Here is a 60,803-nt window from a genome sequence, read left to right on the forward strand (position 1 = left end):
GGTCTAAATGTACATTTGTGGTTTCGAATCAATCATATCACCTCATATACAGTGGGGCAAAAAAGTATTTAGTCAGCCACCAATTGTGCAAGTTCTCCCACTTAAAAAGATGAGAGAGGCCTGTAATTTGCATCCTAGGTATACCTCAACTATGAGAGACAAAATGAGAAAAAAAAAATCCTGAAAATCATATTGTCTGATTTTTAAAGAATTTATTTGCAAATTATGCTGGAAAATAATTATTTGGTCAATACAAAAGTTCTTCTCAATACTTTGTTATATACCCTTTGTTGGCAATGACAGAGGTCAAACGTTTTCTGTAAGTCTTCACAAGGTTTTCACACACTGTTGCTGGTATTTTGGCCCATTCCTCCATGCAGACCTCCTCTAGAGCAGTGATGTTTTGGGGCTGTCGCTGGGCAACACGGACTTTCAACTCCCTCCAAAGATTTTCTATGGGGTTAAGATCTGGAGACTGGCTAGGCCACTCCAGGACCTTGAAATGCTTCTTACGAAGCCACTCCTTCGTTGCCCGGGCGGTGTGTTTGGGATCATTGTCATGCTGAAAGACCCAGCCACGTTTCATCTTCAATGCCGTTGCTGATGGAAGGAGGTTGTCACTCAAATCTCACGATACATGGCCCATTCATTCTTTCCTTTACAACGGATCAGTCGTCCTGGTCCCTTTGCAGAAAAACAGCCCCAAAGCATGATGTTTCCACCCCATGTTTCACAGTAGGTATGGGGTTCTTTGGATGCAACTCAGCATTCTTTCTCCTCCAAACACGTCTAGTTGAGTTTTCACCAAAAAGTTCTATTTTGGTTTCATCTGACCATATGACTTTCTCCCAATCCTCCTCTGGATCATCTAAATGCTCTCTAGCAAACTTTAGACGGGCCTGGACATGTACTGGTTTAAGCAGGGGGACACGTCTGGCACTGCAGGATTTGAGTCCCTGGCGGCGTAGTGTGTTACTGATGGTAGCCTTTGTTACTTTGGTCCCAGCTCTCTGCAGGTCATTGACTAGGCCCCCCCGTGTGGTTCTGGGATTTTTTGCTCATCGTTCATGTGATCATTTTGACCCCACGGGGTGAGATCTTGCGTGGAGCCCCAGATCGAGGGAGATTATCAGTGGTCTTGTATGTCTTCCATTTTCTAATAATTGCTCCCACAGTTGATTTCTTCACACCAAGCTGCTTACCTATTGCAGATTCAATCTTCCCAGCCTGGTGCAGGTCTACAATTTTTTTTCTGGTGTCCTTTGACAGCTCTTTGTTCTTGGCCATAGTGGAGTTTGGAGTGTGACTGTTTGACGTTGTGGACAGGTGTCTTTTAAACTGATAACGAGTTCAAACAGGTGCCATTAATACAGTTAACAAGTGGAGGACAGAGGAGGCTCTTAAAGAAGAAGTTACAGGTCTGTGAGAGACAGAAATCTTATTTGTTTGTAGGTGACCAAATACTTATTTTACCGAGGAATTTAACAATTAATTCATTAAAAATCCTACAATGTGATTTCCTGGATTCTTTCCCCCCATTCTGTCTCTCATAGTTGAGGTATACCTAGGATGAAAATTACAGGCCTCTCATCTTTTTAAGTGGGAGAACTTGCACAACTGGTGGCTGACTAAATACTTGTTTGCCCCACTGTACCATCAGTCTTACTTAAATTCATTATCTCAGTGACTTCTCTGCCAGTTTTGCCCTTAGGAAGCTGGACATTTGGCACAGCTGTCAAGTGTTTGAGGGGTTGTGTGTGTAAATGCATTAACACATGGATGGATATATAAACATGGTCGCGGCTATTGCCATTTTGTGCATTTACATAATCATCTTGGTCACAGTCTGGGTTCACAACTGGCTTATTAAACTGAATGGAACATTTAGGTACAGATGGAGATGCAGTATTTCGTTGTCTCCACATTCGTCGTTTCTTTAAAATTCACAACATAACATTTTAGACTGGGTACTTAAAATGTGAAGGGATTTAACAGGGTTTTATGTACATCCAGAATGAGGGGGCTTCTGTAATTTTAACCAGTGCTGTCTGTTGATTGTTTTGGTCATAGTTCTTTCACTACCACCTATTTAACAATGTTACTCTCACTAGACTAGATTTTTCTGGAATTTCATGCGCTGTGTTAGTTAGCGAGAACAAACATGTGTTTATCTAGTGCTTAGGATTTTGTGTTTTGTGTAAAAGAACCCACCAGCAAGTGTTTGTGGACAACTGTTGGAAGTGCATGTAGAAGTATGGGGGGACATGTTTTCTTACCTCGAGCTGTTTAATCCTCTCCTCGTCTTCACATATTCCCCCCTCGTCCACCTCTATCGCCTTCCTCATCACAGAGGCCATCTCATTGATCTTGTCTATGTGTGCCTGCATTTCCTACAAAGATGACATTTCTTTTTTAGAAACAATCCCTTTATCACTGGAACATGTTCAATATTTTCTAGATGGACTCTTTTTTAAACATTTGCTGCTGCTATTAATTTGACAAATGCAATACACTTTCTGATGCAAATGCAATTTCAATAGGCCTGAATGATAAACAATACAAAATAAAAATAAAGTTCTTAATATCAGAGACAGTGTTAGTAGGGAAAGTGTATATATCCTTTTTTGTGTTTATGCTAAAGTTAGTCTTTAGTTGCTTAATGCAGACAAGTTACAAGTGTCACATGTATTGTCTAATATTCCCCAAATGAGAGGGCACTTAAAAGAACAAGTGGGCCTCCCTGACCGTGGTGTGCTGCTCCTTCAGCTGGGTCACGATGGTCGGGTCGTCCCTCTTGCTGGCCATGAGCAGCCTGAACACCTGCTCCCTGTATTTGGTCATGATGAGCTCTAAGGCAGACTGGTGTTCCTCTAACGACGACCGTAGCTCTGCAGAAATATGGAACATGGGGTTGTTTTGCGTACTACATTTATTTTGTGTTCATTAAAACAGATCCCAAAGCTAAGTTAGTATCACAAATTAACTGCATACCTTTGTTGTCCTGCTGGAGGTCTCTGATCTGGCGGTTTTCCTGTTGGATTCCTAGGACCAGACTAGAACGAGGACGATGTCGGGCCACCTGGTTCAATGAGTCGATCTCCTCCTGGTACTAACAACAAGAAAAACTCAGATTAAATAACTGGATGATTTTAGCCTAAAAAAAAAATCCCAAAAATTGTCAGGCTTTGAAATCAAACTTGAAAAACTCTGTTTAAAGTGATTTGCCAATGTTTTATACACCAGTATGTCAATGTTTTGTAGTTTGTTTCAGTAGTTTTGTGTTGCAGCATCTATACATTTTTTTACATTCAACGCGACACCATACCTGTTGCATGGCCTCCACTCGCTTGTTGAGCGATGTTGTCTGTTCAATTAACATCTCTGCAGCATTGTCGTGGTTACGAAGCCTCTCCACTAAGGATTTGGCGTCTGACAGGACCTTCTCTATGGTACAGTTCATGCCTGAGGAAAAACAAGTCATTATTAATATTAAGGATTCAATATGAACCTCGCCAATGCCAACATTGCGTGTAAGCTATCAATGACATTTTAAATTGTGTTGTAAAAGCCAGGCTAATGTTCTCCAGTCTCATTTAATGACTTTACTGAGTTGGCTCAAAGTTCATGTAAATATAGCTTGTGGACTGTATTTGATCTTTTAATCTTTTAAATTGAGCCAGATAAAGCAATGAAGGACTCATCAAGCTATCCTTCATCACTTACTGATCTCAAGGTTAGATTCCTACCAACAGAAACGTAAACTCCCTATGTGTACACCTTTAGATTATGAGATTATTTCCATTTAGGAGTCACTAAGGTGAATACAAGTAATATTAATTGCATAGGACAATGTCCAGAATAAAGTACAAACACATGAATTCAGAGAACTAACCAAAAACACCATTCATATTGTTCATGTAGCATGTAGCTCGTTGCTAAACCTACCCTCTTCCTCGTAACATCTTGAATGACAGCTGCTGTCAGTTTATTAGCTTAAGCTGACATGTCCTTATTTTAAGGGGTTATATTTATTGAGAGGTAGTACGGAATACGTATCTTTGCTGTAGTAAACAGTATGGTTGAGTATACTAGCTAGGTGTAACATAATATTACCTGCAGCTAACTTATTAGGTGACTTACTAACCACACTTATAATGCAATGACACACATGTTGCTTTTACTGGTAGACTCTGCTCGACTGACATTTCTGACAGTTCTTTTAAAAGTTAGAATATTAGTAAAAGAAGACCCTCTCGTACCTGCAGAACTCAAAGTGCAAGACATTGTAGTTTAGCTAGTCCGTTACTTCCTGTTGATGTTTAGTAGCTAATACTAGCTACAGGCTAACATGAGTTCCCATCAAGGAACTACATGTAACGTTAGTGTTTCTGATGCAGCGTTAACACATGGATTTGACAGCAGCCATCCACGTGTTCAAACACTTTACTTGTGTGCTGTAAATTCCGTCTTGAGATAGTTTAGGTGGTTACAGGCGCTGGTTACAGCTATCCGAATGATAAAGCTTCCGAAGTAACGTCCAAATCCCGCGATGTTTGTTTTTATTTCACGGGCATTCTCGCGATAGTTTAGCCAAAATACAGAAAACATGGCGGACAGGCTAACACAACTACAAGACGCTGTCAATTCGGTAAGACACATTTGCGTGTTTTAAACTACAATTTACACATAATAAATGTATGTTGACTGCTAATATTATCTCAAGAAAGTAACTGGTCTGTCTAGTAGCCCTATTGTTTTTGAGTAACCGCTTAACATCGCTACATTAATGTGAGCTGATGACCAGGGCCTGTGACGTTAACCAACAACTGGTTCAACTTCAGGTTAATGCACATTGCACACATCATAAGTTCGTGTAAAAGCATTGGAGCCACCATTCTTACTAGCTAACAGGGTGCTGAATACTTCCTATAATTCATCATGTATGTATATAGCTCCCTGTTTGAATTAATGTGATATGTAAATGTCCCCTCTGTAGGACGAATAAAGGGATTCTGATTTTGAATCCTGATGTTTTTGTGTGTGCAGCTTGCAGATCAGTTTTGCAATGCCATCGGCGTCCTGCAGCAGTGTGCTCCTCCTGCCTCCTTCAATAACATCCAGACGGGTATCAACAAAGACCAGCCAGCAAACCCAACCGAAGGTCCATTATTTAAGTCACTTATCTTTGTTAGTTACTTTTCTGTCTCTGTCTTTTCTCATTCTATCTACCTTCTCAACAATTTCAGGACTACATCATTGATGCACCAAACGAATAATCCTATTAAAAAGACATGGGGTATTGTGAGATGTGACTAATGCATAATATACTACAGCCACCTGTAATTTCCCTTAATATTTTCAGTCTTATCTTTTGCTGAATATTTACAGGCATGGAATTAAATTAGCATCTCCCCCCTGCCTAATACAGGTTAGCTGTGGCAGGTCAAACGTGCCACAATTACATTTAGTTTTTCCTATTATTAAGACATATTTATTTTTAATGAGCAATTCCTTAATTACAACTAGTCAGGGAAATGTTCCATATTTCTACAGACTCTGCTTAAAGTAGATATAAACGTCATTTATTCGACATTAGGATGACCTTTTAAATGTTTTTAATCCTCATCCAGAATATGCCCAGCTATTTGCAGCCCTGATCGCCAGAACAGCCAAAGATGTGGATGTACTCATCGACTCTCTGCCCAGTGAGGAGTCCACTGCAGCTCTGCAGGTCTGTACATTCCCTAACATCTGTCACACACGCATTTCACTTACACATTCCATGGTAAAAACATAGAAAAACCAAGTTAGTATTTCATGCTTCCTGTCAGCAGAGGGAGCCAGCTGAACGCTTGTACAGCTGCGTGTCTGTCTGCTCTTAAAACAAATTATTATAGTCATGGACTATATATATATTTCTTTTCTAAATCTTGCAAAACTTTCAAATATAAATATATAGACTATAGATTAAGGTTTGCTTGTTTAAAGACATTTTAAGAACTCTTAAAAAACTATTTTGCCCTTGTGATGAATCTGAATACCTCTAAGAATCAGATGCAACAACTTATCAGAAGAATATTTCACATGGTTTTCGGGGTCAGTGATTTCTTTTTACGACCTGCATTTAATTTAATTATTGCTTTTTATTCTCAATGAAGATAGAGAAGAAATGTTGCCTCTATTTCTGTGTTGTTCCGCTTCCTGAAAATAGAATGGTATATTTATGTACTGACTGTTATAAATAGTATTCCGCTGATGATGATTTCCAGTATTTTTAAGCACTGATCTTTTACACTACATCCAAAGTAACACCAGTAGGAGAGTTCAACAACTGAAATCCAAATCAGTTGAGATGTGTTTTTTGTTTAAGTTAATTCCCCCTCTGTGGGACTAATAAAGGTATTGTGATTCTGAAGATCATTAAGAAAAAGATAATAATGGTTTTATTTTTTAGCTTAATGCTACATTTTCCAACACAATCTCCTACAACAATACAAAGTCAGGACCGTGGTTATAATTATTTTCTTTTTTTTTTAAAGGATCTCCTTGATTTTTTTGATGTGTTTTTCAGGCTGTATATAAATGTAGGTATTTAAAAATCTGAATCAGAATACCTTTATTAATCCCACAGAGGGGAATTCACGTATGAAAAAAACAAAAAAATAAACATACGGAAACTCAAAATAGAAGGTAATAAGAACATCAATTACTAAATGATGCAGTAGCAACTAAACAAAAAACTGAAACTCTTCATATGTGTATACAAAGGTATTGCCTAGTAATATTTGGCAAAGTTGTGTCGGTGCTGCATATTTTCTTGTATTGCCACACCTAGAACAGAGGTATCACAGTTGTGACGTGTGACATAATCACTACAGCTCTAAATGATGAGGCTTTAGAACAAATGATTGTTTGCGCCACAACTATATTTGTATAATAAAGTTGTGCTGAATGTTCCCTCCATCAGGCGGCCAGTCTGCGGCAGCTGGAGGAAGAGAACCACGATGCAGCCGCCCGTCTGGAGGAGGTGGTGTACCGCGGGGACATGCTTCTGGAGAAGATACAGAGCGCCCTGGCTGACATCGCCCAGTCTCAGCTCCGCACCCGCAACGGAGCACCCCCCCAGCCCTCCCCGGCCGAATCCTGACCCGGACAATAATATGTCTTTTCCTTCATTTTAAAACTTTATTTTTACCCTTTTTCAAACCTTAAAAAACTCCAAAATATGTGGGAAATGCCTGTAAAGGTAATTTGAAATGTAAGATAATTGAGTTGCTTATTGAGATGGTATTGTCCCACAGCAGCCCCCAGTCTCAAGGCAAACACAGTCTGAAAAAGGTCTTCACATACTCACTGTTTCATATATGGACCTTACTGCTGGTGCCAAGATACTTGTGTATGCTCCAAATGGCCATCCTGTCATGTTTTTTATGTTGTACATTGGTTAAGTCTGTTTTGTATATTTATGAATGAAATGATATTCTTATTTTGGAGTATCTGTACTGAAAAACCTGGACACTTTGCAACTAACAAACACTCTCAGCTCATTGTAAATCTGAAGTGTTGTTTTTTTAATAAAGCTTGAAAAAACATTTTTGAGGAACTCACGTCTGGCCTTAGTCTATTTCATGACATTTCAGTATGTCATAAGTTGGTGAAAAAATAGCATGGGGGAAAAAAGGACTAGCTGCTGAAGGCTTTAATGGGGAATAGGACTGCTGAAAACAATTCAAGATTCAGTATGTGAAGTGAGAACATTTATTCCCTGGGATTATTTCAGACTGAACTTTATAAAGCTTGGGCTGCAGGCCAGAAAGTCTATAACCCAAATCTAAATAAAAACAGACTTGTCTGCTAGACACCACACCATGACGTGTTAACAGGGTGGACCCTGCACCTCTGTGCATGATGTCCTCGTGGCTCATAGAAAGCACTCAACCCATCCAAAAAAGGAGATTTATGGCACAGAAAAACAGCCCGAGGTATCTTTTGCTCAACACAAGTTTGTTGGTGGTGTTACAATCGTGTTATCTTCTGTTTTCTGTTCTATTTCGTTCGGCGAATTGTAGGCATTTCTAAGCATCCTTGCTGGTTGATTGGAGGAAACAAATCCGTTTCCTGTGGAATTTCTAGATTGCACAGAATGAAGACTAAATCTGCAGTATCGAGTTTAAACAGTGAACATATTTTAAGTTTTGTTTTTCCTCTTAGAATATACACAGAATATAGCTGTGGTTTGTTTATCAGTGGCACACGATTATGTTTTAAGTTTTCCTCTCATCTTCTCCTGTATTGTCAGAAGGCACATATAGTTATATTATAAAATATGTGGTTTAGATTATAGCTATTCATGTTTGTATTAGTTATTTATTGATTCTTCTTATATCTATTTTTATCAAAAAACTGCACATTTCTAGGTTTGATCACAATGTGACCTTTTGTTGACCTTAGTTGCCCTCTTGTAGTTCCTATTTTGTGTGAAAGAACTGATTAGTATTTTACAGTAATGTTTGTGTAATATGATACTAACACAGTATTATTTCTAATATCATGTTTTATTATAGGTTTGCGCTAAGCATAATGAATAAAATTAACTACTGAGGCTACAGTCCAGTCTTTCATAGCTGCATGCAAATGTTTGCTAGCCAAATGAACGCATCCCTTACAGGTCGGTTTAAATCTTCTCATTGGCTGAAGCACATGTCACTTTCAAGTATATTGCACAATGATTGGCCACTGTTAACCACGTTTCTCTTTCCTCATTCGTGATAGGTTCTTTTCAACGTCAATCAAATGCCTGCGTACGCCGTTGCGTGCCCAGAACGTCTGATGGATGAGACCAACGGTCCCAGGAAGCAGCTCTGCTTATTCCTTATTTTATAGCGATAAAGACAGGGAATATACGGAATGTTGTGGTCAGCGGGAACAAATAATGGAATAGAATAAACTAAAGAATTGTGTCAGGTTAGCTTGCCGTCAACGTCAGGATTTCTGTTATGATTTGGCGTTGATTTCGGTGTTGTTTACTGGGCTGAGAGTTCATCTGGAGGGATAACTGGAGCCTAATATTGGGCAGAAAATACACATTATATTTCTCTTATATCGAGGGGTGGCGGCCAGCCGATAGTTAACTCTGGAGCCGGAAACGGAGGTAAGTCAACACATTTACCGCAGAATGCTCCCTAGATGTATGATGTATATAATATAGCGGACAAATAGCTAGCTAACACAACACACACACCAACAAAATGTCGTATTTCTGTATATAACATGAATAGTATCTAGTAGTATGTCGAGTGTGTTGGGAGCAGTTAACCAACGTTACATGTAGTAAAAGCCCTAGTTAAAATCAGTGGTGTAATGTAACTAATTCTACATTTACTCAAGTACTACTACCTAAGTAAAACCTATAGGTACTTGTACTTCACTTGAGTATCTTCAAATTATGCTACTTTACTTAACATATTATATTATAATATTATAGGTTAAGCTAAACAATAGTGTATAAAGTCATTCAAATAAACCGAGTGCAGCATTGAAGTGATGAAGACATAAATGCAACAATAAGTCTTATACAAATAATTTAAACATATCTGGTGCTTGAAATTGCTTTTTTTGACAACTAGTACTTTTGGTAGTTTTTTAATGCTAATACTTTTTTACTTTTACTGAACTACAAGAACGGACTTTTACTTGTAACTAAGTATTTCTTCCATTGTAGTATTCCTACTTAAGCAAATAATCTCTGGTTAAAATACGTTTTACAGTGGCTTACTACAAAATGTAATGTTTAGCACATAATATGTTTCATAATGTGCTAATATAGTGCATAATACATATCAGCATAGTCCCTCAAGAATTGTTAGTTCAATACCCCTTTGAATTTTTTTATGTAGTTAATGACTACTGAAACTACAATACATGTTGTTTACTATTGCTTTTTTCTGTAATTGAACCTCTTTAAACACCAAATTCTCTCTGAATATATGTTAAATTATTTTTTTAGTAGGGTATTTGTGTAGTTTATGTATAACCTGTGAGTTGTGGGCACTTTTTTAAACAATCACATTTTTAGCTGGTATGTCATTTGTATCAATTATACTTTGTTATAATTTACCATCACAGGTACATTAACAATTAATATTTTTTCTTTTTTTTTTTACAAAAGAGTTTGAAGTAGCTTTAGTTAAACAAACTAGATTTGTCTCTTTGGTAGCTTAGCTGTAGTTTGACTTCCTCCAGTGTAAAGTCATTGGTAGCTTACAAAGCTTTTAAGGGGCTTAAAAGTTTTGATTATTTCAATATTTCAATAATCGTCCTAACAAGAAGACCCTACTGCATGTGTAGCTTGTTTATGGCTGCCTTCATGATGATGATACTGTTCTTTTGGCCATTTATTTCCAAATTCGCAGCAATCAATTTATTTGTGTGTGTGTGAGCCCCATTCCTCTCCTTGGCATCATGACTGAGCCCTTTCATTCCGAGTGGGATAGGTTTCCTGTCCACCCACTTACAGTGCTTTAAGGGTGGAGTGTGTTTCCATACACACACCATTTTACACATATTCAGTTAGATGAAGAAACACCATGTACACTATAAGCTTGTTGTAAACTCTATTTGTCGATCACAGTTTTGGCAGGTTGTCCACTCATTAGGCTGCATGCTTATTTTCCATGTATGGTGTAGTGTTGTTTGTTTAGCTAGGCCAGGGGAGGATCTGTATCACCTCGAGCCAAACTGAATTCCTCAGTCTTAAGGCATTTTCCACTTAGACGGGAAAAAAAGCAAAAGGCATCCATGACCTCATATGTACACATTGATTTCCATTGTGCAATATTCCTGAAGCAAATTGATAGACATTAGAATGAGGGATTTTATAATACTTAAATTGAAGGCATTGATGAAATACAAGATGTTTTTTCCAATACAAGTGGTTATTCCGATTTAATAGCCTTTAACCGTCATTCGATCTCTACAGACCACAGAAAAACTATTTAAAAGCTCTGAACAATTGAAAAAAAAGAAATCAACACATGTTCAAACACAATTTAATGTCCGTACTAAGTGACTGAATGTGAAGTACCATGTCAACTCCATGAATGGAGAGAGGTTACCTATCTGGTGAATCCTTTGAGACGTATAGATGTGGGCTGTGTAAAGTTGTGGCGTGGTGTAATATTAGAGGAAGTGATATAGGGTTTTGAACAACCATACATGTCAGAAACTGCTGTTTTCAGCCTCTCCAATATTGAGATTAGCTGCTTTCCTTTTAAAGACAATGTCGGATGCATTTATAGACATACAAATAATCAGCGCATAAATCAATGAATTGTAGTTGCGGCACAATATGTAAAGCTACATAGTTGATGTGCATCTTCTCAGAAAAGTTACACCACATGGGGCTTACATGGTCCATCTGAGACCACAACAACTGAATTAATGCTACTTAAACATTGTCTTTTTGTGGTTGGTCCTCACTGGGGTCCACATTTACACTGAGCTTCCTGGTGTTGCGCTAGGGCTGCTCGATTATGGCAAAAATCATAATCTCGATTATTTGGGTCAATAATTGTAATTGCGATTATTCATTGACTTTGAAAACATCCATGTATTGGAGAAAAAAAATGTGAGCAGTATGTTTTTCAGTTGATTACCCTGAACTTTAAGTATAATTTAACTGAAAAACCCAAAAAAGAAAAGAAAGTAATAATAAAAAAATAATCGTTCTATTTCGATTACGTTGTTTTCGTAATCGTTGCAAGCCATAATCGTAATCACGATTAAAATACGATTAATTGAGCAGCCCTATGTTGCGCTCAGGTAAATCTGTACAGGTCTTTGTATCTCAAATCCCTTTTTTCTCGTGTCCTTGTTTTTTTCTCTTAAACCTTCCTAGTCGCAGCAATGATTCATAGATTTTTTTCAGAATTCCGGAAGAGTCTTGTTGTTGGAGGGTTGTTGGGCCTGTGACTAGAAGAGAAATGGCTCCTATCTCTGAGCTGCTGGGCTGTTTAATATCCGTGAGAGCTAATCAGGCCCATTCATACTGACTGATGGCGTACTGGTGACACACTTCCTGTCCCAAAACTCTTTTCCCTTTTGTTGCAGTCCTCCATCTTGTGTGTGTTTTTTAAGTCATTTCCAATGCATCCACAAAGTCAAGTATTGATAAGTGCTGTTCTGCTGTGACGCAATTACGCAAATGATTGGTGGGCCTCCTCAGGTGACTTTGGTTTGTAAAGATCTGTGGCGATGTCACTGATTAGTCCCTGGAATGAAAGCCTGCAGACCACGAGGCATCGAGCACATGTTCTGATCTGGGGTCAGAATATAATTTCAGTACCAGGGACCATAGCTGCACTCTTTGAAATTCAAAAACGGAGCACACTTGTTTGTCTTGTACACTGAAGGGAAAAGTAAAGCACTAGATGATTTTTCATTGAGTCTTGGAGACTTCATTAACATTATATTTCAAAAAAGACACTCAATCAATTTGTCGTACATGCAACATCTATTTTAACACTTTTCAAAACCTAAAAAAACTGGTTGTAGACGGTCTAGTGAAAGATACTTTTTAAATGCAATAAAGTAAGAAAAGTAGTCAGCATTTTGGAGCATAATAGATCATAAAAGTCACAATTTCCACTTTGATTTCACCATTGTTTTTAGTGTGATGGTTGTCCGTTCTGGAATACTCTGACAGTAACGATAGGACACATGCTTAAACACCTCCAGGGCTAATTGTCTCTCTCGTAGGTTAAATATATTTTGTCAAAGACTGAATTGATGGTACAATGACCCAGACACTGGACTGATGTTGTTTCCTTCTAATGTTTAACAGGAGGGTGTGGCCATGACAGGAGAGACTGCAGCTACCCTTCCCATGAGCAACCACACCCGGGAGAGGGTGACTGTGGCCAAGCTGACCCTGGAGAACTTCTACAGCACCCTGCTCTCCCAGCACGAGGAGCGGGAGATGAGGTGAAGCTGCTGCCACACAGAGCTCCACACACTATTCCTCTTGGCGTTAATTGTTAGCTCTAACCTGCCTTGTATGACCTTTACCATAGTTCCTGAGCCCCTCACCTCAGTTCCTCTCTGCGTGTGTAAATATAGCTGTTGTTTGAAGCATTGAATGTCACTCCATCTGCTGAAAAGGAAACAGCAGCCCTGTTTGTAAAACATGGTTTCCTTTATAGGCAGAAGAAGCTGGAGAAGGCCATGGACGATGAGGGTTTGCCCGATGAGGAGGTACAGTACGATTAGTTTTCTCGTCTACAGACCTCAACATGTCACAGAATTCTTTTAAAATGTATTCTCTCTCAATCTTTGTGTCTTTTTCGTGCAGAAAGTAATGCGGCGCTCACAGCACGCCCGTAAGGAGACTGAGTTCTTGCGACTGAAGAGGACGAGACTCGGCTTGGATGACTTTGAGTCTCTCAAAGTTATCGGGCGGGGAGCTTTTGGAGAGGTATATATAAAAAAAAAAAAAGCCTAGGTCCTTGTGAGTTTGAATTGTGTATGTGTCCACTTTGGCACAACTTTATACATTTTCTATTTTAACTTTCCTCTTCCTTACTTACCTTGAAAATAATCCAATATTTATTCACCTTTCTGATGAATTTACTGCCGTCTCCTTCAGGTCCGTTTGGTGCAGAAAAAAGACACAGGGCACATTTACGCCATGAAGATTTTGAGAAAAGCCGACATGCTGGAAAAGGAACAGGTGAAGTGTTCGTCAGCACCGCAGTTCTTGATAATCCTTAAACACACTTTATATGTCTTTTTATATTTAGTTTTCGGTGTGTTGTGTTGCGTTGCTGTCTCTCTGCAGGTCGCTCATATCCGGGCAGAGCGGGATATTCTGGTGGAGGCTGACGGAGCGTGGGTGGTAAAGATGTTCTACAGCTTCCAGGACAAGAGGAACCTCTACCTCATCATGGAGTTCCTTCCTGGAGGTTTGCACTCAGAGTTACTACAGGGAACTTATATTATATATAATGCCTCTTATGACCTACATATCAAAAGAGACCTCCAGCATGAACATTCATTTATTTTTACTTATGCTACTTGCCATTTGGTCTGATAAAATTAAATCTTCCAGGATCACAAAAACAGTTAGACCAAAGGGACTGAGAAGGTACTGCTTTAAAAGAAATCAACAAATGAAAGTTCCTCATCGTAAATAAAAGATTGGTTTGTTTTTCCCCCTCGCTATTATGTTCTTCTTAGCACGCTCACTCTTCTATGTTGGGTTTTTCTCTTATTTATTTCAACTTTATTTGACAGTTACATTGTAGGGGCAGACTGGAAAACGGGTAGATGGGTTTATGACATTTATTAAACTGGATACATTACAGTATACAGCTACTCTGTGACATAACTCTGTGTTAGACATGAACCAGACAGACATGTTGTGTATTATAATGTAGTTGTGACCTCTGACCTTGCTGCCAGGCGACATGATGACCCTGCTGATGAAGAAGGACACTCTGTCTGAAGAGGCCACACAGTTCTACATCGCAGAGACGGTTCTGGCCATCGACTCCATCCACCAGCTGGGCTTCATCCACAGAGACATCAAACCAGACAACCTGCTGCTGGACTCCAGGGTGAGGCCACACACACACACACACACACACACACACACACACACACACACACACACACACACACACACACACACACACACACACACACACACACACACACACACACACACACACACACACACACACACACACACACACACACACACGGGGATTTCTCAAAGGTGTATTTTCTCACAGGGACATGTGAAGCTGTCAGATTTTGGCCTGTGTACGGGACTGAAGAAGGCTCATCGCACTGAATTCTACAGGAACCTGACGCACAACCCGCCCAGCGATTTCTGTGAGTCACAAATTTGATTTTCACAATAAAAGCCAAACAATATAGAAACCAGATCCAAAGTGGACCCAAGAAAGAGACTGCTTTAGTCCACAACATGTAACTGAATACATCATCGCTTTTCATCTCTTCACCTTTTTCGCAGCCTTTCAAAATATGAACTCCAAGAGGAAAGCAGAAACCTGGAAGAAGAACCGGAGGCAGCTGGTAAGACTTTGGCCTTTTACTGAATGAAACAAGCGTGTGCTCATGGCCTATTTGACCTTTCTTCGTAAATACAGAAGTGTCTGAATTGAGACACAGCATAAGGAAGAAGGAATTGTGCACTTACCTGATGCAACATGCAGAAAGAGAAAACAAATCACAGATGTTGCTTCATGGTTTCTGCGGAAATGTGCAAAGTAGCCTCAAAATGATGGCGAAGAATCTTTAAAAGTCTTAGAAATGTTAAGCAATGAGAAGGACTTGATGATCTGAACTTGCATTTGAAAATAATTGGTCAAATATATTTAAAAATGACAATTAACCAAATGTGTCTAGCTCTGAATAGCAGCAACATCATGTGTTAAACCAGTTTTGAATCTAGCTTGCCTTGGCTGTATGTCCAGTATTACCATCTTGTTTTTGGTCATTTTGAAAACAAATGCCAACCCTTCTTTGTTTCTGTGTGACTTTCAGGCTTATTCTACCGTGGGAACACCAGACTACATTGCCCCGGAGGTATTCCTGCAGACGGGATACAACAAGCTGTGTGACTGGTGGTCTCTGGGGGTCATCATGTACGAAATGCTCATCGGTAAGCATGCTTTTTCCTGTGTGGTGAAATCAAATTAATTTGGAAAAAAGAAAATCACAGATGTTTTGCGAAATTGTGTAGATGAGTGTACAGATATTTAGCACACTGTACTGGCCACACTTGCAAAGTATTTTTACAAATATGTTACCAGTTGCTCTGTAGATTGACACATGGATAAACGTGCTGCTGTTAGGTGTCTTCTGCAGCTGGTATTACCCAACAGCAGCATTTTATATTTAAATTGTTCTAATTGTTGTGTTCAGGTTACCCCCCCTTCTGCTCTGAGACGCCGCAGGAGACGTACAGGAAGGTGATGAACTGGAAGGAAACGCTCGTCTTCCCGCCTGAAGTCCCCATCTCAGAGAGGGCCAAAGACTTGATATTAAAGTAAGTAAAGATACATTTGTATTCACTCACATGAAGGCCACATCAGACAGCGGTCTGGACAGAGCAAAATGACCCAGATGTTGTGACATCATCAGTGTGCTCCTTGTGTGTTACAGGTATTGCACTGATCCTGAAAACAGGGTTGGAGCTGTGAGTGTGGAGGAGATCAAAAGTCATCAGTTCTTTGAGTCGGTGGACTGGGAGCACATCAGGTACATAAACACTTTGAACAGATGAGAAGTATAGCAAACCTTTCTGTGCAGTTTTCCTTTTCCTGCAGTCTTTCCTCATGGATTTTCCCACCAAACCTGAGGCATATGGTTGACACATTCATAATTGTACAATGATTCTGGGGGCTAAAACTATAAATACAACTTTATTTGTAGGCTTTACCACTTTTCGAAAAGCTTTACACATTAGGATAAGAGTTAGACAATACAGACTCCGACAATCAACAGGAATACAGGAACATGCTGGAACATTTCCCAGAACTCCAGAGGACAAAGGAAGTAGAACAAATATGAAATAACCCAGGGAAAAACTGAATTTTAAGAAAACATTACCAGCCGTTTCAAAAACACAAGAGCTTCAACGCTCAAACGTCTCACGCACAGACTGAAGCGGTTGTTGATCACTTGTGGCCCCTTTTGGCCAGTTAAGAGCCATGAAGTCAGCAGAGAATCCCCTGGATAACACAGATGAAACCAGCAATATTATGTAGTCTATGTTAGGAAAAAGGCTCATACTAATACTGCTAATGCACAAAGCAGTTTCAGGAAAATTCTGAGTGTTCGAATGTGTAGGATTTAAAACTTGATGTGTTCTTCCTCTTCCTGTTGCCTCCTCAGGGAGCGGCCAGCAGCCATCTCCATTGAAATCAAGAGCATCGACGACACTTCGAACTTTGACGACTTCCCCGAATCGGACATCCTTCAGCCGGGTTAGTCTTATAAAATATTCTGCTTGCATTGAGATATATTATTGCGAAACATAAGCCTTGAGTCACATTCAGACAGAGGAAGGCCGTAGATGAGTAATGCCAGATGATTGAAACAATGATTTTTCTTCTTATTATTATAATAGCTTTAACATGCCTTTTCATTGACATTATATAATCTGTGTTGGCCATGATACCTTCATTTTGACGCCATAATAACGCCTGCTTTTGTCATGTGTCGATTGACAGCTAATGCGACGGAGCCGGACTTTAAGTCGAAGGATTGGGTGTTCCTGAACTACACATACAAGCGCTTTGAGGGTCTGACTCAGCGAGGCACCATCCCCACATACATGAAGGCAGGGAAGGCCTGACGGAGCTGTGGAGCAGGAACAGACGTTTACGGACACAGGGTCGGGCCCCCGGAGCCCCGCTGCTGCTGAAGGCTCTCAGCCTCTCAGAATACATTTAACCCTCGTCACAACTTATTTAGGTCTGCTTCAAGAACGACAAGAGCTCGGAAACGAAGGAGCGTTACCGCATTACCTCGGTTGTTTATATATCGTATACACGTGCCGTCTTTAGCCATAGCTCTCAGGCCAGCTTCATAACTAGGACTTTAAAATCTGCTTACCTGCACGTACCTGCAGCATATTGCTTCTGGAGAGGCGACTTACTGCCAAAAGGGAATATTGGGAATGAGGATTGAGAACAAATCATTTGGATAGTTTCTACACTGGTGTCTAAATTAGCTCTGATGCAAACTTAATGTCTCATACTGAAGACTTTACTAAATCAGGCCCCCTTCACTTCCTGTCTGTGGATTTTAAACGAAAGTTGTAGGACGATTTCTAGATATTTGGCTCACTCTGCTTCATATTTCAGAGTTAATCAAACTAAAACAGATATCATCTATTTTTTAAAAGTGTAAAAAAAAGATATACTGACTGTCGGAAGCATCATGTTTTGGGAGAAAAGCTTCGGAAACCACAGCATCATGTGAGACAACTTCTGCTGATCCTGGTGGTGCTAGTTAGCTAAATGCTATCCCACATTGAAGGGATAGAAAATATAAACGAATGAAGGAGTTCAATTAAAGTTAAAACCCTGCTGGATCCATCATGCTGATTGAATCATATACATGCCAATCTAAGTGCAGAGTGTGTCAGCTGTGTTGTTTTTCAGATCAGGTCTAACGCTAATGATTATTTCCCCAGATTTAATTCTAATAACTTACCTCTCAGATGGCAAAACGTGCAAAGTGCCTTTTTTAAAAAGCTGATAAATATTTAACCAGATGTCTTGCAATGTTATCATAGATGAATCAGAAGGTATGAACTAGTATTATAAACTATAATTAAGCTATTAAAAGGGGAGGAAAAATAGAAAAAGGGCATGCATAGAAAGACTTGTATTGGTTATATGAGTAAGCAAGGGGCTCATAAAAACTGCACCTCTGAGAAACTTAATTAGAATATTGGTGGGTATCTTAGACAAGTATACTTTGTTAATTTTGAATAAAGTATCCAATTACTATATTTAATGTTACCTTTTCCCCCCACGCCCTAAAAGCTTAATGTCAGGCATGTCTTACTCACACACAGCGCTAAAAATAGTTGCCAAATAACTATTCACATGTAGCTGTGGCTTACTGCACTTAACTTACACTACCTAACACCTTTCCAAGAGTGCTACACTTGGGGATGGAATAAATTGCCATTACTATTTCTACACTGTAGAAAGATGAGTAAGAAAGGTGTCAATACAAGCTATTAATGTACATACAGGGACAGGAAATATAGACTGTAGACACCACAGGGCTCCCGTACTGAACCGATCGTGGTGCTATTTCTGAGGAATTGATAGAGAAAGTAAGTGGTTTTTCAGTCTGATAGATTAGAGGAGTGTGTGATTGAGTGTTGATATTATTTGTTATGTTTAACTCATTTATCCAGGTAGTCCGGTTGCAAATAGCCAATAACCCATAATGGAGATTTAGAGCTGCATTGTCGCTAGTAAAAAAACATAAGCAGTGTGCAAATTAGGAATGGCCAATGTGTTAATATCTTAATTTATAATTTATGTTTGTTTAAAATGAGATTCAGTGTATTTAAATTGGATGATTTCTATATCACCCAAAAATGGGGGAACTTTACATCTGTAAAAATGGTTTACAATTGTTGCAGCGTGGAGACGTTTAAAAAAAAGTTCCTACACTTCCCATAATGCAACTTGATAGCAGCTTTTATTATACAGAAGCAATTGAACGGTTTTGATGGAAAATCCGTCGAGTGCCCCTTTACTTACAAACAAAAAATGTCAAGAAACACAAACTTAAACAATCTGCCATAATACAAATCCAAAAGTATCATTGTAACCCAAATACCATGCTGCAGTGATGATGTCATTCTGTAGTCCAACCCTAAAGTTAGCACCGGACTAATTCCAGTGACAAAAGCTAATTGGATGTTTCCATTAGATTTTGTACCATTGCATAAAATAATCTCTAAAGTGCATGATACTTACACATAATCTTTACATAAACACTACTTTTATATTTTTGGAGTAATAAGATAACATTAGGCTATGAAGGAACTACAGCATCGTCACTTGACTAAGTCACCACCTAAGCTAAAGGTGGCTAATGTTCAGCGTGATGATGTTTAGTAGTCTTATTAGGACACTTGGAAGCTTACAAAAAAACAGTGGGGGGTATCGTTATGTATTTATGTTGAGGTTAGAAAGTTTAGTCTCTTAAGTTTGTGTTAAGAACGTGAAGTTTAATAAATTCTGGGTTTCAGGACTCGTTTCTGCAGCATCTATTCAAAATCAATGCTAATACTAGGACAGATGTATGATGGGGGATTTTGTTGATGGCTGCTGCTGATTGGCAGGTATGTCAATAGAGTGGCGAAGTCACGCCCATATACTTCCGCCCCAATGGAGAGAGAAAACTTATCTTTCGATCCTGTTTGAATTGTGCCATGAATTACATATGATGTTTGTCAATCTTAAAAAATAATTTCCATGTAAAAAAAGGCACAGTTTGTCTTAAAACTGTTGAAATATAAGACTATGAAAAATACGCCACTAGAAAGACTACAAATCCCAGAGTCGCGTACATTAACGTTACACATTACACTCGTGTTACTCACCGAAACCTTGTAAAGCCGGTCCCGCATGCTGGCTTTTACGGAACCGACTAACTCACCTTGTGTCTATGTACAGCTCTCAACATGGCCAGACTTGTAGTGTAGTCCCCTCTTTTAATACTTTTCACTTCATTCTGAAAGATGCTAACGTGAAGGCCATCTTGGTGTTGGTGACGTATGCAAGACCAGAGTTGTAGTTCATTGAGCGCTTCACACAAAAAAATGTGTTACTTCACAGTTTTAGGACACTTTTTTTTTGTTTTGACTTGCAACATTATCTTTTAAATTGACAAACATCATATTATCGTTGCACAATTCAAACGGGATCAAAAGATAATCTTTCTCTCTCCATTGACTTCGATACATGATTTTTCCGAAACAAGGTCTAATGGAGGTCCCCGGAAGGGGAGGGACTTCGCCACTCTATTGGTTGTATCCGGTTGTATCCTTATATATACAGTCTATGGTTGTATCATTGGAAAGCGCTGAAACAAAATGCTGTATTGAAAACCAAACAGTTACAAGAGAAACTGTGACTGTTTGGGACATTTTCATGAAGGACATGAAGTCGTGCTATTTGTTGTGAGGTGATGTGTAACTTAGTTCAATGTCAAACTCATGTCCTGTGTTGCAAGAGAGAAATTATTACTTTTTTTCTCCAAAAGAAGACTCCATTTGGCATTAATGCAATTCTATAAACATTCAAAATGACTTGAAATCCATTATTGTGTCACTTTTCTTCAATGGGAGCTAAATTATAATGAATTGAGTGCAAGAACATTTCACTTTTATCACACGTTAAGCAATTAAATATTATAATAATATATCCCCTGCCAGTCTAACCCCTCCTTAGGCCAGAACCATGTTGTGAGAGGTATTTTGTGTAATGCTGTGTACATACTGTTGTAGACACTTGAAGGAAACTGGATTTAAGGAAATGTTCATTAATATATTAAATATTTCAGTCGTCTTGGTTTCTTAATTTTTTGGGGGAAGGGGAGAAGGTCTTGCATCTTTGTTTTCTCTATATCTCTACACTGTTGATTAAATAAAAAGGCAAATATGGAAAGAATAATTGGAATATATGAGTAAGGGATAAATGGGGCTAGCACTGAGAACACTAGAGAGAGCTCTCCTGCAGATCAGGACTCACAGCTCTCCAAGATTTATTTGTAATAAATTACATTAAATTAACCGACATTTATTTAAATCTTGGAGGGGGTTCGCGGTGTTTCCGGCTCGGTAAGGTGCACGGTGACCATGGATGTATAATAAGCCGGGGACACGTTACTTGATATCATACGGGTCTTTCAAAACGGGTCAAAGAGCAAACCGTGGGCACGTGTCCATCGCATTATATAATATATAGGTCAACACGTTTCTAGTTGGAACGTGTAGCCTTCTGTCTTATGTAAAGTCTCGGGCAAATGCCTTGAATTACATTTATGTAGGTGAGGGCCAAAGATCGTCAACTTAAAGTGATGCATCACTGAGTGGTTTTTTTCAGGGAAAGGAGGACACCATTAATAAATATAAACTGCATTGTGTACTTCTTTCTTTTATTTCCTTTTCACATATATTGTTACAGACTTACCAAAATATGATCCTGCACTTAGTTATTGTCCATTTTGTTCTTCTTCTTTAAAAAATGGTGTCTACCTGAAATGAGGGCAGAGTGAGACCTCCTGCCTGTCACTGCTGTTTTAGGGGGGATTTGCAATTTTTCTTGACATCAAACTGCCCGATGGATAAATGCGATTTAACCATCGTTGTCACTGCACTGCTGTTTGCCCTTCCACTGACAATTATCATATGTGATACAAACTGGTAGAACAAAGTGTTCCCTGTAGCCAAAAGGCAAAAAACGTACATATTCACCTGTTTGTTAGAATGCATAAGTGTAATTCACTTCAGAAATACTTTTTGTTATATTCCATGGAATGCTCTTAACATCCCGATAGCAATGAATATATTAAATGCTTTGACAATAAATACATACAAAGATTTCATCTGTGGAAGCCGTGGCGCTGTAAAAAACACGACCAATTATTTTCACCGGCCCGGCTAAAATAACCGGATGGCCTACCTGCCTGTCAGCCTTCCATCTCGTGCACTATTGCCCTCATTGGCCATGTGCGCGTTCGTGTTGGAGGAGGGGCTCTGTAAGGAAGTCTGAAGGAAGGTGCAGATTTTTTTCGGCTGCGTACTTTCAAATTCTGGCTCACTCGAGCTGGTTTCTCCATTCTTGCCTACCTACCTTTCAGTCAAAAAAAAAAAGTATGCGAAGACCATTTAGTAGCAGAATATTTTCTAATGTGGCACACAATATTCCACCCCACCCAACTCCATACCATCATATTCAGGTGGTCCAAGTTGCTGCTTCACGGTGAAGTGAATATGGAGGCTCCCCTATGCAGTGAACCCAGGTGGACAACTGAGAGCTGTTCCGTGTTTCCGTGAAGACCAGTATCGCTCACGTTTCTGCCCCCACCTCCCTTACAGACGAGGGGAGGAGAAAAATGAAGTGAATTATAAAAACGACTTCCACCTCTCCACTGTAACTACTACAGCCGGTGACTCCGCATGCGGCCGCAGCCTCCACCGGGCGCACTGGGCACACCGGCTCCAGTCTGCGGCATGTCGGCCGGCGGCTGCGACGGGACGGCGGACTGGCCAGCAGGTAGGAGCCCCGGGACAGAACCGACTACTGCTGCGTTAACTGTGACTGAGGGACGGTTTTTGTAGCTCTTTGGCTACAAGAATAAACCAAAACAGACTACGACTACTAACTACTACTAACTAGGCTACTAGGCTACTACTACTACTACTACTTCCAGAGTCTTCTGAACTCCAGTTCATGCGACTGCTCGGCTGTAAAGTTCGTTTAATGGCTGACAGAAAGCCGGTTGTTAAGAGTATTAATGTAATATGTGTTAACTTATGTTGACATTAGTGGACCAGACGTAACTTATTATGGTTGAGTAGCCTGGCTGTGGCCAAAACACCGACTCGCCCCCAGTGAAGGGCCGTGTTTTGTCAATTCGTGAGAGCTCAGTGTGTAATCATGTCAAAGCTAACTTTGACCCATTTCTTTAATAAAGTCAAAACTCATTATACTACGGCCATTTGTCCCAAAACCTGCCACTGTTTTTATAGGAGCTTAGCTTGTCACGTGGTTTCACGAGGCTCCTCTCAGCTGCTGCCCAAAGTGGGTCAGTAGATCACTAGACTGCATCATTATCTGCATCAGAGAAAGCAAATATAAACTAGCTAAACAAAAAGTTGTCTGTCTTGCAATATTATCTGAATGAAATTTATTAGGATAGGATACTTGTAAGATAGGATACTTGTATGTTAACTTCAAGTGTTACACATCACTTTAGGTATCCTTGTCAATACTATAATCAAAGTGTATTTTACGGAGCCCTGGAGGGTTCATAGAGAGAAAAATAAATAAAACGTGGCCACGTTTTACTAAAGCGTGCGCACGTTTTACTAAAGCGTGCGCACGAGTTACTAAAGCGTGCGCACGAGTTATTAAAGCGTGCGCACGCTTTAGTAACTCGTGCGCACGCTTTAGTAACTCGTGCGCACGCTTTAATAACTCGTGCGCACGCTTTAATAACTCGTGCGCACGCTTTAATAACTCGTGCGCACGAGATAGTTAGGTATATAATGTAGCCTACAGCACAACAGACGAGCCTTTCTCCCCGAATCATGAAGAGGAGTTCACCTGCTTGCTGACCTGGCAAAGCGGTTAGGGTTAGGTCAATGGTTGTAGCTATGGATAGAGACGCTTTAATTAAGCTTTACTTTGGACTTGGGATGAGTTATCAAGACATCCTGACAACACTTGCTTTGCAAGGGATAATTGTTAGTAAAAGTACATTAAGGAGAATATTGAGAGCGTGTGGATTAAATCGTCGGAAATATGCTGATTTGGAAGTTGCTATCGACTATATAGTTGGTCAATTGGGAGGCCCTGGACAACTTCATGGATATCGCTGGATGTATGCAAAGCTTTTGGAGCGAGGTATCCGCATCCGGAAAGAAGACGTCAGGATCCTTCTTTCTCTGCTCGACCCAGTCAACTCTCAAGCTCGCCTGAAAAGACGTCTCAGCCGGAGAAAGTATTTTTCACAAGGGCCTAATTTCATATGGCACGTAGATGGCTACGACAAACTCAAGCCCTATGGAATATGCATTAATGGATGCATAGACGGATATTCCCGTAGGATTATCTGGCTAAAAGCAGCTTCCACCAACAGCGACCCAAAAGTAATTGGAAGCTACTTTGTCAAAGCAATAGAGAATGTCGGAGGTTACCCAAGGCTTTTACGCACTTACATGGGCACAGAGAATGTGCTGTGTTAGAAATTAAAATCAATGTTTTGATGGTATAATGTAGCTTAAACATACCGTCAGTTTAAACGCTCTTTTATACTGAAAAACCAGAAATTCTTGTGCACAAGCAGTTAAGCTTTTATTCTGAAAATCCTGAAGTAAAAACCCTACCTAACTGTGGAAATACTCCACTATATCCTACATTTAAAACCTTACATATTTAAAAGTATTTAAGTATGATCAGCTAAATGTAAATAACAGTATGAATAGTAAAAGTAGTCACCGTGCAGTAAAATGTTCCCTGTCAGTGTTTTATTATTATATATGATGTTTCAGGATTAATATTACTGCTGAATTAATGTTGCATTTTACTGCTGTTTAAGGCTGTGCTAATTTTAACTCCTTTATATACTTTTGGATAGTTTAGGATATACACATTTATATGTATGTATATATGGTAAATGTATCTAGCAATGTGTGACATGTATTGTAAACATTAATTCACCTTTGATATCTCATGTAAAGTCATATACAGTGAACAGAAAATGTATCTTACTTTAATGATAAATCTTTATTCCATGTGCTTCACATAATAATCGTCTTTTATTGTGTGGAACAAACAAACAAAGAAAGGGATCATTACTGACCTTGCAGTGAAGTAGTATTTGATAACAATGTTACATGATTGACAAATAAAAATAAGAAAACCAACACAAATACAAAAGGGAGTGCTTTTTTTAATCTTATTTGAACATTAAGCCCTACTTAGGCAAACTTGAATGTCACCAATAAACAGGCACTGACATAAGAACTTGAGTAAACGTTGAGGTTTTAAACGTTCCCCCATAAACTAAATGTTTACCTTGCTCAAAATACATTCATGCTAAACAGAAAGACCAGATTAGTCAAATGAATAGACTCTTAAAATAGGACCTGTGTACAACAGGAACAGGAACAACAATTAACACATTGGAGTAAAATATTCTATAAAAACAAAAACATCCTTCAATAGTTATTCTGCCCTTTGGAATCACTCTATTCCAAATCAACATGTTGATAGTACAGATTTGAACAACAATCATGTCATGCAGTGCAAGGATTTTCAAATGAAGGCAAAACATAATATGCAAATCCCTAACAATTAACCATAAATGCATATTTACTTAGCTCAGCTTATGCTTTTGCATAGAGCTATCTAGTAGCTGTTGTGTGCCTATTGAACACAATCATTGGCTCCTGTGTATCAGAACATGTATCTTCTTTGATATCATAACATAACTTCTACTGTGACTATGAGTAAAGATGTATAGAGAACCGCAGTGACGCATCATAAAATCCGGAAGTAAGCTGCGCATGGGTTCCTTCGACAAAAATGCAATGCAATTTCTCCATAGGATTTTGGAAAATAGCTCAAAATAAGGTCTGTGGTTGAAACACATTTAAGAGACGGATCACGTTTTGTTCAGCCGGATAATCTCCACATGTCTACCCTACTTTTATAATTTTCGAATCGATACATTTATGATTCGAAAATTATAAGAGATGGGTAGACATGTGGAGATTATCCAACCAAACAAAACGTGATCCGTCTCTTCAATGTGTGTCAACCACAGACCTTATTTCGAGCTATTTTCCAAAATCCTATAGAGAAATTGCATTGCATTTTTGTCGAAGGAACCGGAAGAAGTTATTAGAAATTAAAGTTTCAAAGTGCATATATAAACGTAGCGCCTAGCTAAGAAAAAATGTTAAATGCTGAAAGAAAGCCTTTTACACCTTGAAAATTATCTCCTGTCTTTAAATGTTCCTTTCAAAACCATAACTGCAGTAGAAATTGTGGGTGCAACCTATAGACGCTATCTCCTTCTTGTCTAGATGATATCCATCACCCACACAGAGCTTGTAAGTACACTATTAAAATCACTGCGGAGGTCTGGATAATTGTGGTACCCTACAGGTAGTTTTAAAAGGCAGCCACATGTGTGAGATTGTGGTCTTCGCTCGAAGTTCGAGGTTTCGATGAATTGTATCTTAATAGTTTGTTCCATTAAATTGGAACCAGTGCAGAAGCGGAGGAAAAGCTGAAGGGTGCTCAGATCAACTTCACCTACATATCTCTTCAGGTAGCGGGCAACTGCAGTCTGGGGTGGAGTCATCTCATCTGGGAACTGAAGGAGCTCCTTCACTGCTTTTCCAGTTGGTGTTTTCTGCTGTATAACATCATTCAGGGCATCTTGTGGCAACACACTTGCTAAGTGCACCACAATGGGACGCCAACACTTGATTACATACATTGGTGCCTGTATGAGAGCCTTGTGTCCCATCTGTGAAAGCAGTGGGATCAGATTGTCCTTGGTAGGAACCTGCTGGCACTCATGTGCTTCAAGGGCATCAAACAGTGCATCAGTGTCAACAGAGTTGAAGTCTTCCAAAGCCTTAACAAGGACCTCTCTCTCCTGTTCAGACACGTACTGCAAAAAGGTGTCCTTTAAGCTACTGGTGGATGTGGCGTACAGTGCCTCTTCAAGGAATGGTACTGCCAGTTTCACTGGGAAATAGCGAGCAATCCTCCACCCTACTACTAAGATTCTGGCAATTGCCTGCCACTCTTCAGACTGATAATCATGCCTAATAAAGGGAACTTTTACATTCCCTCCCAAGGTGCATCTTTCATAAAAGTCTGTCCAAAATTCAGTTAAGCAGTCCCGGGTCACACCACTTCCCTCTCCTTCTTCAAGTTTACCATTGGGTAGACGCATCTTTATAAACACCTCAGTGTTTAAAATGTCTGGGTTTGTGAAGGCTTTGATAAGGTCAGTGAGACAATGCCCCCTCCTGATAATCAGTGTAACAGGAGCAGGTTCATCCATTGTCTGGTCATTCCATGGCTCTGTAACAAGAGCAGGTTGCGGTTCGCCAAATCCATGTGGTGGCTGGTCATTCCACGGAGCAGGTTGCGGGTCGCCCAATCCATGTGGTGGCTGGTCATTCCACTGAGCAGGTTGCGGGTTGCCCAATCCATGTGGTGGCTGGTCATTCCACGGTAGTGTGTCATCTAACTGCACACCATCATTTGCCATAGCCCCAATAATAATCTCAGGATCGATCTCTTGATGAACCATGTCATCGATCCCCTGTACATCAGTTGAATAATGTGGCTCACTTCCAGTAAGATCTACAACTGGGGTTGAGGTTAACTGCATCTCTGCCTCCTCTTCATCTGAGGACAGCTCCACTTTCCTTATTTTGGTACGAAGGTACAATCTAAGGATTTTTACTCTGCTTTCTTCATACAAGTCATCCACAGTGCTAGAACTGCTGACCTGTACCTGAGAAGATTCAATTTCAGTTGAATAATATGAGAGCTTTCTCTTTCCCTTTGAAAAACCATCGGGGAAAAACAAGTTTTCAGCCATTTCTTTGATTTCCACTAATGTTTTGTCCTTGCTGATGATCAGGTGTCTGGTTCCTCCACCATTGATTGCCTTCACTTGTTTGTACCGTTTCTGCTTTCCATCGAAATCCATCCATCCAAGTTCAACCCGTCTCTCTTGCTTTTTAGCACTTGTATTTCCTGCCCATGGCTTTCTTTTTGCAGGTACTGGTGCCTCACCAGAGACCAATCTCTGTCGCAGCCTTGTGAGCATTGTGTCTTTCCTGCTCTTTGTGTCAAGCGATGAATTGTTATGCCGGCAGAAGGCAACAGTAGCTATTCTATCTCCAGCTTTAGGGATGTACTTTGCCAGGTCAGCATCCGTCATTGCAGGTATTACTGATGCATCAATCTGGAGAAAAAAACCAAAAACAATCGTTGGGAGCATGATTATAATTACATATTAATGTGCCGAAATAAATAATAGAATTATGAATGACTTGACTCTTAAAACCATTGAGCCACATTAGTTCAAATTCACTTTCAATTGGGAATACTCTCCTAAAATGTTCAACATCTTACCAATTTTATTTGTATTGCCAAATTTCCAACAATCTGTTATTCAATCCCTGCTAAAATAATTTCATTAAAAAAGAAAATCCATTTGGATTTTTGTAAGCAACACTAACCCTCACTGTGGCCAAAATGTGTGCTTTCTGGATTCAACAAAAATATTGATTGTCAGTTCTTTGACTTGTTCTTCATCTCATGGAAAGGTAGTACGCAATTCACACTTTACATTCGTACATATGTAAAGTGGCTTACCTTTTCATTTTCCAGCTTTTGGATAAATTCCTCAGAAATGTTCCGCTTAATTAACAAACCCCTCAGCTCAGCATCCATTGTTTCAACTGTCTGCTCTGGAAAAAGGATTAAACAAAGTATAAATTGCAAACATTCACAACGTTTACGATTGCAAAGAACTGTGGATTTGTAAAGTACAGGACTGTCTCAGAAAATTAGAATATTGTGATAAAGTTCTTTATTTTCTGTAATGCAATTTAAAAAAACAAAAATGTCATACATTCTGGATTCATTACAAATCAACTGAAATATTGCAAGCCTTTTATTATTTTAATATTGCTGATTATGGCATACAGCTTAAGAAAACTCAAATATCCTATCATGAAAAAGTATACTAGTAGGGTGTTCAACGAATCACTTGAATCGTCTAATTAACTCGAAACACCTGCAAGGGTTTCCTGAGCCTTGAAAAACACTCAGCTTGGTTCAGTATACTAAATCACAAGTATGGGGAAGACTGCTGATCTGACTGCTGTCCAGAGGACCGTCATTGACACCCTCCATCAGGAGGGTAAGACACAAAAAGAAATTTCTCAAAGAGCAAGCTGTTCACAGAGTGCAGTTTCAAAGCACATCCACAAAAAGTCTGTTGGAAGGGGGAAATGTGGCAGGAAACGCTGCACAACCAAGAGAGATGACCGCAGCCTTAACAGCATTGTGAAGAAGAGTCGCTTCCAGAATTTGAGGGAGCTTCAAAGACAGTGGACTGAAGCTGGAGTCCAGGTATCAAAAGTCACTGTTCACAGACGTGTCCGGGAAATGGGCTACAATAGCCGTATTCCCATGGTCAAGCCACTTCTGAACTCAAGACAACGGAAGAGGCGTCTGACTTGGGCTAAGGAAAAGAAGCACTGGACAGTTGCACAGTGGTCCAAAGTCCTCTTTTCAGACGAAAGCAAGTTTTGTATTTCATTTGGAAGTCAAGGCGCCAGAGTCTGGAGAAAGGCTGGAGAGGAGCAAAATCCAAGTTGCTTGAAATCCAGTGTGAAGTTCCCACAGTCAGCGATGGTTTGGGGAGCCATGTCAGCTGCTGGTGTTGGTCCACTGTGTTTCATCAAGCCCAGAGTAAATGCAGCTGTGTACCAAGAGATTTTAGAGCACTACATGCTTCCGTCTGCTGAAAAGCTCTATGGAGATGAGGAATTCATTTTCCAGCATGATCTGGCACCTGCCCACAGTGCCAAAACCACCAGTAACTGGTGTACTGACCATGGCATTACTGTCCTCGATTGGCCTGCAAATTCCCCTGACCTGAACCCCATAGAGAATATGTGGGGTATTGTGAAGAAGAAGCTGAAAGACACCAGACCCAACAATGCTAATGAGCTAAAGGCCGCTATTGAAGCATCCTGGGCATCCATAACACCTCAGCAATGCCACAGGCTGATTGCCTCCATGCCACGCCGCATTGATGCAGTAATCCGTGCAAAAGGATTCCCAACCAAGTACTGAGTGCATTAATGGACATTTTCAAATGTTTGATTGTGTTTTGCTGTTATAAATCTTTTTTTTTTACTTGGTCTGAGGAACTATTCTAATTTTTTGAGATAGGATTTTTGAGTTTTCTTAAGCTGTATGCCATAATCAGCAATATTAAAATAATAAAAGGCTTGCAATATTTCAGTTGATTTGTAATGAATCCAGAATGTATGACATTTTTGTTTTTTTAATTGCATTACAGAAAATAAAGAACTTTATCACAATATTCTAATTTTCTGAGACAGTCCTGTATGTTATGGTGACATTGTAAATCCATTGAAAAAACTTGATGTAATGATAGATGTTTATGCATAGTTACAATGCATATATGTTACCACTAGGTGGCAGTATAACATATATTGACATATAGAAGTGAGTAGAACAAGATGTAACTTGGTACTGCTTGTTGGCTAATAAAGTGGCTAGTGAAGCTAGTCTAAAGATTCAAGACCGTGTGTTATTTATAACAAATAAGAACATTACACTTGATGCACAATCAAAAGTGTTTTTATCACTACATCCACGAACAGTTGGTTGAAAAACTAGTGTTGACACCATTTATCCTAGCTGCTAGTGCTACCGGTATTAGCTTGTTAAACTTAGCAAGTTGGCTATGTCGGTCGGCTGCTTAATAAATAGCCAGCACAACTAACAGGTAGATGGCCAAATACACAGTTAAGCTAGCAATTCATGTTTAATAGCAAGCTAATAATCAACTTAACTTACCGATCAAGCAGGTGAACTCCTCTTCATGCTTCGGGGAGAAAGGCTGGTCTGTTGTGCTGTAGGCTACATTATATACCTAACTATCTTGTGCGCACGAGTTATTAAAGCGTGCGCACGAGTTATTAAAGCGTGCGCACGAGTTACTAAAGCGTGCGCACGAGTTACTAAAGCGTGCGCACGAGTTATTAAAGCGTGCGCACGAGTTATTAAAGCGTGCGCACGTTTTACTAAAGCGTGCGCACGAGTTACTAAAGCGTGCGCACGAGTTACTAAAGCGTGCGCACGCTTTAATTCTTTTATTTATTTTCCTCTCTATGAACCCTCCAGGGCTCCGTAGTATTTCACAATTATGTAAAAACATTTTTTATAATATCATTTAAAAAATACACATGCTATATGTAAATGTGAGAATTGAAAAATGTGCAAACAAATGTTGTTTCTGAAAATCTCGCCCCCCATTTTCCGAGACAAATGTCACATTTTAAAGTAAACTTGTCCGGAGAGGGAAGAAAGCCAGTGTTACAGCATTATATAAACGTTAGGTAAGACTAGAGCCCAGATCCCATTCAGCTCAAGTGCCTGTTAAACTTTAAACTCGAGCATAGCTGCGCGTGAGTGTTTTTGTGTGTGTGTGAGGGAGCAGGCTTTAAAGATCTCTCACAGTCAGACAATCATTCCTGAGTATGATATCAGCCTTTTTTTTTTAAATAATTACCACGAACCACTGCAAACAATTTGATGAGTCATCCTAATGTTAGTTCACAAAAAAGTTTGGATTTGAGGACTAAAAAGTTCTCAAATATTGATGGATCTTTTCAGGTTGTAAAAAAGTGCTACAATGTCTTCAGTTGCAAAATATGACAAACATTAATATCGAGAATGCACAAATAATTGTCAATAATATAGTGAGCCTAAAACAAAGATATCTAGAATCTATAAAAGCAAAGACAAATACTTTTTATTAAAGTAGCAAAGTCAAGACATTACTTTGTTCAAAGCATTTGCTACTTAATAAAACCAGGTTAACTCTTCCTGATGAGCTCTTTTTATTCCCTACCCAACAAATAAAATAATGAATGGTTATTAACAAAAATAGTCTTTGTTAAGCTTTTGCCACTAATCGCTGATGGCCCGTCCACACGGCGGCGTGCGTTGAAGCTTCACTTTGAATGGGGTTACGTCACGCTTTGCCGAACTGCATTGTGGTTCCGTCGCTTTGCTTTGCTCGCTTCAAAAGTTAAGAAAAGTTCCACTTTTGAAGCTTCGACGGAAGCGTCAGCCAATCAAATCATATGCCAGTACAAGCTCTAGCCAATCAAACTGCATGCTTGTGTATCTGGGGCAGGAGATTCATGTGATTGGTTGTTGGTCGAGTTTCAGACACGCCCACCGGCAAGCTTCAACGCACGCTGCCGGGTGGACGCTGCGTGAAGGTTGTTGTTTCAGTGTCTCCTGACTAATTGCCTGTCTTCATATTTCAGATGTCTCTGATGGCTCCTCGCTGCCCGCCGTCGAGCTGCCAAGGAAACGGAAGGGAGATATGGAGGAGAGGTCAGGCCCGCATGTTGATATGTTATCATAAGTACTCCTTCCTGGTATAAAATAACCCACATTATGTCCTATCTTGCAGGCTTAGCATGGACTGTAAGATGGAAGATGAACTCAGCAGGTAAACAAGCTTCCTGGCATTCTTCACACACTTTTGATAAGAGGAAACTGGCTAGGAGTTTGATTTTTCATCCCTTTAATTGCAGATCTGAAGAAGAGGATCAGCAAGTCAAAATAAAATGCTTCAGGTATTTCTATTTTTACATCAAATGACTCTTTGCAAAAGTATTGTGTGCTTTGGATTGGTGTTATTTACAGTGTAATGTAAGAGCTTGTTCTCTTGTTCTTTATTAGGATCCCCATTAGCACTAGCATGAACATTGGCTATTCTCCCTGGGGTCCTCACACACACAAAACATACATAAAACTACATGCATAAAACAAAACTGATAATTGAAACCATTATATAATTACACTTTCAAGTATATATTTCCCGCCAAAATGGATCCATTTGGTACAAATGACTGATTTGTGACTGTTCCTACAGGGAACCTCACCGACAGATAGAGAAGCGGCGTAGGGACAAAATGAACAACCTGATAGACGAGCTGTCGGCCATGATCCCCGCCTGTCAGCCCATGGCGCAGAAGCCGGACAAACTGACCGTGCTGCGGAAAGCTGTGCAACATCTGAAAGCCCTCAAAGGTACTTCTGAACCAGCCTGGGCATTTTAAACATCAGTGGCCTGTGTTACCCTCCATCTCAAAGTGAGTGTCTGGTGTGTTTTCAGTCGGGACCAGCAGCGCATTTGCGGACTCGACCAACAAGCCTTCCATCCTGCCCCAGGACGACCTCAGGCAACTGCTGCTCAGGGTAGATCCTCACGGACCCACAGAAAACAGTTTAGAAAGATTTCAACACAACATGCTGATGGAGACCAAACCTATCTATCTGTGAAATATCTCTATCTTTCTTTCTAGCAGGCTGCGGACGGTTTCATGTTAGTAGTAAGCTGTGACCGGGCTAAAATCCTCTTCATCTCCGAGTCTGTCTCCAAGATCCTCAACTTCAGCCTGGTATGTCGCACTTCAACATGATGAGCTATAAATACATATATGTCGTTTGACTTGAATCATATGGTAAAAAAAAGAGTAAAAGCTTGAGTTATTTTGTAATGAAAGGTCGATCTAAGTAGATTTTTGTAAAACATAATATTGTGTGTCTGTACATGTTATGTGTGCAAACTAAAGCACATGACACTTTGTTGAATCTCTAATAAAGACTTACTGAAACTTTAAATTAGGGCTGGGCGATATATCGAGTTTACACGATACATCGTGGATTGCACTACATGCGATGTCGTAAATGACCACATCGTGAACATCGAGTATTATGTTGTCAAATCAATTTCCCGCCGCGGCCAAAATGAGCTTTCCTTTCTCCCTCATAAACACAGTCACACACGCAGTCACACACGCAGGCACACACGCAGGCACACACGCAGGCCCCGTCTAACTTGCACACAAACATTACACACATGCACAGTGACAGAGAGCAGGGCTCGACATTATAAATGGCCCGCTGGCTCGGAAGCACTATTTAGACACCCCGGGCCAGCATAACGTACTTTCCACTTGCCCGGCGCTCGGGCCACTAAAAATATTGCTTAAAAAAAATAAAATTGTCCTGTGGTATAGGTATTTTGACAAGCAAAGTTGTTAAATTGTTTCGTTTATTAACGCTATAAAATAGCGTTTCGTGAGGCGGTTGTCGTTGTTGGGTGAAAAGCAAACAGCTGTTTACTGGCTCCGGAGTAAACAGCTGTTTGCTGCGGAGCCAGCGTGAGCAGGCTCCCGTTTGCCCGTGAGCGCCGGGCAAAAAACTATCTTCAAATAAAAGAAAGTCACCGGAGGAGTTAAAGGAGAGTGACAGGTAGCATGAGAAGAATAAATATATATAAAACCCTTCTATAATCTATCGATTAGATTTATGATTCGAAAATTATAAAAGTAGGGTAGACATGTGGAGATTATCCGGCTGAACAAAACGTGCATTTATCAAACGGGTTTGTTTTCCACAGACCTTATTTCCAGCTATTTTCCAAAACCCTGTGGAGAAATCCCATTGCTTTTTTGTCGAGGGAACCAGCAGCTTCCTTCCTGGTTTTAGGACACGTCACTGCACCTCTCAATATGATGCCAATATAAACAAGGTCTTCTGTCGGCTCTGTACATCAATGCCGACCTATGCTGACAAGTAAGTGAAGAGTAGAAAATATAAAAGGTATTGGCTAGAGGGAAATGTCCCAGCAGTTTAGGAGAATGAAGAATCTAATCAATACATAGCCATTACATGTCTAACTCCTGATAATGACAGGAAGACAGAAAGCGCATTATACTAATAATAATAATACTACTCATAATAATAGCAGACATTTTTGAACAATGACCACAATATCATTATTTTAAGAAACCAAATATGAACAATTGAGGAAAATGAGGAAGAACTGATGATTCAAATGTTGTAGTAATGTAGTTAGTGCATAAATTACTATTGCAACAAATGTGTTAATTTTCTTCATTATTAGTCGATTTTTTTAATGCAGACATATGTTGCAGGGACTACTAGAATCATCATACTGGCGTGACTGTAAACATCAGGGGGTTAAATAAAAAAAATGTATTTGTTTTAGAGGACATTTCAGAATATCGCGATATATATATCGTATATCGCGATATAGTCAGTAAATATCGCGATATCATTTAGAGACCATATCGCCCAGCCCTACTTTAAATATTCCAGGCCAATTGAGGCCACCAACCTCTGAGCTCCTTTTCCTTTTTTTATATTCCGTTTGGCAGCCAGAACAATAGCCACACCTGCTTACCACACGTTTAGCTTCGATACGGATCATAAACAAAGAATGCAGATAAGGAGGTGCATCAGGATACATAATCAAACTGAAAATGCAAGAAAAACTAAACTGGTAGCAGATATCCTACAAAGACAACAGCATACAGAGATAGAAAATCACTACAAATAGACAGGAAAAAACGAGCTAAACTACAACCAAATCTAAATGTATTGGCTTCACAGTTGGAGCTGACTGGGCAGAGCTTGTTTGATTTCATTCATCCCAAAGACATCAACAAGGTGAAGGAACAGCTGTCATCTTGGGAGTATCCAAAGGAACACATGATCGATGCTGCCAGTAAGTGTTTGCCCTTTAACGTCTAAGAAACTGTGAAATCTCCATCAAAGTCATGATCACGGTTACAGAGACATACGTCAAAAGGGAAATCTGTCTCTGTGTGCGCAGCTGGGCTTCAGGTCCAGACGGATGCCCCCGTCAGGCCGACCCACTTGTCCTCTGGAGCTTGGAGATCCTTCTTCTTCCGGATGAAGCACAGCCGGGTGGCGGGGAAGCAGGAGGAAAAGCACCAGTTGCCCTGTGCTGCTAAAAAGAAAGGTGGGTTCAGACATGGCACTTTCAGCAGATTAAACATTTAGTCTTTTTAAAGGAAAGAAAAATACCCATTTTCACAGGCAATAATCCCACCTTTTTAACATATTTCATGACTTTTTTTGTACCCCCAGACACCTCCAGATACTGCACCCTGCACTGCACTGGATACATGCGGAGCTGTCCGAGCAGCCAGCTGGATTCAGAGGGGGACGCTGAGACCCCCAGCCTGAGCTGCCTGGTGATGCTGTGCCGCCCCCTCGGCTCCCCCCAGCCTCCCAAAGACATCAACGCCAAGCCCCCTGCGTTCGTTACCCGCTGTGCCATCGACGGGAAGTTCACGTTTGTAGAACAACAGTGAGTGACCCGATTCCACATTTTGTAGAGGCTCATTTCTATTCACTTCCCATTTTCACTCTGCGTCCCCCCGTGTCCTCTCTCTGTCCCAGAGCCACCACAGTCATCGGTTATCTGCCGCAGGAAGTTCTCGGCACGTCGTGTTACGAGTACTTCCACCAGGACGACCTGCAGCACCTCGCAGAGAAACACAGGCAAGGTGATGGAGCAAAGCGACACAGTTCATCTGATTTCTATTGGAGAAATTGGAAAATGTGTTGTTGTGCAGACGCTCAAGATAATTGACCAACTTGTGTCCAATCTCTTGGCAGTTCTTCGAAGCAAAGAGAAGATTGAGACGCTGTGCTACAAGTTCAAAACGAAATACGGCTCCTATGTTTCCCTCCAGAGTCAGTGGTTTAGTTTCACAAACCCATGGACTAAAGAAGTTGAGTTTATCGTGTCTTCAAACAGGGTTATGTCGTAAGTAATGATGCATTTATGAAAATAAGTGTTAACAACAATTTGGGTTTTAATCCTGATACAATCTACTTCTTTGACGCACTCATCATGATGCCATAACAGCTTTATTCTTGGATGTAACAGCGTAAATACTCTTTTGCACCAGCAGGGGGCCCGGCCACATAAAAGATGAGAAGGCAGGGCGCCTGAAAGCTATGCAAGGTAATAAATAAAGTGTATTCTGAGGATTCACAAAGGCTGTTATTTCTTTTGTATGATTTTTAATAAAAGTTTGGTTTTTACTCTTTTCTTCTTCCTCAGAGGAGACAAAGCAAATACCCATAATTCCCAGCCTTTCCAATGTTGTGGGCACGATGATCTACGCAGGCAGCATAGGGACCCAAATTGCAAATGAACTCATCGACTCATACAGGTGCATTGTGTGTCCATATGTACAAACATGTTAACCTATTGCAGTGATTGTAACTTGCAACGTTCAGGGATTTGATTCATTAGCAAACATCTAAACATTAGATATCAGCAATAATATGATATATCTGAATGTAAATGACCTTAAATGACCTTAAATTCAGCGCATGTGTCATCACCGTAGGATTGCCTCACTATCTTGTAAGCCTTATGGAGAAATGTGTTAATGTCATAAGTAAGTGGTTTTAGGTGTATATGTCGAATAGGATATAAAAAAGTGTACACTGCATGAATAAAAACATCTATATCAAGCTATAAATAATATTTCTAATTCGAAACTATAAATACATATTTACAGTATATTATCTCCCGTTTTTTAAGCAGGGTTAACTCCTCTCCATCCAGCGGAGCTTCCAGTCCGTTTGGCTCGACCAATGAGAAATGTCCCCTGGTGTCTCCACCAATCAGCACCAGTGTGAGTGTCCCCTTCATCACCACAACACCTTTGGAGGCAAATTACACTTAGTCATTACAGTACTCACAGTCCTTAAACCTTTCCCTCATCACGCTTCACAGCCATGTTTTGTGTTTTATTGTTATATGTGTTACTGTCTGTGTTTAGCGGCATAAGCATGGCGAGATAGTTTGTATGGAAATATATGTTTACTTGTAATTGTAAGCTAATGTTGGTGCTGTGTAGTATTGATATCCAAATGATCAAAACTAGTATTTTATACATTGTTTGTTTGAAGAAAATTAATCTGGACATGGGAAGTTATGATTCAAACATATTTTAAAAATATATAATAATTCAATATAAGAAGCAGTAACAATATATTTAAATCATAATTGTAAAAAATAGATTGCATTCAAGGCAACTGCACACATTGCACGGGTGTAGGTACCATATCTGCACGGCCTACCAGATCAGCACGGGGTCCATTACGCTTACTAATGACGTCACGCATTGGCTGTACCCAAGAGGACATTTTACACGGCCAAATTCCGCAAAGAATATAAAAAATAACAATCGACAGTGAATGTATGTTAGTGGAACTGTGTCAGGAAAGTGAAGTGTTAATTAAGTAATGTTATTGAAGAACTGAAATGCATAAAATTGAAAATGAATATGTATCATATCCCTCCGAAATGGTATCTGGTTTTGTCATAGCGACAACAACTTCCTGTCAACAGCGTAAACTCCCACAGACAGTACACACGTTCATCCTCTGAACGTGTGTACTGTCTGTTCAAAACACTGCAGGAACACAGACAAAAAAACATAACCCCCTTCACATCTCAACTATTGTAAATGTTACGGGTCCCCGATGTGACCACAGTAGCAGTGATGATAACTGTATTAAGCAGGTGAAACAGGAGCTGTTGACAGGAAGTTGTTGTTGCTATGGAAACAACATGATGGTATCTGATATCGTAAAGACGGAGAAAGTAAAGAATAACGTTTATGTTTAAATGTTAGCACCCCCCGAAGAGGCACAAGCTCTTACGTTGAGTCTGGAGTTTCAATAAATTCTAAATCATCAGTAAAGTCTACGACCACATTTCGGAGGGATATGATACATATTAACTTTCATTTTTATGCATTTCAGTTCTTCAATAACATTACTTAATTAACACTTCACTTTCCTGACACAGTTCCACTAACATACATTCATTGTCGATTGTTATTTTTTAATATTCTTTGCGGAATTTGGCCGTGTAAAATGTCCTCTCGGCTTGCCGTACAGCCAATGCGTGACATCATTAGTAAGCGTAACGGATCCCGTGCTAATCTGGTAGGCCGTGCAGATGTGGTATCTACACCGGCATTGCACAGAAATAGACAAAGTTTGTCAAATCTGTTTTTAAAAAAAAAAAAAAAGTTTTTCTGAAAGAAAATATCAGAACGCTATAAATGTCAATACTGACCAGATCATAAACCAACTATGTTTGGCTGTTGTGTCTCGCCTTGATTACACACACGTCATGGGAGACAGGTGTTTTAATGTCACATGCCTTGTTTCAGGCGTCCAGCGGAGGGGGGGCAGCAAGCAGCTCATCACAGTCTGACTCCAGGACAGCAGCTGGCGCCAGCTGTGCAACTGCTGACAGTTCAGGTACTGTGAACAGGATTATGAAATATCCAATCTGAGGCGTTATCAGTTATTCTATACTTATACACAAAAAATAATAAGAAACTCGCACAACCTTCCCAAAGGCGTAAAGAACTCTTTGTACTGTTGACACCCCTCCTCAAACTGATTCAACAGTAAAGAACAATCCAACATATGTGCAAATGCAGGTGTATGTTTTATGAAGTTTAAAAAAACATTCCTAAATCCTTTCAAGAATAGCCTTGAGTATTCCAAGAACATTTTTTTTGTTGGGAAACCATGGCAGTGACTTCGGGTTTAGAGATCATCTCTAATTCTCACACCCAAAATGTTTCAATGCTACTGTTTTAGAGTTTTCCTCCTGAAGAGTTGTGTCTTGGCTCTGTTTCACCAGGCCAGGTGTCCCAGCTGGAACTGGATGACATGGTGGTGCCGGCGCTGAGCAGCTTCAGCAGCGACGAGGCAGCAATGGCCGTCATCATGAGTCTGCTGGAGACGGAGGTAAACGTGGGTCAACCGGGGGACTACGAGGACTTACACTGGCCTTTCTAAAGAGTGCACAGACTTTAAACTCTTACCAGCTGGGGGCCGTTTCCTGCTGGGAACACTCAGCGGATGTTTTATTCTGCGTCTGACTCGGATGACTACAGCTGACCTGCTGGAATTCTACCAAAGACTCCACCATGTACTAACAAGATTGAATGGGATTTATTGTTACTGTAATTACCTTGTTGGCCCCCTTTGTCTCTCACCTGGCTGTGAGGTTCAAGTGTCCCGGAGCTTGTTGGGATTTAGTGTATTCAGGGACATATCGCCGTCCTCAGAAGGGTTCGAGCCCAATGAGTGAGGATTGTCTGGAGGAGGATCCCACTCCACTGTGTGCAGTGCTGCTAGAGAAACTCCTCTAATGCACGTGTCCTTTTTGAAGTATCTGTTTTCATATGAAATGTGCACTTAAGGGTCATGCCTTTCTGTGTTCGCATATCACATGAATCCACTGAACTCCTGGGAAAATATGAAAAGGCCATCGTCTCAACAAGGACATGCCAACATGTTTTAGACCAGAGGTTATTGCCGTCTTTTATACCCTTCTAACCCGTAAACCTTTTGAAACAACCCAACACTGCACTGAGTATGAACAAACTGTTTATCTCCAAATGTCCAATCACCACAACATCCTCTAAAAGGAAATGAAAGTTTAGCCCACTTTCAGTCAGCTCTCCAGCTATTCTGGATCAGATGTTGGTGTTCTTTTTTTCTTATGACCTATTTTCAAAATAACCCGCTTAATGCCATTCATCAGGAGAGGGCATGCTAAAGGAAATAAAATTTGATTTGATCCCAGAATAACCCCTTGAATGAATGAGTTTGGATTTCACTTGCCTTCATACTGCACCTGTAAATTGTTGGTATATCACTGGTTCCTCTAATATTGAAAGCAAATTATGATTGTGTTTCCTTGAACAAATGATTACCCTGACAAATGTCAATTGTAAATCAACCTTTATTGGGCTTTATAATTAAATCTGTTGGAAAATATTTGCTGTTGCCACCAGGGTCATTTATTGAACACGCCCTGCTGTCACAGGACAACATGATGGTATAGAGTTTTTTTTTTTTCATAAATTGTCTGAACTCTGTTGTGTCTAGTTTAGATATTGTTTTATAATTTAGTATATATGCCAGAGGCAGGAATCTCATGCAGTACTCCTTATTTGCTATTCAACTGAATTCATAATTTGTTTCCAAAATAAGCCCATTGTAAGGAACCGAACAGTTGTCTTTTATTGTCACTCATTGAAACAATACGGAAATAAGGAGGGAAAAACATGCAGCAGGATCTCAGTGTTGGTTTTTGCACAGATATGTACATAGTTTAAAAAGTTTGACCAGTCCTTAAAGGGATGTTTACTCTTAATCAAAGGCTGTTAAGTTTTTATCTCTTAAAATGGAATCCATTTATTTTAAGGTTTTTTATTTTTTTGGCTTTTAATATAACATAGAATGGGAAATGAATCGGGCACTTTTAAAACAATATGTTGTTTCCCTACTGCATGTAATGGCATTTTTTTTTTTAAATGTATTTGTCTAGCCCTGATTTTATCATAAATAATATGATGGGTTTTTTTTTTATTGAAAAAATATTTAGAGTGAAAATCTACCAATGTCTCTTCTTTTTAGTACTGAACAACTGAAGCCAATATGAAATGTAAATATGTAGACTGTGTGTCTCTGTCTCTCTCCTGTGATCAGTGTGGAAGAGCTTATCTGTCGAGTAAACTAAAGCCATCATCCCCTATTACCCAACTGCCTGTTGCTGCATCAGCTTTCCAAACCACCAAATCTGTTTAGGTGTACACAATATACAGAGCTCATTCCTGTTTCTGTCACTGAAGTCCAATGTCATGACGCTGTGATGAATTACATCCCTCTTTTCTCTCTCCGCTTCCCCTCTTTAGCACACATTGAAAACATGCTCAGCCATCAACTGTTCAACTAAACCAAAGTCTCTTTATTCAGCTTGCATGGCAGTCTTATAATACAACAAATAGTTAACAGTAAATTATTTATGAAAAGCTGTTTAATCCCCCCCGTCAAAAAGTGTAAAGTGCAGTTTGTTAGTGTGCCTACAGCTGGACTGAGCCTGGACACTGTTTATGAATGCATGTAGATACAGTAGAGCAAGGGAATATCAGATCAATGTAAATGGTCACAACTACAGCTGACATTTTAAAATAATTCAAGTGTATCAGAGTACATAGGTCCACACTCGTTTCTTATCTCGCTGCTCAAACATCATTGCATTCCTGGGTCGGACCTCCTTACAGAGAACCCTCGTTACATCACACAAGATGTTAAAAATGTTTTCCTTTTCAAACCAGACTTTAAACTAAGAATGTTGTGTTAATTAGTTGTTAATAAATCAAACGCCATAGATAGTTGGGACAGAATAAGTCGTGGCAGTACAAACAACATTTGTTTAACATTTAGTTCACAATTCTGGTGAGAACAAAAGGATACATTTAAAGGTCCCCTATTATGCTCTGTTTCAACAATATATTTTAGGTCTCGGATATATACACTACGTCTATGATGTGGCTCAAAATACCAAACATCATTGTAGCATGCCATAAACCCCTCGGTTTCAGCACTGTTTCAATAGTGCAGATTATGTTTCTGTAGCTTTAAATGCAAATGAGCTGCTGCTGGCCACGCCCCTCTGCAAGATGATTGGTATTAAAAAATCACAATGGTGCTCTAGGAGGAGATTCAGGCGATAAGGTGGGCGGGTGTTACCTTGGTTGGTTATTGGCTAATGGTTGGGCAACCCAAAAAAACGTTATGTCATCATAAAGTGGCCAAAATCTGATCAGCTCATTTTCAGACAGGTTTTTATATAAATGGATCAGGAGAAAAAGAGAGAAGATTTTTCCAGAAACTTTCCGAATCTCTTAACACAGAGTGGACACATATTTATGTATCAAAAAGACATGAACATTTGGATTTTTCACAATAGGTGACCTTTAAAGCGATCCCTGTATTATTAGCACACACTTGCATTCAGTGTCTGCAGCAACAGCAGCATTTAAATCACAGTGTTAAATCCCGCCCGTCTGTTTTCTCCATGCGGTGGGAAAGTATCAGTACTTATTAATAAGATCTGTAAAGTGACCCCAAACCGTTTGTTACCTCACAAGTCCGATTTCAGAAATTCATGTTAATTCTTAAAGCAAACATATAGACTGTATTTACATGTCTAGATTAGATTTGTGGACCTCAGTAAGGCTGATAGGGATCCTTTTATATTAAAAAATGAATACTGCTGAAAGATTTGCGCTACCTAAACAGAGACGGCCATAGTCCTTCCAGAATTAGTCAAGTCCAACTTCCTGTGTTCCCTTGTTGACCGGCTACTTGGAACTTTCTTGGAGTTTCTCTACATAACTCCTCTTGCAGAGATTGCAGCAGCGGTAAGAATTAAAGAGACAAATGTAGTGTTCAGTTCCTGTTTAGTCCGTAATGCAGGAGAAGCAGCATGCAGTAAAAGAGGGTACTGCAGCTATACACATATTCTTTATGTCTCTCTGGGAACATTGCATCCTTTCTGTGGGAGAAAACTAGGAGGAGTAGGAAGTCTCCATGTGTCCCTTCAGCATCTTCCCCAGGAGCTACTGCCATGGCCGCTGTGGTGTCGGGTTGGGGTTGGGATAGATGGGCGCCGGTGTCGGGTGAGGGTTGGGGTGGGGCGGGTAGGTTGGGATAGGGTACTGCGCCATGAGGTGTGGCTGCACGTGGGGGGCGGTGGGGGTGGAGGATGGGTGGTGGAGGTAGAGCGGGGCGGAGGGTGCTGTGGGAGTTGGGACTCTCTGCAGGACGACATGGGGGTAGAGCTGAGACTCGGAGCGGTAGAGTCCGGGAAGAGACGCCTTCAGCAAACTCTCCTGACTCCTGCAGGAGTAAAAGAGCGGGAAATTAGGCAGGAAGTGGAAGTAGAGATAGCCAGTCATCCAAATATGTAAAACGTTGAAAACCGGTTTAAAATAAGTGCATCTGTTGGGGACTATTTTCAGCGGTGGAATAACACACATTGATGAGTGTTTACATGAACAGGCCAGTGTGTGCTTATACTAATGAAGTAACATGTCGGCCAGTAAATCAATGTGTGATTAATTATTATTTTTTAACAATAATGGAGCTCTTTGGCATATCATCTCCCCCACTGTTAGCTAGTTGAATGTTCCCTCGGATGCAGTGACACAAAATTAATCAGTTTGGAAAGCAAAAATGTGATTGCGAACACAATCGGCTTCAGTAAAAGTTCCAAAATGTATGGTTTGGACATATAGTTTTGGGGAGTAGATATGTATACCCTGTGAGTCCTACCTCTGGTACCCCCTGTTCTCATATCCACCCAGACTTCCAGTCAGATAGAGGGGGCTGTCAGGAGCCAGGCGGGGATTCATCCTCTGGGAGAGGTGGAAGATCTTGGGAGGAGGGAAAGCTTCCCAATCTCCCTCTTCTCTCTCCAGCCAACACTGGCTGCGCCGGCTGGAGCGCGTCTCCCTGCGTCTGAGGGGGAGACACCTGTATCAGCTCGGTCCTCACAGAGGGGATGTCACAGGTGGGGTGGGGGGTGGTATCGAGAGTTACTTTAGGTGCAGTCCTACCTGCTCCGTCCCTCCTTCTTGGCTCGGTCCCGACCGGATCGCTCTTGAAGGCAGCAGATGAGGAAGGACAGAGACATGGCGAGGATGACGACGCCGCTCACCACTGAGGCCAACACAGCCACTCTGAGACCCCGGTCCTCAGGTCTGGGGATCGCTGTGGGGGGGCAAATTACATTTTAAATGTCTCCTATCATTCAAAATACACTTTTTGAAGTCTCTTGCACATAAATGTGTGTCCCCGGTGTGTAAGGGAACTCACTAAGTGTCAAAACAAAACCCTCTCTCTTTACCTCCGTACCCACATCTCTAAAAACGGGGGTACAACGGAGTTGATCCAGATTTGCTGCCGACATGACGTAATATCGGAAATGTGAGCTGGCTTTACACCCTCGGCCCTATCAGAAACGTCGCTATTAGAAACAATGAGCGATGTGTTTTGGAAGTAATTTGGTCTTTGTTTACATTAGCAAGCATTGCTAACACTCAGAGCTAACCTGTACTGGAGAGAGTAAGTGTAAAAAAAGGAACTCACCTTGTGGTAAACCCGCAAGAGAAAAAGCATTTGAGCTCCATACGGTTTCAGAAACAATCCTTGATGTGGTTTTGAACATGATATGCGTTTAACCACGGTAGCATTTAGCTGAGTATCTGGGTAGATATGATTTTTCTTTTAAAGCTAAGGACCCAGAATCAGCAAAACACACTTTTTATATCTTTTTATATATACCTGAGCCTAAAAATAGCATTTAAAATATGTATCTAATAAGAAAAGGACAGTGTCTGAATAAAGCGTCTTACCTTCACAGACAGGCAGGTAGTTGCTCCACTGCGGCCTGCCGTTCTTCACATAGCAGGAGATTTTGTCGCTGCCCACCAGCTGGTACCCCTCCCTGCACCAGAAGGCCAACACGCTGCCGATGGACGTGCCGGTGCCGCTCTCCACGTAGAAGGAGCCGCGACGGGGAGGCAGGATCGGGATGCAGGACAGACCTGAGGACACAAGGTCAACTCATGGGTCACTAAAACGTTATAAATAATAACAGAATATGCAAGGAAGGCCAAAAGGCTTATTTTAGGTCCCACCCTCGAATAAGGACAAGTAATATGAAAATAATGTATTTCATTTTGTTGAGAAATCTAGATGTTTTACAGTCCTATGTCTTTCACAGTAAATGTATTTAATGCAAGGTTCAGTGAGGGCAATGGAAAGGTGACTGTCTGGTCTGGTAGGAGTAAAAATCACAAATGTGTCTCCTGTAGATGCCAAATACTGCCCAAAAATGTATTTTGCACATTCAGAATACTGCCTGAACCTGGCAAAAGTGGAATGAAAAAGTAATAACAGGGTTTGCCCATACACGATTATGATACAAAAAATCATAGCAAATAGCAATCACGGTACCCATTTACAGATGATTCCACTTTGTTTTGGAATGATATGTTGCTTTGCGTCTACGCTTCACTATACTTTGTGATTGAGACCTTGGACCTAAATAAGGAAGAACATTACAAGAGCTAAAACGCGTTTTATGAAATGTTTATGATACAGTTTCATAATAGCATACAGAGGCATCTTCAAACTTATCAGCTGTGAACAAATCCTTAGTAGAGTTAATCGATCTAGAAATAGTCAAATTGGTGGATTATGACCTCTCTCACTTTGGAGAGCTTTTAGGCTATTTTTGGCGATATAAAACAGACTTTTTAATATGAACCTCTAAATGTTCCTTTTCCTTCATCTCTGTGACCTTCTTTCTACTTTGCTACCTTCACTTCTTTGTTCTCCTTTCTTTTCATTGCTACCCTACACAGACAGTCTGCTATGCTGAGAGTCTGAAAATTAGCATTTCCACTCGAGAGATAGACAGAGAGAGAAAGAGACAGAAAGGGCTATTTTTAACTTCCTTATGCTACAATACTCATATCAGAGGTCTTGTGATACAGCAGCTATTGTTAGATTGTGGGGGAGATCGCGGGAATCTCAGAGGCTCTCATGTAAACGTACAGCGACGCTGGTCACACAACGTTTCGCTGAAAGACCCACATGGAAAATAAGTGCCTTATTTCTGCACTGTACCACAGAACGACCATGTGGTATCTGCAGTGGGTTATTAATCAAAGCTGATGACTCAGCATTTCTACCTTTTTAATGCTCACTTCACTGAATCACTTCTTATGTCTGTTTGTTAAGAAACAAAACAAGTACTTGTCTAGAGAACTGTATGTATGTATACTGAATGTATGTAATTAAAGCATGATGATGTTTTAGAAGTAATGTTTAGAAGGGCACGTGATGTTCCAGTTTGCGTTGCTGCGTCAGTATTAGTGTAATCTTTGTGTGTGTGTGTGTGTGTGTGTGTGTGTGTGTGTGTGTGTGTGTGTGTGTGTGTGTGTGTGTGTGTGTGTGTGTGTGTGTGTGTGTGTGTGTGAGAGAGAGAGAGATTTCATCCCACAATAAGACCCTGTGAACATGCAAGCCGCTCTCTTCTGATTAGGAACGACAGATGGGAGGATTTCTGCAGCGGCGTACAGAAAGAGAGGAAGAGGATCCCATGATCCTGTGTGAAGATGACAGTAACTCCACCCCCCCACGCACACACACACAAACACACACAAACACACACATATATCCTCTGCATCGAGGCACACACTGCAGACACGTGCGTCATGGGTACAGTGCAGGGAAACAAGGACAAGCTGACTGTTTTTAAAGAGTAACTAAAAGCCATCCTGTTTCCCTAAGGCACCTTTTATTGTAGCCGTTGCTGCTTGTTGATACGTTTTGAGAAAGAGTTAACCAAAACAGTCAGGAGAACAGTATACATTTGGGAAAGTTATTCAATTCAATCTGGCTTTTTAAGAATAAGAAAAACATGACAATTAGTGCATATCCATGCTGTGGTATCAAACCAACACACAAAAAGACACACAAATGCTCAATAGAGCTAAGGTTATGGAGTTGGGTGATAATAAATCCAGCAAACACCACAATACATAAATAGACACTATTATGTTTAAAATGACATGACAAAAACTATAAAATACTCTACATTTGGTATGTTGCTTGAGAGAAGCATTACTGGAGAGAAGAGAAGCCCCACATGGGGTATCTTAAAGATGACCTATCATGCAAAATGCACTTGTGTATGTCTTCTATACATGAATATGTGTCCCCGGTGTTCCAGGGAACTCACCAAGTGTCAGAAAACACAACCCTCTCTATTTTCCTCCATACCCAAATCTCTAAAAAAAGGGGCTGCAACGGATCTGATACAGACTGATCCAGATTTGAACACTTCTATGACGTCACAGAAGTGGCGGTACGGCTATTGGGCCAACTCCACAAATCAGGAGGAGACAGCCACGGACATTGCCGTTCGAAAGCGCTGGAGACGCTGTAGTACATATGCCAGGCCTGTAGATGGTGCTGTTCTCACAGAATCAGCCCATGCAAAGACAGTGTTAAATTGAGCAAAATGAGGAATGGCTAAAATGCATGATCTGTTTGGTATTTTGAAAAATAAAAAGTATAAATATATGCCTTATATCAGTGCTGCATTTGATACTATCGACCATGATATCCTATTGCAAAGACTAGAGCACTTAGTTGGCATACAGGGAACTGCTTTAGGCTGGTTTTGGTCCTATCTATCTGAACGCTCTCAGTTTGTACGTGTCAACGATGAATCCTCCACGCAAACAGAAGTTAGCCATGGAGTGCCACAGGGCTCAGTGCTCGGACCTATTTTGTTCACATTATATATGCTTCCGTTAGGCAATATTATAAGGAATCATTCTGTAAACTTTCAAGGTTATGCGGATGATACTCAACTATATTTATCAATCAAGCCTGATGAAATTAATCATCTAAATAAAATTCAAGACTGCCTCAAGGACTTAAAAACGTGGATCACTTTAAATGTTTTGATGTTAAACACGACCAAAACTGAAGTTATTGTACTTGGCCCGAAGAATCTACGAAACAAATTATCTAAAGATATACTAACTATTGATGGCATTAATTTGACCTCCAGTGAGACTGTAAGGAATCTTAGTGTTATATTTGATCAGGATTTATCCTTTAACACCCACATAAAATCAATTTCAAGGACCCCCTACTTCCATCTACGTAACATTGCAAAAATCAGGCATATCTTGCCTCAAAACGATGCAGAGAAACTAGTCCATGCATTTGTTACTTCAAGGCTGGATTATTGTAACTCCTTATTATCAGGGTGTACCAAGAAGTCAGTCAAGTCGCTTCAGCTGATTCAAAATGCTGCAGCTCGTGTACTAACCAGAGTTAGGAAAAGGGACCACATTACTCCTGTTCTGGCTGCCTTACACTGGCTCCCTATAGAACACAGGATAGCATTTAAAATTCTTCTTCTCGCCTACAAAGCCCTTAATGGGCAGGCGCCTTCTTACCTTAAAGAACTCATTATACCCTATTGTCCTACTAGTGCATTGCGTTCCAAGAATGCAGGGTTGTTGGTTGTTCCTAGAGTCTCTAAAAGTACAATGGGAGCCAGAGCCTTTTCTTATCAAGCTCCACTTTTGTGGAATCGGCTTCCAGTTTGTGTTCGGACGGCAGACACCCTATCCGTTTTTAAGAGTGCGCTTAAGACCTTCCTTTTTGATAAAGCTTATAGTTAGGGCTGATTAGATTCAGCCCCTAGTTTTGCTGATATAGGCTTAGTTTGTCGGGGGACATCGTACTTCTTCCTTCTCTCTGTCTATACCTGTGTACTCTCATGTTCCGATTAACCCAGCTTCCCCAAATGTCTTTCTTTTTGGTGTCTATATACGCCGTGATCCGGAGTCATGGATGATCCTGCGGTCCTGTGTCATGGATCGCGAGTCCTGGATCTTGAGTCGTGGCTGTGGTCCTGGATCATAAGTCCTGGATGGATATCCTCGTGGATTCATCTTCCTATTATACACACATGCATTTCCAAACATTTGGACTACCTATGTTCCAAATGTATTATCTTTTCAATTTACACACAGCATCTATTGCACGTCTGTCCGTCCTGGGAGAGGGATCCCTCCTCTGTTGCTCTCCCTGAGGTTTCTCCCATTTTTCCCTTTAAACTGTGGGTTTTCTCCGGAAGTTTTTCCTTGTACGATGTGAGGGTCTAAGGACAGAGGGTGTCGTATTGTCATACTGATATTCTGTACAAACTGTGAAGTCCACTGAGACAAATGTAACATTTGTGATATTAATAATAATAATAATAATACATAATATTTATATAGCGCCTTTCACGAAACCCAAGGTCGCTTCACAAGTCGGGCAGGGGGGGCTATAGACAAGTTTACGCGCCAAAACACGGGTAGCGCCATAACCCTACACAAATGCACTTCATTTCCGCCGGAAGTCTTTTGCACAGCGTCTGTCGGTGTAAACCGATGTAAACAGTCAGACGGGCACTGGTGTAAACACAGCGATTTCGATGCTAACAGTGATGCTAGCTTGGGAACACGATTCTACTTCTTTGACTGGAGATGGCGTTACTCTCCCCCACCCGAATTCAGTGCAAAACTGGGAGGATAACATGACGACGTGGCCCAGCATAAAACCAAAATAAACTGCCTTATTTAGGTCATGCCCACAGGAGCCAACAGTTGTCTGTTGTTTACATAATGCACAATTTACATGATCTCTTTATGCTGTGCAATATATCATATGTGCCTGTACTGTTTGAGTGAAAATAAAGTTTGATGTAATTTAATTTCATTATTGCACTGTTATTGCATTATTGCATTTCATATGTTCCTTAGAGTGCTACAATTTCTTTTAACACAGTTCATCATTCATATTAAGCTCATACTGTACATAAATAACACTGAATTAATTAATTGTTTAGAGGAAACTAAAGAAATGGCTTCAACAAGAAAGATCACATGTTTAATCCTAACAGGTATTACAAATTAAAATATAAAAGCAGCCCACACAATTACATCCATCCATCCATCCATCTTCTCCCGCTTATCCGTGGTCGGGTCGCGGAGGTAGCAGTTCCAGCAGAGAGCCCAAAACTTTCTTTTCCCTGGCCACATCAACCAGCTCTGACTGGGGGATCCCAAGGCGCTCCCAGGCCAGAGAAGAGATATAATCCCTCCATCTGGTTCTAGGTCTACCCCTCGGTCTCTTCCCAGCTGGACGTGCCTGGAACACCTCCCTAGGGAGGCGCCCAGGTGGCATCCTAACTAGGTGCCCGAACCACCTCAACTGGCTCCTTTCGACGCGAAGGAGGAGCGGTTCAACTCCGAGTCCCTCCCGGATGACCGAACTTCTCACCTTATCCCTAAGGGAGACACCAGCCACCCTGCGGAGAAAACCCATCTCGGCCGCTTGTACCCGCGATCTCGTTCTTTCGGTCATGACCCATCCTTCATGACCATAGGTGAGGGTAGGAACGAAAATGGCCCGGTAGACAGAGAGCTTTGCCTTCTGGCTCAGCTCCCTTTTCGTCACAACGGTGCGGTAAAGAGACTGCAGTACCGCTCCCGCTGCTCCGATTCTCCGACCCATCTCACGCTCCATTGTTCCCTCACTCGAGAACAAGACCCCGAGATACTTGAACTCCTTCACTTGGGGTAAGGACTCATTCCCTACTTGGAGTGGACAGTCCATCGGTTTCCTGCTGAGAACCATGGCCTCAGATTTGGAGGTGCTGATCCTCATCCCAGCCGCTTCACACTCGGTTGCGAACCGATCCAGTGAGTGCTGAAGGTCGCAGACCGATGAAGCCATCAGAACCACATCATCTGCAAAAAGCAGTGGTGCAATCCTTAGTCCACCGAACTGCAGACCCCCTCCCCCACGACTACGCCTCGAAATCCGATCCATGTATATTACAAACAGGATTGGTGACAAAGCGCAGCCCTGGCGGAGGCCAACCCTCACCTGAAATGGGTCCGACTTACTGCCGAGGACCCGGACACAGCTCTCGCTTTGGGAGTACAGAGATTGGATGGCCCTGAGTAGAGACCCCCTCACCCCATACTCCCGCAGCACCTCCCACAGTGACTCCCTGGGAACCCGGTCATACGCCTTCTCCAAGTCTACAAAACACATGTAGACTGGATAAGCATACTCCCAGGCCCCCTCCAGGATCCTTGCGAGAGTAAAAAGCTGATCCGTCGTTCCACGACCAGGACGGAATCCGCATTGTTCCTCCTCAATCTGAGGTTCGACAATCGGCCTGACCCTCCTTTCGAGTACCTTAGAGTAAACTTTCCCGGGGAGGCTGAGTAGTGTGATGCCTCGGTAATTGGCACACACCCTCTGATCCCCCTTTTTGAAAAGGGGAACCACCACTCCGGTCTGCCACTCCTTCGGTACTGTTTCCGACTTCCACGCAACGTTGATGAGACGTGTCAACCATGACAGTCCCTCAACACCCAGAGCCTTCAGCATTTCTGGGCGGATCTCATCCACCCCCGGGGCTTTGCCACTGTGAAGTTGTTTGACGACCTCAGTGACCTCCCCCCGGGAGATTGGTGTCGATCCCCCTTCATACTCCAGCTCTGCCTCTAACATAGAGGGCGGAGTTGTCGGGTTCAGGAGTTCCTCAAAGTGCTCCTTCCAACGCCCTAACACTCCATCAGTTGAGGTCAACAACGTCCCATCCTTACTGTACACAGCTTGGATGGTTCCCTGCTTCCCCCTCCTGAGGTGTCGGACAGTTTTCCAGAACAACTTTGGTGCCGCCCGAAAGTCTTTTTCCATGTCTTCTCCGAACTTCTCCCACACCCGCTGCTTTGCCTCGGCCACGGCTGAGGCTGCTGCCCTTCGGGCCTGTCGGTACCTTGCAACTGCCTCGGGAGTCCCCCGAGATAACAAATCCCTGAAGGCCTCCTTCTTCAGTCGGACGGCTTCCCTGACCACCGGTGTCCACCAGGAGGTTCGAGGGTTACCGCCCCTTGAGGCACCTAGGACCTTGAGACCACAGCTCCCCGCCGCGGCTTCGGCAATAGAGGCTTTGAACACCGACCACTCTGGTTCAATGTCCCCAACCTCCACAGGAATGCCCGAAAAGCTCCGCCGGAGGTGTGAGTTGAAGGCCTCCTGAACTTGGGCCTCCTCCAGACGTTCCCAGTTCACCCGAACTACACGTTTGGGCTTACCAGGTCTATCCAGAGGCTTCCCCCGCCACTCGACCCAACTCACCACCAGATGGTGATCAGTTGACAACTCCGCCCCTCTCTTTACCCGAGTGTCCAAAACATACGGCCTCAGGTCCGATGATACGATAACCAAATCGATCATGGACCTTCTGCCTAGGGTGCTCTGGTACCACGTACACTTATGAGCATCCTTATGTTCGAACATGGTGTTTGTTATGGCCAATCCATGACTAGCACAGAAGTCCAGTAACAAACCACCACTCCGGTTCAGATCAGGGGGGCCGTTCCTCCCAATCACTCCCCTCCAAGTGTCTCCATCATTGCCCACATGTGCGTTGAAGTCTCCCAGCAAGATTAAAGAGTCCCCTTCAGGAGCCCCATACAGGACTCTTTCCAGGGTCTCCAAGAAGGCCGTATACTCTGAACTGCTGTTGGGTGCATAAGCACACACAACAGTCAGAGTTTTCCCCCCCATAACCCGCAGGCGTAGGGAGGCAACCCTCTCGTCCACTGGGGTAGACTCCAACAACGAAGCACCCAACCGGGGACTTGTGAGTATCCCCACACCCGCCCGGCGCCTCACACCTTGAGCAACTCCGGAGAAGAATAGAGTCCAACCCCTATCCAGAAGTAAGGTTCCAGAGCCGATGCTGTGCGTAGAGGTGAGCCCAACCAGATCCAACTGGTAACGCTCCACCTCCCGCACAAGCTCCGACTCCTTCCCCCCCAGAGAGGTGACGTTCCACGTCCCCAAAGCCAGCTTCTGTCGCCCGGGTCTGGTCCGTCGAGACCCTCTGCCTTCACTGCCACCCTTCTGGCAGCGCACCCGACCCCATCGCTGTTTCCCGTAGGTGGTGGGCCCGCGGGACGGAGAAGCGGAGGTGTTGCCCACGTCGCCTTTTCGGGCTGTGCCCGGCCGGGCTCCGTGGCAAGCCCGGCCACCAGACGCTCGCCGACGAGTCCTCCTTCTGGGCCTGGCTCCAGAAGGGGACCCCGGGCTTCCTCCGGGCCGGGTATCCTCACTTCGTGTGTCGTCTTTCATGAGGTCACAATTACATCACTATGAAAATATTCATATATAATATTAAAAAATACAATGCATGCAGTATTTGTTGTGTTTATCTGTATTTAATGAACAACATGGCTGGGTGCTGGGTGCTGGTTTGTGGTCGTAGCACTCTCTATCTAACCACTCGTTCAGGTGCTTTCTCGAGTGATTGCAACCAACTACCGCACACGTAGTTCCCGAACCACTTTTCTTCATGTTGTAATTGTTATATCCTCTTTGTCTCTGCGATATCAGTGCTTTGTCGGCACAACGGAGCTAGCTAGCAAAACAAACCCAGTCCGCCAAAACGGAAGTGCATTGCATCGAAGGGAGGAGTTCAGGATGTAGAGCGGAAACGGCTCAATAACTTGTGTATATTGGGCTATATAAATAAACATTGATTGATTGATTTATATAGGTATGGTCCTACACTATATTATTCAAATATAGCATGATAGGTCCACTTTAAGTTTGCTTTAAATGATTTCATGTTCTATAAAATGTCAGCTTGTTAGCTAGCTAACAAACTCTTGTTAACACCTCTTTACAAGTGTTATGAAAACTAACACCAACTGTTAAATCTGGAATGCACCTCTTAAGCTTCCTCACACAAACACTGGCTCACATGAGAGAAAGCCTTTACCTCTAAAAAGGGGGATAAAATATTGAACATCTTACGTAAGGTTGCGTGTTTTAAGATTAGACAGGTTTTTTTGCTGGCTGTTGCCACGCCGCAGCAGGAATCTCTCCCCCCAAGACCCTGAAGTAACTCCCACCTCCCCTGCCAAGCGACCAATATAGTAAACAGAGAAGAAGAACAAAGACGGCATTGTGAAGTGGAAAAACAGAAAACCATCAGAGGGGCCTAGCATCAATAAAAACTGGAATTAATGCCGAAAAGATTGAAATTTGTGTTACATTTAAAGTCAAGTTGTGTGTGTGAGACTGACCTAAGCTCCTTAGCACAGAATTCATGTGTGTATGTGTCTGAAATCTTTACTGACAGGTAATGTGTGCTTGACTCAAAGAGTTCAGTTCTGTGTGTGTGTACTCTTCGCTCTGTTTGCTGTAGTTCACTCTCATTCAGAAAAGCCTCTGTCATTGTGGAAACTGTGGGTTGCCAATCAAACTGTCCAGTTGCCAGCAGGGAGCTAATACACTTCTAGAACCCCTGAACCTGGCAACCCGAAAAAGCCAACCAAACATCCACTCTGCTGTATTCTTCTCTAAAACCCTCCTCGATTGTCTTTGACAGGGAAGCACTTGGAATAGTTTGTGATTAAATAAAGATTAGGCTCGCTGCATTAAAGATTCAGACACACACATGCACAGAAAGAACAGAACAAACACACACTCACATGTCCTGTACGTGGACACCAGGCAGCCCAGACACAAACATTTTCCTGGTGTGAAAAGTGAAGCCAATGCTGAAGTCAATTCCCCCAAAAAACAATCCCCGCCTCTGTAGGACTGCGTGGAAAAAGGGGGGGGGGGGGGGAGGAACATCCTGCAAAATGGCTGCCATAATTAATAATGTTCAGATAATCATTTCTTAAGTTACAAATAAAAAGAACCGCTAGCAATTATAGGCTAATTCATGCAAGATAAAAAACCATAGGGCTATGCTAATAATGTTAGCATGTAGTAAATGTGCAAAACATTCAGTCTGGGTGCGTGTTATGTTGAGCTGAAATGTGTACTTTTGTATGTTAGTTGAATCAATTGCAGTAAAAGTTGAGTTTAAGAAAAACTTGTATTATTAACTAAAATTGACAACAAATCCACATTTCACTCCCTGGGTGGATTACAGTGCAGCTATTCATTTTCTTCTCTTTTCTTTAACTTTGAGCAATTTGTAAAGGCTTCAAATTCTTGTTAAATCCATTCTCTTGAGCTACAGTAATGTGCACTACTCTCTTCCCAACACTGCTACTCATTGGGTGTGTTAGATGCTCACCCCCTGTGTTCTTTCTCCCTCCTTTTTTATCCCTTAGCTCAGGTGTCCCAGATCTGCCATACATAAAGAAGGCTGGAGGGGAAGGAGTCAAATGTGTGTGTTGTCCTTGTTTACGTCTTCTCTGTCACAGTTTGTTTTCTCTTCATCAAAGGTAAGTATAACATCTAGGTAGCCTAAAGTCTTCTTCAGGCTTCGGTTGTACCTAGAACCACACTTCCCTGTCACTTCTGGTTTCAAAAACCAAGATGGCGATGGCCCACATGCTAATCTAGAGTCTTCAAAACTGCAGCCCGTAAACCAGTGGCGTCATAGTTACTTTGTCCACTTCTTACAGTCTGTGAAGACACTGGATCCTACACTTCAGGTAATGCTAGTTCATGTCATCCTTTTGCTAGACTCTCCCTGAAAAGAGACTCTACCATATGCTTGATCAGATTTCCCTGGATAAACATTGGTTTAAAAATATATTTAATTTCAGACGGGCTCCATCAAACTGAATAGCAAAAGACTGAATAGCTTTATCTTGTCCAAACTCATGATCCTCACTGATTTCTCTTCTTGAGCTGCTGTACGTGACCAACCATCATGCCTTACTCTGTCTTCTCCTGTATCTATTTCTATAGGCCCCTCACTGAGTATCACAGCTGATTACCTAATTCCCTTGGCTCTTGCTCTGCCTGTTCTAACGCAAAGAAAAACGTGCTTTCCTCAGCCACGCATTTGAGCTTTTGTCCAGTGAGCCCCAAATACTAGCAAAATAAAGTGATACAGGACACATTTTCGAGGGATTCTGTCTTTTTATGTTGACTATCCGCAGAAACAAGAGGTAATGGAAGTTCTACTTTAACATGCAGGCACCATAGGGCAGATTTTAAACGTCAGACATTACTGACATGGCATAGGGACGACAAACATGCAAAAACCTTCAGCCATATGTGGGAAATAGACTAAGCCTGCAGCTCAATGGATGCCATAAAAGCATTGTTCAATTTTATACGAAACCCTTCATCAAAGTTACATGACAAAGAGACAAGAGGTCTTAAATGCCCACTTTCTTTTCTTGCATGTTCAGCCACAGTTACTGTCACTTTGCTTCAAATAAGTCAACTCAAACTCTGTCTGGCATTCTGGTAATGCAGCATAGGAAATCTAAAGTACACACAGCAAGTGGTTGGAAAAGGATAAATGACATCTAACACATGAGACAATCGGAAATAACTATCTGACAGAGCTTTTTGTAGCTTTTGGGATATTTAAAAGTAGATTCAGATCAGAAATATCACTGGGTTGGTTTTTCTCACTACTATTCACCTTTAAACTGAGGTACTGTAAAGTTCTGAATTATAGTACCCCTTCTTTTAGTAGTGTAAAGAGCAACAATTCAAATGGTTGGTTATTTGAATGTTAGTGAAGTGTTTTACAACCATCCGTTAATTAAAAGGATTATATAACTGTTTCTGACAAAAGGCAGATGTTGGTGGGGGTTTTTGTCTGTTGGGATTTTTTCTTGTCTAGTGCACACAAGAATTGAAGTGTAAAAACAAACATTTGCTATTTGGGGGGTCAGTTGTTATGCCAGAACATAAAAGAAAAAGAAAAGAACGGTCATTTGAAATTCCCAAACATTTCCTGGCAAATAAACCTGTACCTGTAGCAGATTTTGTTAATTTTATTCCATGCCAGTCTAACTATTTAGTACTGTTTTCAAGCTTTATGCTAAGCTATTCAACTGGCTGCTGGCTCCACCTACATTTCTAATGAAAAAACATCATAGCAAATACCAAAATACCCTACTATTGCTTTCATTTATTAAGTATTGCTTTGTCTTCGCCTTCATTTACCCTGCCTATTAGTTGTTCACATGCAGCTACAACCATCAGAGCAGTGAGAAAGCTAATTCAGACTCTTCCTCAGTGACATTGTTTGGTGAGCGGGTTAGGGTTAGGTTAGGTTAGGGTAAGGCGTGAGAAGGTAATGATGAAGTTGAGTCACTGCCAGCGACCATATTGTATTGACAGGCAGGAGACAGAAGTCAATCTTTTGCAAAAAGCCTGTACGGCTGAGGTGTGAAAATAGTGTGTTTCGTTGACATAAATACGCCTAGGGGTACATGTGTGTCCAGAAAAGAAATTCCCATTGTGGGTTATTTATGTTTGCAGAAATGTTTCATGTTAAAGTTCACAGAGCTAATGTCAGATGCAGGAGTGAAGATCTCAGCATACAGTTCTGAAGAAAAAAGGTAGAATAGATGGAAGTAATTGGCTTTAAAATCCACTTGACTCTACCTCCTCAAGGTTAGTGTGTGCATCTGTATTCCTGTGTGTTAGCGTGTCATTAACAGGATTTATTGCACCAGAAATAGCCTGGAATAGACAGAGGTAACTGGCTTTGCCTGTCAGGAAATCAGATTTAAAGTCAGTGTAACATTTCAGATTTGCGCTTAAGGCTTTTGAATGACGATCTTATCCGAAGAGACTTAGAGGGAAGAATAAGCAGCTTATTGACAGTTAGACGCTGTATCCATAACTGATCATCGCCATTGGTTTTGTCCAAGAAACTGAATTATTTAAGAGCGTTTAGCCACTTGGAACCACAATAAGTTGGTTGTGTTTGATACCCAGTTGCACATTGTTGCGCTTGTTTCTTTCTCCTTTTGGAAGGAATATAATAATACAGTAGAGGGGGGGTCCCTCAGACACTAAGAGCATGTGTTTTGTAAGCTCTGCATAAAGACCATGAAGTAAGTGTAGTGTAATAAACTATAAACTGCTTCAACTCTTCCTGAAAAGTAATTTAAAGGTTTGTTGATATTCAGAGTCCAAAGGCTCAACGTGTACAAAAGTCTTCTATATTTAACTGGATTTATTTTTGTCCTAAAATGACAGATGAGGCTAATTTTAATATCAAAGGGCTAAAATTAAAATCTCTAAAATGTCAAAACGCATTCTTGCTGTGCAACCCAGACCTTAAGGAGAGTAAAATTGGATTAAAATATAGTCGAGAAAAGAAAACGACATACAGAAGCGCTGCATTTATCTGTTAATGCTGCTTGATACGAAAACCTTCCTGGTTTCTTAAAGAGCTAAACCTACCTTTTTTATATGGTTTCTAATGTTTGTGTGTATTACAAATCTAGTTTTCTGTGTGTGTGTGTGTGTGTGTGTGTGTGTGTGTGTGTGTGTGTGTGTGTGTGTGTGTGTGTGTGTGTGTGTGTGTGTGTGTGTGTGTGTGTGTGTGTGTGTGCGTGCGTGCGTGCGTGCGTGCGTGTGTGTGTGTGTGTGTGTATGTGTGTGTGTGTGTGTGTGTGTGTGTGTGTTATTAAAGTATAAAGTGCTTATTCCTGCTCTGTCTGCGTGTGTTTTAGGCACATGATGTTTGCATTTTGTCATCCGCTGTAGGTTATATATGCATACACGCTGGGATAAGGGCTCTGTGACTAAGAAGAGGCGAGCAAGGAACAGAGGACTGTGGAAAAAGAAATAGAAACAGAGGAATGAAATGAGAAGAGCAATAAGTGGAACAGGAAACAGATAAGACAGTGGTTGTTTAAAGCAAACAGGGGCAAGAGAGAGTGACATAAGAAGGGAAGAGAAAGGGAAAATGGAGAATGAGCGGAGGAGAAGAGAAAGCGAGTTCATGCTCCAGTGGAGGGGAAGTCATGCAAGCCGCGCTGCAGCTTTCTCTTCAGCCTCGATACAACAAACTGTAACTGCATCACCTGCCGCCACACACACAACACACACACACATACACACCCAGAGCCGGCCCGACCCATTAAGCGACATAAGCGGCCGCTTAGGGCCCCGCAGCCACTAAGGGCCCCCTAGCAAAAAAAAAAGAAATTAAAAAAATTAAATAATCTCAGTACACTGTCGCCGTGATAAGTATGTTTGATTAATATGTTAATATGCCTAGATTGCCTACTCTCAAAGTCATGTATTATATGATTGAGTCAATCATATAATACATTAACCGTGCTTTACCTGAACCTCATCATGACACAAGAGAGGACGGCAGGATTGTAATTTCCCGTGTTCAGTTAATGCAACAGCGGCAAGACACCAGACCAACCTGAGAGTTGAATGGAAATAAACATCTGTCTTATTGGCTCACAGGTACCTATCCTGTGAGCTGTGACAATGTTTAAACTGTCAGTCAGACTCAGAGTTTTTGAAGATGGACATAAGAAAATGTTTTCTTAAAAAAGACGACAATTCTCAAGTGGTGGCTCACACAACAACCCCAGAGTCACCATTGAGCCAGGTGAACAAGGTATGTAAATGTCAGTAAACTTCCAAGTTATGCGAACATGTAAGCAAAGCATAAATTACAGCTACGTTGACGTTGCTTTGAATCGCGGGGGTAAGCTAAACCGTTAGCAAGTAGCTATAGCTAGCCAGATATATTAAATGAACACTTTGTCATACAATCTAAACGTAATGTTTTTTAGCGTTACCTGGTGATTTAAAAGAAAGCACTCTGGAAAATGTTAACTTACTGTTCGACAGGAAGCTAGAAGCTACCTTACAGTACACAGTTGATCCTGAATCCTGTCAGTTAAAGTGTTTCATAGTTAGCTTAGCTAAGCATCAACCAAACACTGAAATATATGGATGTTATGTGACAGTATTTCTGAGAAAAAGTCAGCTGAAATGGTGGCATGCCACTGCTTTACGTGTCGACAGCATGTTTGAACGTATTTGCAGCAGTAAATGTGGCTGTTTGGCCACTGACGTTGCCATAACAACACCTTAATTTAAATGTGCAACCTCTTTTTGTGACAGATTTTTGCATGAAATTATAATTCTTCTGAATGATATTCCTATTGACAGCTAGTTTCTATGTGAACATTATGAGATGGGCAGCCAGAGAGAATAAATGAAAAACAGTTGTGAAATACTAGATGACAAGACAAGAATACAGTTTAAAAGGGGAGTGATTTTTAAAATATCCATTAAGAAAAATCTGTTTACAGTTCTGTTTGAGAGATGTATCCATAGATCTCTTAATTTTGCACTCAAGGTGCACCAGATTGATGCTTTTAACTTCAATATTTAAAAAAAAATCTTCCAGGGGGAGCATGCCCCCGGACCCTCCTAGAGGAGGTTAGGTCCACAGTGTTTACATTCTTATTTATACAATATGTGTGCTTATGCTAACATCATAAGACAAAAGTTGGTTCCGTGGTGTGTAGT

The 60,803-nt window shown here is 41.1% G+C and overlaps 6 protein-coding genes across 14 annotated transcripts; 3 read left to right on the forward strand and 3 right to left on the reverse strand.

Moving 5' to 3' along the window:
• Positions 1-2,156: 2,156 nt before the first annotated feature.
• Positions 2,157-4,548, reverse strand: LOC307026882 (FGFR1 oncogene partner 2 homolog). Of its 2 annotated transcripts, none has more exons than XM_079695032.1 (5): positions 4,448-4,548; positions 3,326-3,462; positions 2,992-3,109; positions 2,746-2,888; positions 2,157-2,390 (listed from the first exon to the last, which is right to left on the reverse strand). In XM_079695032.1, exons 2-5 carry the CDS (start codon positions 3,458-3,460, stop codon positions 2,172-2,174), a joined length of 615 nt encoding a protein of 204 aa, XP_079551158.1. In that variant the 5' UTR covers positions 3,461-3,462; positions 4,448-4,548; the 3' UTR covers positions 2,157-2,171. The 2 variants fall into 2 exon arrangements, with proteins under 2 accessions (XP_079551158.1, XP_079551157.1); XM_079695031.1 differs by lacking the exon at positions 4,448-4,548 and adding an exon at positions 4,260-4,433.
• LOC307026883 (mediator of RNA polymerase II transcription subunit 21) lies at positions 4,510-7,603 on the forward strand. Of its 2 annotated transcripts, none has more exons than XM_079695034.1 (4): positions 4,510-4,648; positions 5,047-5,161; positions 5,631-5,731; positions 6,968-7,603. In XM_079695034.1, the coding sequence occupies exons 1-4, from the start codon at positions 4,607-4,609 to the stop codon at positions 7,145-7,147; spliced, it is 438 nt and encodes a 145-aa protein (XP_079551160.1). In that variant the 5' UTR covers positions 4,510-4,606; the 3' UTR covers positions 7,148-7,603. The 2 variants fall into 2 exon arrangements, with proteins under 2 accessions (XP_079551160.1, XP_079551159.1); XM_079695033.1 differs by lacking the exon at positions 4,510-4,648 and adding an exon at positions 4,782-4,841.
• Positions 7,604-8,797: 1,194 nt separating this feature from the next.
• LOC307026886 (serine/threonine-protein kinase 38-like) lies at positions 8,798-21,131 on the forward strand. Its single transcript, XM_079695043.1, has 14 exons — positions 8,798-9,151; positions 12,842-12,981; positions 13,200-13,251; positions 13,349-13,471; positions 13,643-13,726; positions 13,835-13,958; positions 14,458-14,612; positions 14,790-14,892; positions 15,035-15,096; positions 15,568-15,685; positions 15,949-16,072; positions 16,189-16,284; positions 16,921-17,012; positions 17,259-21,131. The coding sequence occupies exons 2-14, from the start codon at positions 12,854-12,856 to the stop codon at positions 17,381-17,383; spliced, it is 1,386 nt and encodes a 461-aa protein (XP_079551169.1). The 5' UTR covers positions 8,798-9,151; positions 12,842-12,853; the 3' UTR covers positions 17,384-21,131.
• A 1,175-nt stretch (positions 21,132-22,306) lies between these two features.
• LOC307026885 (basic helix-loop-helix ARNT-like protein 1) lies at positions 22,307-42,150 on the forward strand. 7 transcript variants are annotated; one of them, XM_079695036.1, is made up of 17 exons: positions 22,307-22,841; positions 32,429-32,498; positions 32,578-32,616; positions 32,702-32,743; positions 33,043-33,200; positions 33,286-33,368; positions 33,476-33,571; positions 35,592-35,706; positions 35,815-35,964; positions 36,093-36,315; positions 36,408-36,514; positions 36,627-36,777; positions 36,923-36,978; positions 37,078-37,189; positions 37,567-37,660; positions 39,212-39,302; positions 39,694-42,150. In XM_079695036.1, the coding sequence occupies exons 1-17, from the start codon at positions 22,745-22,747 to the stop codon at positions 39,849-39,851; spliced, it is 1,842 nt and encodes a 613-aa protein (XP_079551162.1). In that variant the 5' UTR covers positions 22,307-22,744; the 3' UTR covers positions 39,852-42,150. The 7 variants fall into 7 exon arrangements, with proteins under 7 accessions (XP_079551162.1, XP_079551164.1, XP_079551168.1 ...); XM_079695038.1 differs by having other exon boundaries at positions 37,570-37,660; XM_079695042.1 differs by having other exon boundaries at positions 37,591-37,660.
• Positions 26,189-30,971, reverse strand: LOC307026884 (uncharacterized protein). Its single transcript, XM_079695035.1, has 3 exons — positions 30,948-30,971; positions 28,704-28,798; positions 26,189-28,290 (listed from the first exon to the last, which is right to left on the reverse strand). Exons 2-3 carry the CDS (start codon positions 28,779-28,781, stop codon positions 26,377-26,379), a joined length of 1,992 nt encoding a protein of 663 aa, XP_079551161.1. The 5' UTR covers positions 28,782-28,798; positions 30,948-30,971; the 3' UTR covers positions 26,189-26,376.
• LOC307026888 (uncharacterized protein) lies at positions 41,786-45,600 on the reverse strand. Its single transcript, XM_079695044.1, has 4 exons — positions 45,266-45,600; positions 44,468-44,621; positions 44,184-44,369; positions 41,786-43,748 (listed from the first exon to the last, which is right to left on the reverse strand). The coding sequence occupies exons 2-4, from the start codon at positions 44,542-44,544 to the stop codon at positions 43,469-43,471; spliced, it is 543 nt and encodes a 180-aa protein (XP_079551170.1). The 5' UTR covers positions 44,545-44,621; positions 45,266-45,600; the 3' UTR covers positions 41,786-43,468.
• Between the last annotated feature and the right edge of the window lie 15,203 nt (positions 45,601-60,803).

This window comes from Notothenia rossii, assembly GCF_949606895.1.
Source record: "Notothenia rossii genome assembly, contig: scaffold_260, whole genome shotgun sequence".
Lineage (NCBI taxonomy): Eukaryota > Metazoa > Chordata > Actinopteri > Perciformes > Nototheniidae > Notothenia > Notothenia rossii.

What these genes read in the sequence shown, in the direction of transcription:
- LOC307026882 (XM_079695031.1), bottom strand. Translation starts at nt 4,284, where the DNA reads ATGTCTTGCACTTTGAGTTCTGCAG. An exon ending in GAGTGGAGGCCATGCAACAG is followed by an intron (nt 3,110 to 3,325) that starts GTATGGTGTCGC and finishes TCTTGTTGTTAG; the next exon opens with TACCAGGAGGAGATCGACTC. An exon ending in TGAAGGAGCAGCACACCACG is followed by an intron (nt 2,391 to 2,745) that starts GTCAGGGAGGCC and finishes TCATCTTTGTAG; the next exon opens with GAAATGCAGGCACACATAGA.
- LOC307026883 (XM_079695033.1), top strand. Translation starts at nt 4,797, where the DNA reads ATGACCAGGGCCTGTGACGTTAACCAACAACTGGTTCAACTTCAG. An exon ending in GCCAGCAAACCCAACCGAAG is followed by an intron (nt 5,162 to 5,630) that starts GTCCATTATTTA and finishes ATCCTCATCCAG; the next exon opens with AATATGCCCAGCTATTTGCA. An exon ending in AGTCCACTGCAGCTCTGCAG is followed by an intron (nt 5,732 to 6,967) that starts GTCTGTACATTC and finishes TCCCTCCATCAG; the next exon opens with GCGGCCAGTCTGCGGCAGCT.
- LOC307026886 (XM_079695043.1), top strand. Translation starts at nt 12,854, where the DNA reads ATGACAGGAGAGACTGCAGCTACCCTTCCCATGAGCAACCACACCCGG. An exon ending in CATGGAGTTCCTTCCTGGAG is followed by an intron (nt 13,959 to 14,457) that starts GTTTGCACTCAG and finishes CCTTGCTGCCAG; the next exon opens with GCGACATGATGACCCTGCTG. An exon ending in CATGTACGAAATGCTCATCG is followed by an intron (nt 15,686 to 15,948) that starts GTAAGCATGCTT and finishes TGTTGTGTTCAG; the next exon opens with GTTACCCCCCCTTCTGCTCT.
- LOC307026885 (XM_079695036.1), top strand. Translation starts at nt 22,745, where the DNA reads ATGCGGCCGCAGCCTCCACCGGGCGCACTGGGCACACCGGCTCCAGTC. An exon ending in AAGGGAGATATGGAGGAGAG is followed by an intron (nt 32,499 to 32,577) that starts GTCAGGCCCGCA and finishes CCTATCTTGCAG; the next exon opens with GCTTAGCATGGACTGTAAGA. An exon ending in GTCAAAATAAAATGCTTCAG is followed by an intron (nt 32,744 to 33,042) that starts GTATTTCTATTT and finishes CTGTTCCTACAG; the next exon opens with GGAACCTCACCGACAGATAG.
- LOC307026884 (XM_079695035.1), bottom strand. Translation starts at nt 28,781, where the DNA reads ATGGATGCTGAGCTGAGGGGTTTGTTAATTAAGCGGAACATTTCTGAG. An exon ending in AAAAGCTGGAAAATGAAAAG is followed by an intron (nt 28,291 to 28,703) that starts GTAAGCCACTTT and finishes TTTTTTCTCCAG; the next exon opens with ATTGATGCATCAGTAATACC.
- LOC307026888 (XM_079695044.1), bottom strand. Translation starts at nt 44,544, where the DNA reads ATGTCTCTGTCCTTCCTCATCTGCTGCCTTCAAGAGCGATCCGGTCGG. An exon ending in AAGAAGGAGGGACGGAGCAG is followed by an intron (nt 44,370 to 44,467) that starts GTAGGACTGCAC and finishes TCTCCCCCTCAG; the next exon opens with ACGCAGGGAGACGCGCTCCA. An exon ending in GAGAACAGGGGGTACCAGAG is followed by an intron (nt 43,749 to 44,183) that starts GTAGGACTCACA and finishes TTACTCCTGCAG; the next exon opens with GAGTCAGGAGAGTTTGCTGA.